The sequence below is a fragment of the Tachypleus tridentatus genome, chromosome 6, assembly GCF_004210375.1.
Source record: "Tachypleus tridentatus isolate NWPU-2018 chromosome 6, ASM421037v1, whole genome shotgun sequence".
Lineage (NCBI taxonomy): Eukaryota > Metazoa > Arthropoda > Merostomata > Xiphosura > Limulidae > Tachypleus > Tachypleus tridentatus.
In genome coordinates, this window is record NC_134830.1 from 138,559,101 (window position 1) to 138,631,189 (window position 72,089).

Consider the following 72,089-nt stretch of genomic DNA (forward strand, 5'->3'; position numbering starts at 1 on the left):
TACACATCATCATGAGACATCACGGACTACACACCCAGCATAAGTCTTCATGCACTACACATCATCATGAGACATTACGGACTACACACCCAACATAAGTCTTCATGCAATAAACATCATCATGAGACATTACGGACTACACACCCAACATAAGTCTTCATGCAATAAACATCATCATGAGACATCACGGACTACACACCCAACATAAGTCTTCATGCACTACACATCATCATGAGACATTACGGACTACACACCCAACATAAGTCTTCATGCACTACACATCATCATGAGACATCACGGACTACACACCCAACATAAGTCTTCATGCACTACACATCGTCATGAGACATTACGGACTACACACCCAACATAAGTCTTCATGCACTACACGTCATCATGAGACATTACATACTAAACACTAAACATTTGACATCATGTGCTATACATCATCATTAGACATCATGACCTACAGATCCATCATTACATAACAAACTGAGATAGTTATAGATATCTTTCTACAGGAACTAACATCTCAATCTGCAGCAGTACCTTACTGTTATCATCATTGACGCCATTAATTATGACATCATTACTGAAGACATCTTAGATAAGATGACGGTTTGAGGAACAATTTTTTTTTGACGGACAAATGAAACATCTACCATAATAATATCTTCCTTTTACTCGTTTATTGATTTTTTTTAATATTATGAAACATACCTTAGTGACCATTGGTAGGCCTAACATGTATAAGATGATGACAATTACTACGGTAAAAACTTTTCTTCGCGGTCTCAAAAGAGACGGCCACTCATCCACGATTCCTGTTATAAAGGATTCCACGGTGCAGAACTGAAAAACAAAAACTGACCAATATCAGTACACATGTTGTCATAACATACAGATCAAATTAACTTAATAACATAGTTAGACAGATCTATATAAATTGTATACGTACACTGCTGGCCAAAATCGTAAGGCCAATGAACAAAAAGAGAAAATATGCATTTTGCGTTGTTAGACTCAACCACTTATTTGAGTAGAGCTTCGAAAAATGAAAATAAGAAAAGGGAAAAAAAAACCTTTTTAGCATTTAATAGGGAAAATGTGAACACTATGAAATTAGTCTAAATACTAGTTGGTCAAAAGTTTAAGACCATACTGAAACGAAGCGTTAATCGATAAACACGTAACGAAATTTAGTGATTTGTGTTCAAGCATTAGCATTGTCAACATCTTCCACTCACATCTCCTGTGTTACATTGGGTAAAAACATGGCAAAGGCTAAAAAGTTGACAGAGTTTGAACGTCGCAGAATTGTCGAGCTGCAAAATTAAGGTATCTCTCAACATGCCATCACTGGTGAGACTGGGCGTAGTAAAACTGCTGTTGCAAATTTCTTAAAAGATCCTAAGGAATACGGAACGAGAATTTCAAGTGGTCAGCCCAAGAACATTTCGCTGGCGTTGAGCAGGAGGATTCGACGGGTTGTCCGGCAAGACAACAGCCGATCGTCGAACCAGGTTAAGACCCTTACGGACACAGAATGCAGCTCAAGAACAATAAGACGAAATCTATGAGAGAAAGGCTTTAAAAATCGTAAACGTCTTCAAAGGCCACGCCTCCTTCTACACCACGAAACAGCTCAGTTAAACTTTGCTGAGAAGCACCAAACAAGGGACGTAAAAAAGTGGAAGAAAGTTTTGTTTTCCGATGAGAAAAAGTTAATCTGGACGGTCCAGATGGCTTCCAACGGTACTGGCACGATAAGGATATCCCACCGGAGACATTTTCTACACGACACAGTGGAGGAAGTTCTATCATGATCTGGGACGCTTTCTTCTTCCATAGAACAATGGAGCTTCAGGTTATAAAGGGGCGTCAAACAGCAGCTGGCTATATTGGCATGTTGGCGAGAGCATCCTTATTGACTGAAGGCCCCGCTTGTGTGGAAATAACTGGATCTTTCAGCAGAACAACGCTGCAATCCACAATGCCCGCAGGACAAAGGACTTTTTCACAGTTCGTAGCTTCTACCGTTAGCTCCTGTTGCTACTCAGGTTGTCAGTGCAATTAATGACAATGATATCCTTTCATTTCATCAACTACAAGTTTTACACATTTCACGTACTAGCCTTACGTTCATTGAGGGATTGGCAGAATTTCTAAATCCCAAAAAACAGTCGCAACTTGCTAATTGTTTTCCCCATACCTATCGGTTCTCTCGTATATCTCTTGTTTTTCGTTAAAATGTGTAATTGGGTAAAATGTAACGGACTTACTAAATACCACCTCCACGTTAACGTTACTCACGTTTTTATACTGCTGAAATTGTTTATTTCACTTCCAAGGAGATTCCATACGTTGAGCCACGCACAAGACGTTAAAACTCCTACCAAGCAAACGATAACAGAAACGTATAAATTTGAAACAAAAACGAAAAGACAGTGTTTAGTCTCTGAATATTTCACAATGTTGACGTAAATTAACACATATCAACATATTATCTGCTCACCTGACTGTTTATGCCGAGGATTAGCAGCATGAAGAAGAATAGAGTTCCCCATAAAGGTGGAGGTGGCAACTGTAAAACAACTTCAGGGTAGGTGAGAAATGCCAACCCTGGACCTGAAGAAAATACACCATGTTAGATTGTGTCTAAACAAAGACCGTGTTTGTACTCTGAAAATAACACAACAGGTCACTGTCTGATAATACTTAGTGTATATTAAGATGTTGATACACTGTAACTTACCAATAGACGTTTCATTTTAAATGTTTTAGAACCAAGATTCAAGAAAATAGTAATAAAGTTTGTTCTGAAATATTCTGTTACACGTTGATTTAGTACAGAAACAGAGATTTTAGTGTTTATATAAACAACTGAAGCACTAGAAGACTGAATTATCTTACCGGACTTCACAACGTCAGAAACTTCAGTCCCGTCGCCTTTCAAGTATGTCATGTGTCCGAGGACGGAAAATATCACACTACCAGCAAATATACTGGTAGCAGGGTTTACAATACATAGAATATATCCGTCTCTAGAAATAAAGATATAGAAACAATAATGAATGTGTGCAAAGTGTACAATAATACCCATGGAAACAGAAACACTGAAAGAATACAGAGTACAGAGAATTATTACATTGAACATTTTTGTGCAAATCATTGTTAAATAATTAAATTAAAACATAAGAAAACATTTCTTAAGAGTTTGTTGTTGTTTGTTTTGTTACCGGAAGAAGTTGTGGCTAAACTTGTTGTAACTTCCAAGAGTTACGACGGAACCGAAACCAATACCAAAGGTAAAAAACACTTGTGTTCCTGCTGTCACCCAGACCTAATAACATTAATATAATAAATTAATACTGATTACACAGAGTTCTCTTCTGAGAAAATTTAAATTTAACACTAATTTAGTTTTGTTACGTTTTGATTAAAGAATTATTAACTAGTATTAAAGCTTGATAGCAAATTACCGAAAAAAAAAAAAAGTCGCTTGACAGTTACTGATTAACAATGACACTGTTTTCACTAAAGACGTAAATTATAGCTTCATTAGATGGGAAGTTTCATTTGTTGCCCAGCCTGGTTGTTAGTGTTTGTCTTCAGCGTTAGGGGCATTAAAATGCACGGTTAATCCCACTATTCGTTGGTAAAAGAATATGCGATGGGTTCTGTCCAACAACCTTTAACATCTAACATTAATATTTACTAGTGTTTATATCGTATATGAATGTAATAATAATAACATTTAAATCTGAATATAATAACAATAACATTTAAATCTGAATATAATAACAATAACATTTAAATCTGAATATAATAACAATAATATTTATATATGAATATAATAACAATATCATAAACGAACCTTGGGATCCAAAAGTTTGTCAAATTGTGGAGTAATGTAAAAAAGTAGTCCGTCTCCAGCGCCCTTTAACCTCACTCCACGAATGAAAAGAATGATTAGAATGACGTATGGAGTGACTGCTGACACCTTAATAATCTGCAAACAATGAACAAATAATAAAGTTAAACAGTTCAAAAATATGAAATAATTAATGCTAGAAACATTAAAGATTATTGGATTAAATAAAAGGTGATGTTTTTTTATGATTACTGTAATGGTGTTTTATGTCATTAGGTGATGTTTCCTTATGATTACTGTAATGGTGTTTTATTTTAGTTTAAATCTCACCTTGCCACTACTCTGTAGTCCTTTCAAGATGACCAAATAAACCACAAACCAGGCAAGTAACAAACAGAAACTCAGTTCCATGTTCACACCTCCCAAGTCATGTATTCCTGAAGTAATTTGTAATGTTCGACGCCTTCAAAAGAGTAATAAATATTGTATTATTGAAATATACTATTGAACCAACTTCAGTTAGGGTTTCATAATTTTTAATTTTTGAGTATTAAATGATAAAACTGTCTACTATGGTATTATAAGTACCTTTCAAGCCAATAATAGAAACAAGGAAGGTCATTTAAAAACCAATTATACCTAGAAATATATGTCCTAAAATTTATCTTACTAGATTAACAATAACAAGGTTTACTGGGTCACAAGGTACATGGTGCATCATAAACTGGCACATAAGGTGTCCATTATTATTATAGTCATTGTTAGTTAAGCCTATTCCTGGATGTAGCTACAGTAAGCATCATCTGTTTTGAACAGAATTCTACACACTGACACATATTGTACTGAAATCACTAATCTCGTATTGTGAAAAGGAAGAGAAACAAAGGCAATGGTAGTTTGTGAGAATAGTGACTCACATGCAACATAATTTTGAAACACTATTTCTAAACTTCACTAATTAAAACATGTGTACCTCTGGAGGAAGTGTGCTTCCCCTGGAACAATAACCTTTTTACGTATAATGCCTTTGAATGATGTGCTTGTATTTTTAACCAACCTCCACAAAATATACGTATAACAAACATTATAACAGAATTAAAATTAAACAGTTATTTTGTATTATCAATCTTATTCCTCAACCATGAAACACAACAAATAATATAAGTGGTCATAACATTATTTTATCAGACAAAATCCAGACTCTGATGTCAGACTAGTCAGCAAGTATGTAAAATCATTTAAGGGTTAGAATTTGAGTGCTTACAAACGTAATATCTCAACTCCTACTGCCTTTCATAGGGCTGCAGCCAACTGTGAGAAGGCAGTTATGCTTAATATTCAGATACAACCTTAAAGTAGAAACAAAAGCATCCGAAAAATTCTAAAAGTTAAAACTTCCAACCTCCACTCTTTTATTTAAAAAATGATATTAAACAAAATTTAATCAAATTTAAAATTAAACTTTTAATAGAAAGATATTTGAATTCAAATTTAACAATTATTTTACAAATATTTAAATTTTCTATCATTTATATAAAAAACTTCTATTATTATTAATTTTAGCTGTTAACATATTTGCTAAAAGAAGTATCTTACATTCTCATACAAATTATCAAAAGTAATCAATTTTTTTATATTTTCACCTTTAACTTTGTCATTGTTAGTAGCTATTAAGCGCAAAGTTACACACTGTTTGTTTTCTTTGTTTTTGAATTTCGCACAAAGCTACTCGAGAGCTATCTGTGCTTTTGTGCAGTGTTTCAGATAAAATTAATTTATGTCTTTTTACTTTAAATGCCTTTATCAAGTAGTTATTAATTAGCTCCTCTGACCTACCTTTCCCTACATCATTAGCCCCTATATGAACCACAAAAACTGTATCTCTGCTAGCCCCCTTTGTTATATCCTCTGTTCTGTCAATAACATTCTCCACCTGTGCCCCTAAGTAGCATGATCTGATTCTTGTTTCCATATTTATCCCACAGACTGTTCTATCCATGTCTTGTCAAGGAGTAATAACACCTTTATCATCCACATCTTTCACTGACCTCTTTGTTTTCTCTCCCTCCAATAATTCCTCATCTGCAAAAGGACTGAAACTTGTTACTCCATAAAATAGGCTAATTATAACTAAATTCAATACTATTTACTCTAATAATACTATTTATAACTTCCTGAACGTCATTGTTAGCTGATATTATCCTTGTATGTAAAATCTTGAACTACTCTTGAAATCCTGCTGCCATTTCCCACAGTCCACACTTGTATTTATCTATTGCGTCTATCTGCTCCTCCAACCTACAAACTCTAAATAAACATTCCATATTTTCATTACCAGTTTCATTAAAGGTACATGCGAGTCCCAAGTTCCAACATGAAACCTACACATTGAACCTATTACACATAACAAACTGGGAACGCTTAACTCCTACACTGGTCTTAACCATTGTATTTCATTTACAAGTTGTAGCCTGGAAATAAATATTCAATACCAAATACCAGCACAACTAGCCTATTAGGCTTAACAGTAACGGTGTTAAGCCTAGTATTTAAGAATAAATTAGTTTTCCTTACAAGTTTGTCTTCTCACTAAAGTGGCCCGGCATGGCCAAGCGCGTTAAGGCGTGCGTGCGTACGACTCGTAATCTGAGGGTCGCGGGTTCGCATCCGCGTCGCGCCAAACATGCTCGCCCTCCCAGCCGTGGGGGCGTTATAAGTGACGGTCAATCCCACTTATTCGTTGGTAAAGGAGTAGCCCAAGAGTTGGCGGTTGGTGGTGATGACTAGCTGCCTTCCCTCTAGCCTTACACTGCTAAATTAGGGACGGCTAGCACAGATAGCCCTCGAGTAGCTTTGTGCGAAAATTAAAAAAAAATTCACCAAAGTAATAAAGTTTATCTTTGATTTTACAGAACTTAGAAACAAAACTTAATATTTTATTAAAACTAACAATCTACGTAATGTTAATAAAAAAATCGTATATCGTTTGATCCATTTATTTTTTTTTTTGGAATTTCGCGCAAAGCTACCCGAGGGATATCTGTGTCAGCCATCCCTAATTTAGCAGTGTAAGACCAGAGGGAAGGTAACTAGTCATCACCACCCACCGCCAACTCTTGGGCTACTCTTACCAACGAATAGTTGGATTGACCGTCACATTATAACGCCCCAACAGCTTAAAGGGCGTGCATGTTTGGTACGACGGGGATTCGAACCCGCAACCCTCAGATTACGAATCGAACACCTTAACTCACCTGGCCATAGTTTGATGTACATTATAACCTACCTCTATCTATAAACCAGATTTAAACTAATATAAACAAGTTAATTCTTAAAAGACCAAGAGACAATAAACTAGTTTTTAAGATTGTATTTATTGAATACAACAATGTATCGATCATGTTTTATGACTTACCAGTAAATTTGTTTGTCTAAAGTACCGTTATACGTATTAAGTCTATTTTAACTTACTGGTAAATCATAAAACAGGATCAATACATTGTTTTGTTCGTTGTTTGTTTTTGTTTGTTTTTTGAATTTCGCACAAAGTTACTCGAGGGCTATCTGTGCTAGCCGTCCCTAATTTAGCAGTGTAAGACTAGAGGGAAGGCAGCTAGTCATCACCAATCACCGCCAACTCTTGGGCTACTCTTTTACCAACTAATAGTGAGATTCACTGTACATTATAACGCCTCCACGGCTGAAAGGGCAAGCATGTTTGGCGCTACAGGGATGCGAACCCGCGACCCTCAGATTACGAGTCGCACGCCTTAACACGCTTGGCCATGCCGGGCAACATCTATTTTTATATTGCATCTTAGGACACCTAATACATTATATCATTACGCATTATCAAATGAAGGCAATTTAGATTTAATTAGTCATATAGCACGTTAGTCGAACGTTGGAGATATTGTGATCAAATCTCTTCATGTGTTGTAATAAACCCATTAGTTACTTAATTTAAGTGTAAAGACACGTTGTCGACAGATTAATTTGTCAAAGAACAACAAACTCATCAAATTAATTATTTATAAAATTAAGACACACGAAATAATCTTTCGTACAGATTATATAAAAGTTTTATATTCTATAATAGATACATCAAAAACGAAATTTATATTCACAATATTCTTATTTAATATATTAATTAATTTACTAGTTAAGCGCATAACCGACTTATATACATTCACCCCTCCCAAGTACTTGAAAAGTAGGGTTATAACAAGAATCTCTTGGAAGGTTTAGTATAAATTGTAGTCAGTGAGGGCACTAGTTGGTTAGTAGGAGGTTGTTTGAGAAGAAAGTTTAGAAAGAAATACGTTTCAGAATGTCTGGTAAGATGAGATAAATATTATTCATGACTTTTAGTACATGTGTTAGTGTTCGTTTAGAGGCATATAGCGTGCGTAAGTTGTGTAGTTAAATTAATAGAAAGTATGAAACTAAAATGTTACCAGTGTACTTAACTATGTTTGTTTTTTGCCACTTAATTAAGTTTTGTATTGGGTTTGAAAGATTAAAGAACCTCTTCTCGTCATCTTTTCGTTATTGTAAAGGGACAACCTCTTTGGGAATAGTGCAATCGATCTGAGATTCTCTCATCAAACTTGTTTTCTTAAATTTCTAAATAGACTAGTGTTGTAATATTCAAAACTCTTCTTCAACTTCAGTTCTTGTACAAGTTTCTCATTTTTAAATTGCTCTTCTTGTAGGTAAGAAGACTGCTGTTAAACAACCAGCCAAGCAGACTGTAAGGAACTTTGTCTCGTCAATAAAATTTAAACAATCTTGTGTACCCCCACTAGCTTACTTGCTACAGTAAAATGCCTATATCTTAACTTGTTTTAACTTTCTGTTAGTGTTTAAGACTAACTCCTAAAAGAAACTAATATTCTAATTTCTTCATGTTTTATAGGAGATTAAGAAACCTAACCCTAAGAAGAACGAAACTGAAAATAACGCGACTGCACCGAAAAAGGGAGAAAAAGGTGTGTTTCTTTTGTTTTTCTTAACAGGTGCACTTTAACGGGATCGCCAATACTACTCGCCTCAAAATAAAAATGGAGTCCACTGTGTATTTGTCTCTTTACGCCCTATTAACGCGCACACACACCTTTTCACAAGAACTTAAGTCCTTACCTACCAGCTAATCTTCCTTGAGTACAGTAACTTTTTTTGTTTGTCACTAGGCTGTTTGTGAAATGACTTCCCTAGCTTCAAATCATTTTGTCCTTCAATTCTTCCTCCCCCCGATAAATTTAAATTTAGAGCCCTACAGGGATTGTATTCTCCTCAGTAGATACAATAGATAGCGTAATGCTACCTTTTTAGAACAACGACGTCAGCTCGCGCGGGTTTACAATAAAGTGTAACTGTTTTTCATTCTATTTCAGGAAAGGGCAAGAAAGTAAAATGAAGACCTGCGATCGGAAGTAAGTTGTTTTTCTCCATGTTTTGTTTAACTTTTTTCTAGCTGCTTATTGCTAACATGTTGAATAATTTTGTTTTTTTCGTTTCAGGTGCAACAACTTTCTTCAAACTCTTTTTTTCCTGGCAACTTAACCAGTTATCTTCATTCGTTTTGATATTTTTTTAAATTCAATTGTGTTTTATGTAATTTAATAAAAACTTTACTCCTAAATATACTTGGCTTCCACCTGTTTTTACGTACGTTTAACTTTTCATACACGAAGGTACCTACTGATTTCCAGTGGCTTATTCTTGCCTGGGGTCGCGTAACTCTAAATACTTGAATATGCAACAGTACAACGTGGGTAGTCGCTTCTCACGATTATGAAAGTACTGAATCTAATCTTTGTACTAAAATTCAAATACCTAGTTTTAGTACATTAAGGAAGGGAATATGTGTCGACCTTAATGTTAACTAAAATGGATAACAAAACTTCACAATTTTGATAAACTCGATGGCAGTATACGTTAAGTATGACAGGAATGATACAAAAGTTTTAACCATACTCTTCGTGTAATTATATTGTGCTTCACTAGCTAAACATATTTCCTATAAGTGTATTACGAAAACCTGTTCCATAAGTTGACTAAAATGGAAAATTTCTGTATCTTCTGAACATCTTGATTTATACACGTCAAAGAGGAGTTTTATTAATCTCTTATTTTAATCAAATCTGTTATTAAAAGAAAACCTATAATTTTTTTTACCACCTACCATCGACTGTTTAACTGATTTCCTCCCCCCCTCCTTCCAGCAGCTCTAGCTACAGTAATCATTACCTTTGCTATAATCCTTTTTATAAAACCATACAAGATGCCTCTACATTTAAAATATTCAAATAATACAGTTCTATAAATCTTTAATTATTCCTTGTAATTGCTGTGACTTATTGTCCGTCTGACTGATTTTCATCAGAAGCTAACTAGAACTCGCTAGTAAGAGGTTTTATGTACATTTCTGGCTTCCACGCATATCAGGGAGTAAAATCTTCTTACAATCTATTAACATAAAACCTCTTGTACTGGCAAGAAAGTGACAACTTAGTGAACTTTGTCTCACCACTAAAGGGTATCCACCGTCCCTCTAAGTTCACTTAAATGTGTGGTATTTGCCTTATCTCAAAAGTTAAGGTGAGCTCAGTGACTCTACCCATGAACTGAAATAATGCTAAACTTCAATTTAAATAAACAAATTCATCTCTGCCGCAGTTACGTTATGTATTCAAAACTATGTAAAATTAAGTGAGTGTTAACACTACAATTGTAGAAAACTGCTAATAGAGGAATCTGGGATATTTAACAGAAAACAGAATAACTGCAATTAAGTTTGCCTCTTTTGAGGGCGAACTGTTTTTATGTGCTTATGGTTCGTTTTTTTTTTTCATTCATTCTACCGTTTGGTTTAATTACCTAACTAAATATTTAGGTGTACTTACGTCAACCCACCTTCGAAATAATCTCGTTTATTTTGAATATCTTGGATTTACGAGGAGAGTGAAATCAGTTCCCCCTAGGGATGACGTACAGATATTAATGTTGCAGAAGAGTTGTAATTTATGCAAGTTTATATGGAACAGGATTTTGTAAATTATTATGACAAGGTTACAAAACAAGTGAACTGTAACAAACTAATCCACCAGATACAGTTGGTTGCAAGTCCAAATGCAGAATATTGTTATATTCGATTTTTTTTTTCTCCCAAGCCCTTTATTTATTATTGAAATATTTACATAACAGTAAAGAGTTCGAGTGCTTGATGGAAGCCGATGTAAACCGTATAAAGTAACACAGTTGAACAGTTATTATACTTTAACTACAAAACTCGAATGTAATTTCAAACAATTAAAATGCGAAGTTAATTTACCCAACCACGGTAAAGAAATGTTAATGAATAATCAACACATACACCAAGTTTAGTAGATATTAAATACAAATTTAATATCTATGAAACATTCGAAGGTTTGTACTGTCAGACACGGTTTGTTTTAATGGAACACTCCGGAAGAAGCTGCAAAGCGAAATATTTGGTGCCCATTTTTTAAAGAAAATTAACATACGGTGTTACAAAGTCGTTCCTTTTAGTATTAAAATATGTTATTACGAGGCAGTTTTAAGGTAAGGAAGGATATTTTAAAAGTAGGTACAACGTTTCAGTCATTCGTGCAATAATTTTGAAGTACACCAGTTTAAACAGCAAATAGTATTGATGTCTTAGCACAAAGTTAAAAAAAAAAAGTTTAAAAAAATAGTTCGGTTCGCACTACAATTTAAGTAGACCTTTATTGGTGAGCAAATTGAATTTAGGAGTATTAAAGCGTCCAAAACATGATTTATTTAATTATGCTACCATAGTAACCAAGCAAAACACAATCCGTAGAAAGTTGTGCGCAAGTACTTGTCCATACCACGAGGGTTAACTCCGGTTGGGTGAATGTAATGTTTTTATTGGGTGTTTTATTATTATGATTAAGAATTTATTTACTGAGATGAAGTAGTTATGATTTAAATATAATATATAGTAATTTCATCAAAATAATTAAATTGTTACAAATATATTGTAATAATTTTTGTTTATAAATACATCTCCAGAGTAGGCCTAACGTTTCTGCAGAAGGTTTGATAATGCTATATTTTGATAGAGGTTATGAGAGTTCTCAAGGGCTACCTCCCACTGGATTAGCAAGTTTACGCTTCCCTCGTTATAACTTCAGAATTTTGGCATATTGCCCATATTATAGACTATAACTATATGTCGTCAGATTAGCTGGATATTTTATTATTGTTATTATGATATGTGACAACTTTATACTATAATTTTATTTGTGTGTACAGTTCTGTCAATTTAGAAATGTTGAATGGTGTGTGAAAAAGAGCGGTTACGAAGTTTACAAGTTGATTTTACAAAACTGTTTGTCAGAAAGGAGAATGGGTGAACATGAACACGAGCTTTATCAACATATTTCTCTTTCCACTTCTAGTTTTATGCCAAATCTCTTTTTCGAAACTCCTTGACTTCTATTATTTTCTACCTTCTTTCGGGTACACTATTATGGTTACACCAACCTTGATCGTATTTATTGAAATTGAAACAATTTTTAATTTTACATTTCCCAAAACAGGAGGCGCAAGGAGATACAATTTTTATTGTAACATGATATATTTGTTTTGTAAGTTTTAAAACAGGGAATAAAACAGAAAACATGTTCAGGAAGTTTTTATGCACAGTGGTAAGAGTGTTTAGTTTCTGATACTCTAAACCTGGTTTTTATATATATGACGGGCACAGCACAATTAGCCCATCGTATAGCAAAATTTCGTTATAAATCATGTGATTAAATAATGTTTAATGTGCTGTGTTATTATTCGAAGTACTATGAAGATAGGAAGTTAATAGGGTATAATTAATGTAATATTTCGTGACAGTTTTCTTACGTTAAATTTCTTAATATACTTTAAACTTTGATACTAATATTCAAATATTTTTATATTCATAGAAAATGGTGTAATTTATTTAAAGCATAACGTCGTGGATAATATCACATTCTTTATGACGTTGTTAATATATCTCATAATGGATAACAACACGTCCATTATAACGTTACTGATACATTTTTTAATTATTTAAAACTGACAGCTGATAGCAGGATGAATAGGTAACAACACGCCCATTATTACGTTACTGATACATTTTTTAATTATTTAAAACTGATAGCTGATAGCAGGATGAATAGGTAACAACACGCCCATTATTACGTTACTGATACATTTTTTAATTCTTTGAAAGTGTCTTTTGGTAGCAGGATAATTAGGTAACATCGTGTAGATTATAAGCGTTGTTAATACATTTTTTAAAATTATTTAAAGTGTGTCAGCTGGTAGCAGGATGAAGAGTAGGTTACCGTTGTTACATTTCGGTAAAAATATATCCACCCAGAAACACCCAGTAAGGAGAAGTGAAGTAGCCGTACATCCGAGGTGAGTAGTTACCACCCATAGCTTAAGATAACAGCATGTATAAACGAAAATAAATGTAATTTCTTTATTCTGTATGTTGAAACAGTAAATATAAGTGAAACTTACGGAGAAAAGGTAATGAAACAATGTAAGACTAATTTAGGTCAAACCATTAATAAATCGTTATAATAACACAGCATTTTAAAACTATGTTTATATAACATTAATAAATTGTAAAACTACTCCAAGCCGACGATAATACATTTGGAAACTACGTCAATTAGACAATATATTTTGAAAGTATCTTAATCCGAGAACAATATATAGGGTTTACGTGTAACCCTTTATTTCTGCAATTTTCTTAATTTGGAAATATCTGCCTTAAACGATTTTTTTTTTATATTTCCTGTTCTACTTTATAAATCCGGATAAAAACGATGGAAACTTGATGGTGTATCAAAGTCAGTACGTTAGAAACATGCAGCAAAAACTAGAGATGTTGGAGGTGGAAATGGATGACCTATATCCTTTAGTTTCGCAAAGTTTCAATTGTTTAGGTTTACGACGACCTTCTCAAGCATTTAGTTTCTTTTAATTGTCGTCATATGTTATAGAATAAGTGAAAATGGAGCAATATTTTAAAGACCGTTATTTATAATAATATAAGTAAAGGTATTGGGATAACGATTATTTTAAAGTAAAATGAACGGTGATAAATAATATAAGTAAAGGTATTGAGATAACGATTATTTTATTAAAGTAAAATGAACGGTGATAAATAATATAAGTAAAGGTACTGGGATAACGATTATTTTAAAGTAAAATGAACGGTGATAAATAATTATTTCTCCAAACATCCAATCATAGGAACTACCTAAGTAGTGGTCATCTACCACCTAAGATCAAATGGTGCTGCCCAGCAGGGGGTATTTTTTAATGTCGGGGAAGCCATAGTTTCACAGAGTGACACCAAAGCATGAATAATTTGAAAGTGTGCCACTAGGGTCGAAGTCTTTCAGTTGGTATTGCTAGGGAAAAATGACTTGAAATAACAAGGAAAAGTAGAGACAGTTGATTTGTTATGTCTAAACATTTTTAATAACAAAAGGTTAAGAAAACAAAAACAATGTATTGGAGCATTTTGTAGCTCAATAAAACCTCTACCTAGAACAAGATAAGGTGAAATGGATAATGAATCTTAAATTTCAACAACATAGGAAAGAGGACTAGCGGTGTTTGGTGCACCCAGGTGAGTTGACTGAGTTCTAACTTGAAGACATGAATGTGTGAGATCAATTGCATGGTCTGTACAAAACGGGCGTTGGCCACCAGTGTAACCCCACCCCATGTGTTCCCCAATAGAAACTGTGGAAAGAAAGATCTAAACTGGGAAGTGACTGTAGAATATGAATAAACCTAGTGTCGAGCGTGACTGATGGATGAGATATCAAGAAAACTTGTTGTGCTGTCGCCCTGGTTCAGGAATGTTCACCACACTATTCTCATACATTTGAAGACATCTCGACTTGGTGTTGACTAATGCTTTATAGGGAAAAGGCTAAGACCATAATCACAAACATCGTGAGTGGTACAAAGCAGATTACATCCCTACAATCAATGTAAAAATAAAACAAGGTCTCTGACATTTACTAAACGTTTTAAGACATATACACTGCTGGCCAAAATCTTAAGGCCAATGAACATAAAGAAAAAATATGCATTTTGCGTTGTTAGACTCAACCACTTATTTGAGTAGAGCTTCGAAAGATGAAAATAAGAAAATGGAAAATAAAAATAAAAACCTTTTTTAGCATTTAATAGGGAAAATATGAACACTATGAAATTAGCCTAAATACTAGCTGGTCAAAAGTTTAAGACCAAACTGAAACGAAGCTTTAATCGGTAAACACGAAATTTAGTCATTTGTGTTCAAGCATTAGCGTTGTCAATATCTCCTACTGATATCTCCTGTGTCACATTGGGTAAAAACATGGCAAAGGCTAAAATGTTGACAGAGTTTGAACGTCGCAGAATTGTCGAGCTGCAAAAGCAAGGTCTCTCTCAACGTGCCATCGCTGGTGAGATTGAGCGAAGTAAAACTGCTGTTGCAAATCTCTTAAAAGACCCTGAGGGATACGGAACGAGAATTTCAAGTGGTCGGCGCAAGAAAATTTCGCCGGCGTTGAACAGGAGGATTCGACGGGTTGTCCGGCAAAACACCAGTCGATCGTCGAACCAGATTAAGGCTCTTTCGGACGCAAAATGCGAATGCGGCTCTAGAATAATAGGACGGCATGTACGGGAGAAAGGCTTTAAAAACCGTAAACGTCTTCAAAGGCCAAGCTTCCTTCCACACCACCAAACGTCTCGGTTAAACTTTGCTGAGAAGCACCAAACATGGGATGTAGAAAAGTGGAAGAAGGTTTTACTCTTTGATGAAAAAAACTTTAACCTGGATGGTCCAGATGGCTTCCAACGTTACTGGCACGATAAGGATATTCCACCGGAGACATTTTCTACACGACACAGTGGAGGAAGTTCTATCATGATCTGGGACGCTTTCTCCTTCCATAGAACAATGGAGCTTCAGGTTATAAAGGGGCGTCAAACAGCAGCTGGCTATATTGGCATGTTGGCGAGAGCATCTTTATTGACTGAAGGCCCCGCTTGTGTGGAAATAACTGGATCTTTCAGCAGAACAACGCTGCAATCCACAATGCCCGCAGGACAAAGGACTTTTTCATGGCGAATAACGTGATTCTTTGGGACCATCCAGCGTGTTCGCCCGAACTGAACCCCATTGAAAATGTTTGGGGGTGGATGGCAAGGAAAGTCTATAGAAATGGGCGTCAATTTCAAACAGTGCATGATATTCGTGAAGCCATCTTCACCACTTGGAATAACATTCCAGCCAGCCTTTTTGCAAACACTTATATCGACCATGCCAGAGCAAATGTTTGAAGTTATTCGCAATGACAGCCGTGCAACTCACTACTGAGTCCTCTTGTTGGGTATTTTCTACCCTGTTTAGGACTTCTATTTTGTATGGCCTTAAACTTTTGACCAGCTAGTACTTAGGCTAATTTCATAGTGTTCACATTTTCCCTATTAAATGCTAAAAAACGTTTTTATTTTTATTTTCCCTTTTCTTATTTTCATTTTTCGAAGCTCTACTCAAATAAGTGGTTGAGTCTAACAACAAAAAATGCATATTTTGTCTTTATGTTCATTGGCCTTAATATTTTGGCCAGCAGTATATATATATATTTAGTGAATTAATGTTTTATATAATAAAGTTTCAAACATGAGTGTTATTATTTAGTTTGATGGCCTGGCATGGCCAAACGCGTAAGGCGTGCGACTCGTAATCCGAGGGTCGCGGGTTCGCGCCCGAGTCGCGCTAAACATGCTCGCCCTCCAAGCCGTGGGAGCGTATAATGTGACGGTCAATCCCACTATTCGTTGGTAAAAGAGTAGCTCAAGAGTTGGCGGTGGGTGGTGATGACTAGCTGCCTTCCCTCTAGTCTTACACTGCTAAATTAGGGACGGCTAGCACAGATAGCCCTCGAGTAGCTTTGTGCGAAATTCCAAAAAACAAACAAACAAACAAACAAACAATTTAGTTTGATAACGTAATACTTCATCTTGCGTGAGAGGACGTTTTAAGTTATAAGTTTCTGATATAGAAATTTATCTCTATGGATCACTGAAGAAATTTCTTACATATTGAAATACTTAACCAGCGATAAACAGTTAAACAATATGTGGTTACGTATCAATTGTTTGATTTGTTAGATATAAAATAAAACATAATAATGTAAACTCAGGTGACATGTATAGCAACAAGTATATGTACCACACAACAAACATGTGTTAGAGGTAGTAGTTGAAACATACAACAATCTGAAACTAGGACTAGAATAACGTGGTGAGATTTGTTGCAGGTAACGACTACGTAACTCATCAGTGACATATGTAACAACTTACAAACATATGTAGCAACTGCAAGAGGTATCAACCATGTAGCTGATATAGTTCATTACTGTGATATGTGGCACATAACTAACAAATGTAACACGTAACAGCCATGTAACTTGTTACTAATATATGTAACACGACAGGAAAACTTAGGAGGTATCCATCGTGTAGATAATACCTGTTATATGTAGCAAGTTACACACAATTGTAGGATGTAGCATACACACGTATTAACAATTGTATTGTCACTCGGCACGTGACTTGCGACCAAATATTTTATAGGGCAGAGGAGGAAATAAAATATATGATATTAGCAACACACCAGAAGGGCTAGTTTTTTTAAACTGAAAAATTATATGTCACACGCACACCAGGGAATAATATATAGGAGTCATGGAGTAAAACAGTTCGTAGCTTCTACCGTTAGCTCCTGTTGCTACTCAGGTTGTCAGTGCAATTAATGACAATGATATCCTTTCATTTCATCAACTACAAGTTTTACACATTTTACGTACTAGCCTTACGTTCTTTGAGGGATTGGCAGAATTTCTAAATCCCAAAAAACAGTCGCAACTTGCTAATTGTTTTCCCCATACCTATCGGTTCTCTCGTATATCTCTTGTTTTTCGTTAAAATGTGTAATTGGGTAAAATGTAACGGACTTACTAAATAACACCTCCACGTTAACGTTACTCACGTTTTTATACTGCTGAAATTGTTTATTTCACTTCCAAGGAGATTCCATACGTTGAGCCACGCACAAGACGTTAAAACTCCTACCAAGCAAACGATAACAGAAACGTATAAATTTGAAACAAAAACGAAAAGACAGTGTTTAGTCTCTGAATATTTCACAATGTTGACGTACATTAACACATATCAACATATTATCTGCTCACCTGACTGTTTATGCCTAGGATTAGCAGCATGAAGAAGAATACAGTTGCCCATAAAGGTGGAGGTGGCAACTGTAAAACAACTTCAGGGTAGGTGAGAAATGCCAACCCTGGACCTGAAGAAAATACACCATGTTAGATTGTGTCTAAACAAAGACCGTGTTTGTACTCTGAAAATAACACAACAGGTCACTGTCTGATAATACTTAGTGTATATTAAGATGTTGACACACTGTAACTTACCAATAGACGTTTCATTTTAAATGTTTTAGAACCAAGATTCAAGAAAATAGTAAAAAAGTTTGTTCTGAAATATTCTGTTACACGTTGATTTAGTACAGAAACAGAGATTTTAGTGTTTATATAAACAACTGAAGCACTAGAAGACTGAATTATCTTACCGGACTTCACAACGTCAGAAACTTCAGTCCCGTCGCCTTTCAAGTATGTCATGTGTCCGAGGACGGAAAATATCACACTACCAGCAAATATACTGGTAGCAGGGTTTACAATACATAGAATATATCCGTCTCTAGAAATAAAGATATACAAACAATAATGAATGTGTGCAAAGTGTACAATAATACCCATGGAAACAGAAACACTGAAAAAATACAGAGTACAGAAATTTATTACATTGAACATTTTTGTGCAAATCATTGTGAAATAATTAAATTAAAACATAAGAAAACATTTCTTAAGAGTTTGTTGTTGTTTTTTTGTTACCGGAAGAAGTTGTGGCTAAACTTGTTGTAACTTCCAAGAGTTACGACGGAACCGAAACCAATACCAAAGGTAAAAAACACTTGTGTTCCTGGTGTCACCTAGACCTAATAACATTAATATAATAAATTAATACTGATTACACAGAGTTCACTTCTGAGAAAATTTAAATTTAACACTAATTTAGTTTTGTTACGTTTTGATTAAAGAATTATTAACTAGTATTAAAGCTTGATAGCAAATTACCGAAAAAAAAAAAAAGTCGCTTGACAGTTACTGATTAACAATGACACTGTTTTCACTAAAGACGTAAATTATAGCTTCATTAGATGGGAAGTTTCATTTGTTGCCCAGCCTGGTTGTTAGTGTTTGTCTTCAGCGTTAGGGGCATTAAAATTCACGGTTAATCCCACTATTCGTTGGTAAAAGAATATGCGATGGGTTCTGTCCAACAACCTTTAACATCTAACATTAATATTTACTAGTGTTTATATCGTATATGAATGTAATAATAATAACATTGGTATATTAATATAATAACAATAACATTTAAATCTGAATATAATAACAATAATATTTATAAATGAATATAATAACAATATCATAAACGAACCTTGGGATCCAAAAGTTTGTCAAATTAAGGAGTAATGTATAAAAGTAGTCCGTCTCCAGCGCCCTCCACGAATGAAAAGAATGATTAGAATGACGTATGGAGTGACTGCTGACACCTTAATAATCTGCAAACAATGAACAAATAATAAAGTTAAACAGTCCAAAAATATGAAATAATTAGTGCCTGAAACATTAAAGATTATTGGATTAAATAAAAGGGGATGTTTTCTTATGATTACTGTAATGGTGTTTTATGTCATTAGGTGATGTTTCCTTATGATTACTGTAATGGTGTTTTATTTTAGTTTAAATCTCACCTTCCACTACTCTGTAGTCCTTTCCAGATGACCAAATAAACCAGAAACAAGGCAAGTAACAAACACAAACTTAGTTCCATGTTCACACCTCCCAAGTCATGTATTCCTGAAGTAATTTGTAATGTTCGACGCCTTCAGAAGAGTAATAAATCTTGTATTATTGAAATATACTATTGAACCAACTTCGGTTAGGGTTTCATAATTTTTAATTTTTGAGTATTAAATGATAAAACTGTATACTATGGTATTATAAGTACCTTTCAAGCCAATAATAGAAACAAGGAAAGTTATTTAAAAACCAATTATACCTAGAAATATATGTCCTAAAATTTATCTTACTAGATTAACAATAACAAGGTTAACTGGGTCACAAGGTACATGGTGCATTATAAACTGGCACATAAGTTGTCCATTATTATTATAGTCATTGTTAGTTAAGCCTATTCCTAGATGTAGCTACAGTAAGCATCATCTGTTTTGAACAGAATTCTACACACTGACACATATTGTACTGAAATCACTAAGCTCATATTGTGAAAAGGAAGAGAAACAAAGACAATGGTAGTTTGTGAGAATAGTGACTCACATGCAAAATAATTTTGAAACACTATTTCTAAACTTCCCTAATTAAAACATGTGTACTTCTGGAGGAAGTGTGCTTTCCCTGGAACAATTACCTTTTTACGTATAATGACTTTGAATGATGTGCTTGTATTTTTAACCAACCTCCACAAAATATACGTATAACAAACATTATAATAGAATTAAAATTAAGCAGTTATTTTGTATTATCAATCTTATTTCTCAACCATGAGCCACAACAAATAATGTAAGTGGTCATTACATTATTTTATCAGATAAAATCCAGACTCTGATGTTAGACTAGTCAGCAGGTATGTAAAATCATTTAAGGGTTAAAATTTGAGTGCTTACAAACGTAATATCTCAACTCGTACTGCCTTTCATAGGGCTGCAGCCAACTGTGAGAAGGCAGTTATGCTTAATATTCAGATACAACCTTAAAGTAGAAATAAAAGCATCCTAAGAATTCTAAAAGTTAAAATTTCCAACCTCCACTCTTTTATTTAAAAAATGATATTAAACAAAATTTAATCAAATTTAAAATTAAACTTTTAATAGAAAGATATTTGAATTCAAATTTGACAATTATTTTACAAATATTTAAATTTTCTATCATTTATATAAAAAACTTCTATTATTATTAATTTTAGCTGTTAACATATTTGCTAAAAGAAGTATCTTACATTCTCATACAAATTATCAAAAGTAATCAATTTTTTTATATTTTCACCTTTAACTTTGTCATTGTTAGTAGCTATTAAGCACAAAGTTACACACTGTTTGTTTTGTTTGTTTTTGAATTTCGCACAAAGCTACTCGAGGGCTATCTGTGCTTTTGTGCAGTGTTTCAAATAAAATTAATTTATCTTTTTACTTTAAATGCCTTTATCAAGTAGTTATTAATTAGCTCCTCTGACCTACCTTTCCCTACATCATTAGCCCCTATATGAACCACAAAAACTGTATCTCTGCTAGCCCCCTTTATTATATCCCCTGTTCTGTCAATAACATACTCCACCTGTGCCCCTAAGTAGCATGATCTGATTCTTGTTACCATATTTATCCCACAGACTGTTCTATCCGTGTCTTGTCAAGGAGTAATAACCTTTATCATCCACATCTTTCACTGACCTCTTTGTTTTCTCTCCCTCCAATAATTCCTCATCTGCAAAAGGACTGAAACTTGTTACTCCATAAAATAGGCTAATTATAACTAAATTCAATACTATTTACTCTAATAATACTATTTATAACTTCCTGAACGTCATTGTTAGCTGATATTATTTTTGTATGTAAAATCTTGAACAACTCTTGAAATCCTGCTGCCATTTCCCACAGTCCACACTTGTGTTTATCTATTGCGTCTAACTGCTCCTCCAACCTACAAACTCTAAATAAACATTCCATATCTTCATTACCAGCTTCATTAAAGGTACATGCGAGTCCCAAGTTCCAACATGAAACCTACACATTGAACCTATTACACATAACAAACTGGGAACGCTTAACTCCTACACTGGTCTTAACCATTGTATTTCACTTACAAGTTGTAGCCTGGAAATAAATATTCAATACCAAATACCAGCACAACTAGCCTATTAGGCTTAACAGTAACGGTGTTAAGCCTAGTATTTAAGAATAAATTAGTTTTCCTTACTAGTTTGTCTTCTCACTAAAGTGGCCCGGCATGGCCAAGCGCGTTAAGGCGTGCGACTCGTAATCTGAGGGTCGCGGGTTCGCATCCGCGTCACGCCAAACATGCTCGCCCTCCCAACCGTGGGGGCGTTATAATGTGACGGTCAATCCCACTTATTCGTTGGTAAAAGAGTAGCCCAAGAGTTGGCGGTTGGTGGTGATGACTAGCTGCCTTCCCTCTAGCCTTACACTGCTAAATTAGGGACGGCTAGCACAGATAGCCCTCGAGTAGCTTTGTGCGAAAATTTAAAAAAAAAATCACTAAAGTAATAAAGTTTATCTTTGATTTTACAGAACTTAGAAACAAAACTTAATATTTTATTAGAACTAACAATCTACGTAATGTTAATAAAAAAAATCGTATATCGTTTGATGCATTTTTTTTTTTTTTGGAATTTCGCGCAAAGCTACCCGAGGGATATCTGTGTCAGCCATCCCTAATTTAGCAGTGTAAGACTAGAGGGAAGGTAACAAGTCATCACCACCCACCGCCAACTCTTGGGCTACTCTTACCAACGAATATTTGATTGACCGTCACATTATAACGCCCCAACAGCTTAAAGGGCGTGCATGTTTGGTACGACGGGGATTCGAACCCGCAACCCTCAGATTACGAATCGAACACCTTAACTCACCTGGCCATAGTTTGATGTACATTATAACCTACCTCTATCTATAAACCAGATTTAAACTAATATAAACAAGTTAATTCTTAAAAGACCAAGAGACAATAAACTAGTTTTTAAGATTGTATTTATTGAATACAACAATATATCGATCATGTTTTATGACTTACCAGTAAATTTGTTTGTCTAAAGTACCGTTATACGTATTAAGTCTATTTTAACTTACTGGTAAATCAAAAAACAGGATCAATACATTGTTTTGTTCGTTTGTTTGTTTTTTGAATTTCGCACAAAGTTACTCGAGGGCTATCTGTGCTAGCCGTCCCTGATTTAGCAGTGTAAGACTAGAGGGAAGGCAGCTAGTCATCACCAACCACCGCCAACTCTTGGGCTACTCTTTTACCAACTAATAGTGAGATTCACTGTACATTATAACGTCCCCACGGCTGAAAGGGCGAGCATGTTTGGCGCTACAGGGATGCGAACCCGCGACCCTCAGATTACGAGTCGCACGCCTTAACGCGCTTGGCCATGCCGGGCCACATCTATTTTTATATTGCATCTTAGAACACCTAATACATTATATCATTACGCATTATCAAATGAAGGTAATTTAGATTTAATTAGTCATATAGCACGTTAGTCGAACGTTGGAGATATTGTGATCAAATCTCTTCATGTGTTGTAATAAACCCATTAGTTACTTAATTTAAGTGTAAAGACACGTTGTCGACAGATTAATTTGTCAAAGAACAACAAACTCATCAAATTAATTATTTATAAAATTAAGACACACGAAATCATCTTTCGTACAGATTATATAAAAGTTTTAGATTGTATAACAGATACATCAAAAACGAAATTTATATTCACAATATTCTTATTTAATATATTAATTAATTTACTAGTTAAGCGCATAACCGATTTATATACATTCACCCCTCCCAAGTACTTGGAAAGTAGGGTTATAGCAAGAATCTCAAGGAAGGTTTAGTATAAATTGTAGTCAGCGAGGGCACTAGTTGGTTAGTGGGAGGTTGTTTGAGAAGAGTGTTTAGAAAGGAATACGTTTCAGAATGTCTGGTAAGATGAGATAAATATTATTCATGACTTTTAGTACATGTGTTAGTGTTCGTTTAGAGTCATATAGCGTGCGTAAGTTGTGTAGTTAAATTAATAGAAAGAGTATGAAACTAAAATGTTACCAGTGTACTTAACTATGTTTATTTTCTGCCACTTAATTTAAGTTTTGTATTGGGTTTGAAAGATTAAAGAACCTCTTCTCGTCATCTTTGTGTTATTGTAAAGGGACAACCTCTTTGGGAATAGTGCAATCGATCTGAGATTCTCTCATCAAACTTGTTTTTTTAAATTTCTAAATAGACTAGTGTTGTAATTTTCAAAACTCCTATACAACTTCAGTTCTTGTACAAGTTTCTCATTTTTAAATTACTTTTCTTGTAGGTAAGAAGACTGCTGTTAAACAACCAGCCAAGCAGACTGTAAGGAACTTTGTCTCATCAATAAAATTTAAACAACCTTGTGTACCCCCACTAGCTTACTTGCTACAGTAAAATGCCTATATCTTAACTTGTTTTAACTTTCTGTTAGTGTTTAAGACTAACTCCTAAAAGAAACTAATATTCTTATTTCTTCATGTTTTATAGGAGATTAAGAAACCTAACCCTAAGAAGAACGAAACTGAAAATAACGCGACTGCACCGAAAAAGGGAGAAAAAGGTGTGTTTCTTTTGTTTTTCTTAATAGGTGCACTTTAACGGGATCGCCAATACTACCCACCTCAAAATAGAAATGGAGTCTACTATATATTTATCTTTACGCCCTATTAACGCGCGCACACACCTTTTCACAAGAACTTAAGTCCTTACCTACCAGCTGATCTTCCTTGAGTACAGTAACTTTTTTTGTTTGTCACTAGGCTGTTTGTGAAATGACTTTCCTAGCTTCAAATCATTTTGTCCTTCCATTCTTCCTCCCTCCGATAAATTTAAATTTAGAGCCCTACAGGGATAGTATTCTCCTCAGTAGATACAATAGATAGCGTAATGTTACCTTTTTTAGAACAACGACGTCAGCTCGCGCGGGTTTACAATAAAGTGTAATTGTTTTTCATTCTATTTCAGGAAAGGGCAAGAAAGCAAAATGAAGACCTGCGATCGGAAGTAAGTTGTTTTTCTCCATGTTTTGTTTAACTTTTTCTAGCTGCTTATTGCTGACATGTCGAATAATTTTGTTTCTTTCGTTTCAGGTGGAACAACTTTCTTCAAACTCTTTTCCTGGCAACTTAACCAGTTATCTTCATTCGTTTCGATATTTTTTAAATTCAATTGTGTTTTATGTAATTTAATAAAAACTTTACTCCTAGATATACCTGACTCCACCTGTTTTTACGTACGATTAACTTTTCATACACGAAGGTACCTACTGATTTCCAGTGGTTTATTCTTGCCTGGGGTCGCGTAACTCTAAATACTTGAATATGCAACAGTACAACGTGAGTAGTCGCTTCTCACGATTTTGAAAGTACTGAATCTAATCTTTTTACTAAAATTTAAATACCTTTTTAAATACAATTTAAATACCTAGTTTTAGTACATTAAGGAAGGGAATATGTGTCGACCTTAATATTAACTAAAATGGATAATAAAACTTCACAATTTTGATAAACCTGATGGCAGTATACGTTAAGTATGACAGAAATGATACATAAGTTTTAACCATACTCTTCGTGTAATTATATTGTGCTTCACTAGCTAAACATATTTCCTACAAGTGTATTACGAAAACCTGTTCCATAAGTTGACTAAAATGGAAAATTTTTGTTTCTTCTGAACGTTTTGATTTACGTACTTGTCAAAGAGGAGTTTTTAATCTTTTATTAAAAGAAAACTACTATTTGTTTATTTCTTTTACCACCTACCATCGACTATTTAACTGATTTCCTCCCCCCTCCTTCCAGCAGCTCTAGCTACAGTAATCATTACCTTTGCTATAATCCTTTTTATAAAACCATACAAGATGCCTCTACACTTAAAATATTCAAATATTACAGTTCTATAAATCTTTAATTATTCCTTGTAATTGCTGTGACTTATTGTCCGTCTGACTGATTTTCATCAAAAGCCAACTAGAACTCGCTAGTAAGAGGTTTCATGTACATTTCTGGCTTCCACGCATATCAGGGAGTAAAATATTCTTACAATCTATTAACATAAAACCTCTTGTACTGGTAAGAAAGTGACAACTTAGTGAACTTTGTCTCACCAGTAAAGGGTATCCACCGTCCCTCTAAGTTCACTTAAATGTCTGGTATTTGCCTTATCTCAAAAGTTAAGGTGAGCTCAGTGACTCTACCCATGAACTGAAATAATGCTAAACTTCAATTTAAATAAACAAACTCATCTCTGCCGCAGTTACGTTATGTATTCAAAACTATGTAAAATTAAGTGAGTGTTAACAGTACAATTGTAGAAAACTGCATATAGAGGAATCTGGGATATTTAACAGAAAACAGAATAACTGCAATTAAGTTTGCCTCTTTTGAGGGCGAACTGTTTTTATGTGCTTATGGCTCGTTTTTTTCCATTCATTCTACCGTTTGGTTTAATTACCTAACTAAATATTTAGGTTTACTTACGTCAACCCACCTTCGAAATAATCTCGTTTATTTTGAATATCTTGGATTTACGAGGAGAGTGAAATCAGTTCCCCCTAGGGATGACGTACAGATATTAATGTTGCAGAAGAGTTGTAATTTATGCAAGTTTATATGGAACAGGATTTTGTAAATTATTATGACAAGGTTACAAAACAAGTGAACTGTAACAAACTAATCCACCAGATACAGTTGAGCAGTATTATTGTTGGTTGCAAGTCCAAATGTAGAATATTGTTATATTCGATTTTTTTTTCTCCCGAGCCCTTTATTTATTATTGAAATATTTACATAACAGTCAAGAGTTCGAGTGCTTGATGGGAGCCGATGTAAACCGTATAAAGTAACACAGTTGAACAGTTATTATACTTTAACTACAAAACTCGAATGTAATTTCAAACAATTAAAATGCGAAGTTAATTTACCCAACCACGGTAAAGAAATGTTAATGAATAATCAACACATACACCAAGTTTAGTAGATATTAAATACAAATTTAATATCTATGAAACATTCGAAGGTTTGTATTGTCAGACACGGTTTGTTTTAATGGAACACTCCGGAAGAAGCTGTAAAGCGAAATATTTGGTGCCCATTTTTTAAAGAAAATTAACATACGGTGTTACAAAATCGTTCCTTTTAGTATTAAAATATTTTATTACGAGGCAGTTTTAAGGTAAGGAAGGATATTTTAAAAGTAGGTACAACGTTTCAGTCATTCGTGCAATAATTTTGAAGTATACCAGTTTAAACAGCAAATAGTATTGATGTCTTAGGACAAAGTTAAAAAAAAAAGTTTAAAAAAATAGTTCGGTTCGCACTACAATTTAAGTAGATCTTTATTGGTGAGCAAATTGAATTTAGGAGTATTAAAGCGTCCAAAACATGATTTGTTTAATTATGCTACCATAGTAACCAAGCAAAACACAATCCGTAGAAAGTTGTGCGCAAGTACTTGTCCATACCACGAGGGTTAACTCCGGTTGGGTGAATGTAATGTTTTTATTGGGTGTTTTATTATTATGATTCAGAATTTATTTACTGACATGAAGTAGTTATGATTTAAATATAATATATAATAATTTCATCAAAATAATTAAATTGTTACAAATATATTGTAATAATTTTTGTTTATAAATACATCTCCAGAGTAGGCCTAACGTTTCTACAGAAGGTTTGATAATGCTATATTTTGATAGAGGTTATGAGAGTTCTCAAGGGCTACCTCCCACTGGATTAGCAAGTTTACGCTTCCCTCGTTATAACTTCAGAATTTTGGCATATTGCCCATATTATAGACTATAACTATATGTCGTCAGATTAGCTGGATATTTTATTATTGTTATTATGATATGTGACAACTTTATACTATAATCTTATTTGTGTGTACAGTTCTGTCAATTTAGAAATGTTGAATGGTGTGTGAAAAAGAGCGGTTACGAAGTGTACAAGTTGATTTTACAAAACTGTTTGTCAGAAAGGAGAATGGGTGAACATTAACACGAGCTTTATCAACATATTTCTCTTTCCACTTCTAGTTTTATGCCAAATCTCTTTTTCGAAACTCCATGACTTCTATTATTTTCTACCTTCTTTCGGGTACACTATTATGGTTACACCAACCTTGATCGTATTTATTGAAATTGAAACAATTTTTAATTTTACATTTCCCCAAACAGGAGGAGCAAGGAGATACAATTTTTATAGTAACATGATATATTTGTTTTGTAAGTTTTAAAACAGGGAATAAAACAGAAAACACATTCAGGAAGTATTTATGCACAGTGGAAAGAGTGTAGGTTTATGATACTCTAAACCTGGTTTTGATATATATGACGGGCACAGCACAATTAGCCCATCGTATAGCAAAATTTCGTTATAAATCATGTGATTAAATAATGTTTAATGTGCTGTGTTATTATTCGAAGTACTATGAAGATAGGAAGTTAATAGGGTATAATTGATGTAATATTTCGTGACAGTTTTCTTACGTTAAATTTCTTAATATACTTTAAACTTTGATACTAATATTCAAATATTTTTATATTCATAGAAAATGGTGTAATTTATTTAAAGCATAACGTCGTGGATGATATCGCATTCTTTATGACGTTATTAATATATCTCATAATGGATAACAACACGCCCATTATTACGTTACTGATACATTTTTTAATTCTTTGAAAGTGTCTTTTGGTAGCAGGATGATTAGGTAACATCGTGTCCATTATAAGCGTTGTTAATACATTTTTTAAAATTATTTAAAGTGTGTCAGCTGGTAGCAGGATGAAGAGTAGGTTACCGTTGTTACATTTCGGTAAAAATATATCCACCCAGAAACACCCAGTAAGGAGATGTGAAGTAGCCGTACATCCGATTTGAGTAGTTACCACCCATAGCTTAAGATAACAGCATGTATAAACGAAAATAAATGAAATTTCTTTATTCTGTATGTTGAAACAGTAAATATAAGTGAAACTTACGGAGAAAAAGTAATGAAACAATGTAAGACTAATTTAGGTCAAACCATTAATAAATCGTTATAATAACACAGCATTTTAAAACTATGTTTATATAACATTAATAAATTGTAAAACTACTCCAAGCCGACAATAATACATTTGGAAACTACGTCAATTAGACAATATATTTTGAAACTATCTTAATCCGAGAACAATATATAGGGTTTACGTGTAACCCTTTTATTCTGCAATTTTCTTAATTTGGAAATATCTGCCTTAAACGATTTTTTTTTTATATTTCCTGTTCTACTTTATAAATCCGGATAAAAACGATGGAAACTTGATGGTGTATCAAAGTCAGTACGTTAGAAACATGCAGCAAAAACTAGAGATGTTGGAGGTGGAAATGGATGACCTATATCCTTTAGTTTCGCAAAGTTTCAATTGTTTAGGTTTACGACGACCTTCTCAAGCATTTAGTTTCTTTTAATTGTCGTCATATGTTATAGAATAAGTGAAAATGGAGCAATATTTTAAAGACCGTTATTTATAATAATATAAGTAAAGGTATTGGGATAACGATTATTTTAAAGTAAAATGAACGGTGATAAATAATTATTCCTCCAAACATCCAATCACAGGAACTACCTAAGTAGTGGTCATCTACCACCTAAGATCAAATGGTGCTGCCCAGCAGGGGGTATTTTTTAATGTCGGGGAAGCCATAGTTTCACAGAGTGACACCAAAGCATGAATAATTTGAAAGTGTGCTACTAGTGTCGAAGTCTTTCAGTTGGTATTGCTAGGGAAAAATGACTTGAAATAACAAGGAAAAGTAGAGACAGATGATTTGTTATGTCTAAACATATACAATAACAAAAGGTTAAGAAAACAAAAACAATGTATTGGAGCATTCTGTAGCTCAATAAAACCTCTACCTAGAACAAGATAAGGTAAAATGGATAATGAATCTTAAATTTCAACAACATAGGAAAGAGGACTAGTGGTGTTTGGTGCACCCAGGTGAGTTGACTGAGTTCTAACTTGAAGACATTAATGTGTGAGATCAATTGCATGGTCTGTGCAAAACGGGCGTTGGCCATCAGTGTAACCCCACCCCATGTGTTCCCCAACAGAAACTGTGGAAAGAAAGATCTAAACTGGGAAGTGACTGTAGAATACGAATAAACCTAGTGTCGAGCGTGACTGATGGATGAGATATCAAGAAAACTTGTTGTGCTGTCGCCCTGGTTCAGGGATGTTCACCACACTATTCTCATACATTTGAAGACATCTCGACTTGGTGTTGACTAATGCTTTATAGGGAAAAGGCTAAGACCATAATCACAAACATCGTGAGTGGTACAAAGCAGATTACATCCCTACAATCAATGTAAAAATAAAACAAGGTCTCTGACATTTACTAAACGTTTTAAGACATATACACTGCTGGCCAAAATCTTAAGGCCAATGAACATAAAGAAAAAATATGCATTTTGCGTTGTTAGACTCAACCACTTATTTGAGTAGAGCTTCGAAAGATGAAAATAAGAAAATGGAAAATAAAAATAAAAACCTTTTTTAGCATTTAATAGGGAAAATATGAACACTATGAAATTAGCCTAAATACTAGCTGGTCAAAAGTTTAAGACCACACTGAAACGAAGCTTTAATCGGTAAACACGAAATTTAGTCATTTGTGTTGAAGCATTAGCGTTGTCAATATCTCCTACTGATATCTCCTGTGTCACATTGGGTAAAAACATGGCAAAGGCTAAAATGTTGACAGAGTTTGAACGTCGCAGAATTGTCGAGCTGCAAAAGCAAGGTCTCTCTCAACGTGCCATCGCTGGTGAGATTGAGCGAAGTAAAACTGCTGTTGCAAATCTCTTAAAAGACCCTGAGGAATACGGAACGAGAATTTTAAGTGGTCGGCGCAAGAAAATTTCGCCGGCGTTGAACAGGAGGATTCGACGGGTTGTCCGACAAGACACCAGTCGATCGTCGAACCAGATTAAGGCTCTTTCGGACGCAGAATGCGAATGCGGCTCTAGAATAATAAGACGGCATGTACGAGAGAAAGGCTTTAAAAACCGTAAACGTCTTCAAAGGCCAAGCTTCCTTCCACACCACCAAACGTCTCGGTTAAACTTTGCTGAGAAGCACCAAACATGGGATGTAGAAAAGTGGAAGAAGGTTTTGCTCTTTGACGAGAAAAACTTTAACCTGGATGGTCCAGATGGCTTCCAACGTTACTGGCACGATAAGGATATTCCACCGGAGACATTTTCTACACGACACAGTGTAGGAAGTTCTATCATGATCTGGGACGCTTTCTTCTTCCATAGAACAATGGAGCTTCAGGTTATAAAGGGGCGTCAAACAGCAGCTGGCTATATTGGCATGTTGGCGAGAGCATTTTTATCAACTGAAGGCCCTCGCTTGTGTGGAAATGACTGAATCTTTCAGCAGGACAATGCCGCAATCCACAATGCTCGCAGGACAAGGACTTTTTCATGGCGAATATCGTGATTCTTTTGGACCATCCAACGTGTTCGCCCGAACTGGACCCCATTGAAAATGTTTGGGGGTGGATGGCAAGGGAAGTCTATAGAAATGGACGTCAATTCCAAACAGTGTATGAACATGCCAAAGCGATTGTTTGAAGTTATTCGCAATGACGGCCGTGCAACTCACTACTGAGACCTCTTGTTGGGCATTTTCTACCCTGTTTAGGACTTCTTTTTGGTATGGTTTTAAACTTTTGAGCAGCTAGTATTTAGGCTAATTTCATAGTGTTCACATTTCCCTATTAAATGCTAAAAAAGTTGTTTTTTTTCCTTTTCATATTTTCATCTTTCGAAGCTCTACTCAAATAAGTGGTTGAGTCTAACAACGTAAAATGCATATTTTTTTCTTTATGTTCATTGTCTTTAAGATTTTGGCCAGTAGTGTATAAACCACATTCTTAAAATTTGAGGCCACTAAACCTATCGCGGTTACTGCAGTAACCGAACAATTAAACACATAAAATGAGGAAATAGGACATTTTAGACACCTAATAATCTCAAAGGGGACTTTCAAAACATCGCAAAATACTTATAATACATATAATGGTAATGTAGTAGGCCTACCTTAGAAGTTAGAAAGTAGTGAGAGTGATAGTACAGTAAGATTAAAGTACAGATGTGGTGTGTAATAATCTGGCCTAGGGCCAAGTGCATATCATTGATCATGAAAGTAAAAATACTCTACTCAAATAAGTGGTTGTATCTAACAACGCAAAATGCATATTTTTTCTTTATGTTCATTGGCCTTAAGAATTTGGCCAGCATTGTATATGCAAGACTACCAAATCTCTGATCGTGAGTTTACAAATATCTTTTAGATCACTCAATCTCTAATCGTTACTTTACAAATATATATCATTAGACCACCAAATCTCTGATCGTGGTTTTGATCACCCGTGAACTACACTGACCACTTGAGTGAGCTATAACTAGAATTGTTATATACTCATTGTTCTAAAGATAGAGAAGTACATCTAGTGGAGTTGAAACCTTGTTATTTATGTTGTTGACACAGTAGAATTGTGTGTTTGTGTGTGTTTTCGTGTAGGAAAGCCACATAGGGTTATCTGTTGAGTCTAGCAAGGGAAAACGAACCCCCGATTTTAGCATTGTAGGATACAGTACAATAGAACCTGGTTAGATAGCTTGCGAAACAGTTAAAACCTTGACGTTTATGTTGTTGACACACTAGACTAGAACCTGGTTAAAACCTCGTCGTCTGTGTTGTTGACAAAAGATAAACCACAAGGTTGAATAAATAATAAAACGTTTTCTCTAACTAAAGATTAAGAAACATCGCCTGGATAACAAGTCTGAACCCAAGGAAAACCCAAAGTTTGAGGAAATGGCGAAGATGGTTCAGGTGAGTGATAGTTACCATCATTACTGTAGCTTGTACCTAAAGTTGACGTTCTATAGTGAAATGCCAGAGTTACGGTTAGAAAGATTAAAGAATTTTTAGAGTCGAAATATCAAACTGCTGTATTACCAACTGGAAACTAAACGGCAGCCTTTCAGACGTCAGTTACAATAACAAATGATTTGCATTCCATTAATTTGTAAGGCATAAACTTTCTCAGTTGTAGTTTTAGTCCCATTAAATCTATGTATAGAAATGTATTTACATGTACTGGTTGTGATTGACAAACTTCTAAACTCACCTCTTATAGCGTATCTTACTTAACAGCATTGTAATTACCCAGGACAAAACTACTAACAGATACAAACGTATCTGTTGTGGTGTGTTTCACTTGGATACTGTCATACTTATTCAGGATAAAGTTACTAACACATAGATACGTACCAAATGATTAGCTATTATTATATTATATTTGGGAATGATGGTTAGATACTATTGTATTATATTAGTTAATTGTGTTTAAGTACTATTTTATTATACTTATTATTATGTACTGTTTTATAATATTTGTTGCTAGGTGCTATTATATTTATTGTTAGGTCCGGTTAATTTTTTTAATTGTTAGGTACTGTTATATTAATATTATTGTGATCTAACATAGTGTTCAATTATTGTGTAGGGTCTTGAGAAAGAAGTGAAAAACGTTCGATATTGCCTGAAACAAAAGGAATTAGACCTGGACTTGATTCGATCAGAGAAGGATGATATCCGTAAAGAGCTGAAAGAGATGGAAAGTGAACAACATAATTCCGTTGCTATGTTACCAAACTGTTAAATTTAGTATCGATTTATCGTTAGTCCACTTTATCACTCGTTTTGTGTTTTACAAACCTATGTAACATTGTTCAATCACAGAAACCAGAGCTGGCGAACATAGAGCATTTCTGAACGAGTTTACCGAGTTACGAAAAACGAACATAGAACAAGGAGAAAAGATGCAGGTCTTGATGCAACAGGTCAATATGGCTGAGGAACGTGAGAGGGAGACTTAACGTGAAACAAACGAGATCCGAGGAAAACTAAGTCATGTCGAGCAGCAGGTGTGGCTAGAGGGCACTGTTTCATGTACACTTTTTAAAGCACTACTCTTATTTCTCACTGTTATTACCTATGTTATTTCTCTAGCATGTAAAGGCTTTATATAAACTACAGATACATAGTTCTTTCTAATTACAGAACTTCCTATGGAAACTTGAATAGAAGAACTGTGTAAAATAGCAGTGGGATCTCCCTTCAATCCCTAGTATATTTTCTGGTTCACTGTTACTTACCATTATCTCACACGTGCTAATCCCTGTCTAAAGGTTTTTGATAATGTTTTTTATTATATTAGTTGGAAGTTCTTTCACTTTAGAACAAATATTTCCCATAATCAACCACATGAACTCGGGAAACGTGACGGCATCCTGCGGTAGAAACCTGAAACAACCCTTTAACAAGTCGAATGTTATTAAAATAGAGTGCTGTTAGAATTGAATGTTATTTAGGTTATAAGAAACGTTAGTGTTCTTTTCCATATCCTTCAAACTGCGTTCAGGGATTCAGGACCTGTCGTTGCTAGAAATGTACGCAATAATTTATATCTACCGTGTAAAAGACTAGATAATTATTTATTTATTTTATTTATTAAAATAATTTCTCTACTGAGGTTTGTTTTAAAAAAAATCTTCGCGTATTTTTTTACATGTGAATTTAAGACTTCATTACCTTTAGCTGAGAGACAGTGAAGGTAAAACTAAGCTGTACAAGAAATACATAGAAGAACAGGAACAAAAGCTTGAAAACTGCCAGCTGAGACTGCAGTCACAAGTACAGACCCCACAAGAATCAGTGGTAAAAGAACTGAAGGTGAGCTCAGGAACTAGGCCCGCTTTAATATTATCATGAATACATACCACAAGTAAACATTGTTCATGAAAACCTTTATTAGAAGCTGTGGTAAAACAGTAGAAGGTAAGTTGAACATTGTACATGAAGACCATTTCTAGAACCTGTGGTGAGAGACTAGATGGTAAGTTGAACATGGTTCTTGAAGACCTTTTATAGAACCTGTGGTAAGACTAGAAGGTACGCTGGACAATATTCCTGGAATTAACAGTGTAGGGTTAGATAGCATGGAAATTTTATTCATAAATGCATAATAAAACAGGAGCTAAATGATTGAATTTAGATATTGCAGTAAAGACTGTCGTCGTTTTGTTTTACAAGAAGCTTCATAAATAAACTTGTGTTTATTTACTGATAGGTTCATGCAGTTCAGTCAACAACACACGTTGATAAACGTGACTTTTCAACAGTTAAAAACGGTGACGATCTAAGAAAACTCCCATATGGTTTTATAATTAAAGTAGGCATAATAACTGTCTTTAAAAGTCTTAGATTACTCAAGGAAAACCCGGTAATATTTTCCGAAAAAGAGAAAGTCGTTACCAGTAGTTTCAATAACTTTAGTCAACATGTCATGTTTTTCAGCTTCAGAAATTAACATATAAAAACCACAAGGGGTTATATTAGACGTTTGGTGTAATTTAAGTAACAGCAAAACTGTGAGAGTTGGTTGTCCCAGGTTATACTAGGAGTTGTTTTTTTCATTAGGTCTAACTTATCAAATAAAAGATGAGAGTTAGTTATCCCAGATGCTGTCTTTTCATTAGGATGAGCTTCAACAAGCTTTGGAGCAGCTCCAAGAAACAAAGCAACAAGTTGAATACGGAGAACTTCTTAGGTCTCGGCTTGTGGAAGACTTTAAAATATTAACACAACAAAAACCTCAGGTTCAGGTTGATCTGATTGAAGCCAGAAGTCAATTGAGAGAGGTAATATAACATTTCTTGACGTAACAATTAGAAATTGAAGAGTATAGGTTTGTAACAAGTAAATAGATGTTTCGAGAAAACTTCAGAGCAAGACTGAAGTCAACTGATATTAACTGAAGCAATTAGATATTACCTGAAAACATTAGGATAAGTCAGGCATTGCTTATGGATGTCAAAATAGGTCAGGTAAGGCCTAAACACATTTTGTGAAAACTATGAATATATTAAAACACAAACTCTGTAATTTACCAGTCACTCAGATTCAAATAGTGAGAGTTAAAACTGTAAAAAATAGATTGCAATAAGTAAATAATGTTTGTAAATTTAAAAAAGTACTTTACTACCTTGTATGTTACTATGAGGAAAACTTATGCTGTTATAAACTACCAAAACAACCATTTAGGAAAAGGAGATTTGAGAGTCATTATAGTCGCGCCAGACGGAGCTCATAAGTGAAGATTCAACCGCTAGAGGTCGCGAATGTCTGCTTACAAAGACGATCGAAGAGAACAAAAGTTCACTGGCTGAGGAAAGAGAGAGAAATAAACGTCTGCTTGTGGAGGTAAAGCCCCTGTTTTCTGGTATTGTTGCTTTCTAAATTAGTGAAAATCTAACACTAGATACGATTGTTAAAAGTTTGTCTCAGTTTTCAATAAAAGTTTTATGTAAAAGTATATAATCACAACGTGACGTAAAAATAATAAACTAGAGAATCCGTTGTGTCCAATCTACAGACGCTAGAAGACGTTGTAATATCTTATCAAAGTGTGTTGGTATTTGTATTGGTTTAAAACTTGTGGAGGGTGTTGGGCTGAGTTAATCATCTGACGTGTGGACTGTGGTGATGTTAATTAAACAGTTGATATTTGAGATGTGTTGTTGGTTATGTTGTAGTGTAATCTAATAATTAATTTTCATATTATAACTATTGTAATAGTAGAGTCTAAAATGTAAACGTTTGAGTGAAATACAAGTTAAAGTCATTGTCATATGAATCTACTTTATTTAGGGCTGTCTTACTATTATAAATGAACTATATTCTAATGTTATTTACCAATTTGATCGTAAATTGAAGGTTTCCTCGTTTACCAGGTTGCAGAAGAACAGCGTTTAAAGATCAAAGAACAGAATACCGTTTCGTTTCTAAGAGGGAAACTGAAGGAGACAAAACAGTGGTGGACCGTAACCCAAGAAAAAAACTGTCGACTTCAGAAGGAGAAGGATTTACTGAATTATGAAATTTCGTCTTTAAAAACAAAAGTGAGTTTTGGGGACTGTTATTGTTTGTCATTTATCACAAAGGGTATCGAAACCTGGTTTCTAGCACTGTAAGTACACAGCTACTGAAGGGCTAAACTACTATTTCGAAACAATTACCAAGTTAAAATAGAGAAGGAAATCAGAGTAATGTCTAAGAATGGAATAAATGCAGACAATATGGTCCAAAGACAGCATGGATAAAATACACACAATATGGACGAAACACACACAATATGCTCTTTGTTTACCAATGGAAACGGACACTTGGATCTGAGCTTATCCACCAGAAGACGTATAATAACCAGATTTTACAGCTAATATCATTATGAATTAGTCTTAGTGACTGCCCACTCCAGTGTTTCAACGATAAGTATGAGAACTTGTAATTCTAAACATCAAGTTTCGATACCAGCAAAACGACAGCTTATGCATTAAAATATAACTAATCTTAGTTATCAAATTATTAATTAGTGTAATATGACTTCCATCACCATACTTGGTTATCAAATCGTCAAGTAGGGTGATATGACTACCATCACCGTACTTGGTTATCAAATCGTCAAGTAGGGTGATATGACTACCATCACCGTACTTGGTTATCAAATCGTCAAGTAGGGTGATATGACTACCATCACCGTACTTGGTTATCAAATCGTCAAGTAGGGTGATATGACTCCATCACCGTACTTGGTTATCAAATTGTCAAGTAGGGTGATATGACTCCATCACCGTACTTGGTTATCAAATTGTCAAGTAGGGTGATATGACTACCATCACCGTACTTGGTTATCAAATCGTCAAGTGGGTGATATGACTACATCACCGTACTTGGTTATCAAATCGTCAAGTAGGGTGATATGACTACCATCACCGTACTTGGTTATCAAATCGTCAAGTAGGGTGATATGACTACCATCACCGTACTTGGTTATCAAATCGTCAAGTAGGGTGATATGACTTCCATCACCGTACTTGGTTATCAAATTGTCAAGTAGGGTGATATGACTACCATCACCGTACTTGGTTATCAAATTGTCAAGTGGGGTGATATGACTACCATCACCATACTTGGTTATCAAATCGTCAAGTAGGGTGATATGACTACCATCACCGTACTTGGTTATCAAATCGTCAAGTGGGGTGATATGACTACCATCACCGTACTTGGTTATCAAATTGTCAAGTGGGGTGATATGTCTACCATCACCGTACTTGGTTATCAAATTGTCAAGTGGGGTGATATGACTACCATCACCATACTTGGTTATCAAATTGTCAAATAGGGTGATATGACTACCATCACCGTACTTGGTTATCAAATCGTCAAGTCGGGTGATATGACTACCATCACCGTACTTGGTTATCAAATCGTCAAGTCGGGTGATATGACTACCATCACCGTACTTGGTTATCAAATCGTCAAGTAGGGTGATATGACTACCATCACCATACTTGGTTATCAAATCGTCAAGTAGGGTGATATGACTACCATCACCGTACTTGATTATCAAATCGTCAAGTAGGGTGATATGACTACCATCACCGTACTTGGTTATCAAATCGTCAAGTAGGGTGTTATGACTACCATCACCGTACTTGGTTATCATATCGTCAAGTAGGGTGATATGACTACCATCACCATACTTGGTTATCAAATCGTCAAGTAGGGTGATATGACTTCCATCACCATACTTGGTTATCAAATCGTCAAGTAGGGTGATATGACTACCATCACCTTCTAGTAACAGTTCTCTTTAAACATGGCCTGGTGGTTAAGATGCTTGGCTAACAAGTTTTATCACGTGATACATCAGATGTGGTTAGATAAAAGTGGTACAGTAGTTAGTGGTGTGTGCTATTGTCTATGTGAATGTTTGTCAGTTTTAAATCAGTGACGACATTTAGCAAATAATATTTTGTGTAGCTTTATTAACGTTTCGTATTAAGTATTGAAACATACATGCCTTTGTTTTATATATGTTCATATAAACTTGTAGGTGAATGACATTTCTACAGCTATTATAAGGATCGGTTCAGGTGTAGCTTCATTTGAAAATTTACAGTTTTATAGGAAGTGTCATGATTCATAACTGGACCACGAGTTAGATAACCTCATCAATTAGTGAAAACTTTCAACACTTGTTGTACTGTGTAGATTTCTCAAATGGAGCAAGAAACCTCGGAACTTCGTCAAAAAGTTCAAGAAATGAGATTGGCAGTCGAGGAATACCAGAGTAACTCTCAGACAGCAAACCATGTTCAAGGACAACGGTGGCGACACTTGTTACAGCTCACTGACAATATTCAACTACTTGGTCATTCTGCTGTTAGAGACTATCATGATTAATACATTAAATTATGCAACACCCACCATAAATATGATGATTAAAACCAGGCATTACCAGGAGTAAAACTAATGTGAACTGTGCAAGACCTACCATAAATATGATGATTAAAACCAGGCATTACCAGGAGTAAAACTATTGTGAACTGTGCAAGGCCTACCATAAATATGATGATTAAAACCAGGCATTACCAGGAGTAAAACTATTGTGAACTGTGCAAGGCCTACCATAAATGATGATTAAAACCAGGCATTACCAGGAGTAAAACTAATGTGAACTGTGCAAGGTCTACCATAAATATGATGATTAAAACCAGGCATTACCAGGAGTAAAACTAATGTGAACTGTGCAAGACCTACCATAAATATGATGATTAAAACCAGGTATTACCAGGAGTAAAACTAATGTGAACTGTGCAAGACCTACCATAAATATGATGATTAAAACCAGGCATTATCAAGAGTAAAGCCAACAGCTTGCAGGAATATCAGATGATCAAATCATGTTTATTGGTAGGAAGTGGATGATACTGGTATAAATTTATATATATGTGTGTGTGTGTGTGTGAGATTTTCATTTTGTAATGATATATATTCATATTTAACTTGAAACTTTGGATGTGATTATATTTTGTTGGTAATTAAGTATCAAGTCTCAGGGATTTGAAAACAATAACAAAAATATTTTATTCATTATTTTACATTATTGGGTTAGTCACACAAAAACAGTGAATATTCTCGTTTTGAAAGCTTCTGACCACAATCATGTGTACTCATTACATGCAAATGACATGTGGGTTGAGATATCACATATATATGGCATTTATATCACTTTAATAACATTTATTTTTTATAACAACAAGACATGGATCAGTCACCATGACAAAATTAAATTAAAGTTCTATGTTACAATCAGTTCAATCAATTTTGTGATTATTTTCATATTTAACATCTTGCCAGGATCTTCAAACAACATCCAGAAGTAGGTGAGCCCTTGACCTAAAATACATTTTGTGATTAACAAACTTCCTCTAAAACAATTATAATAAAATAACTATGAAATATTCATTAAAATATATAGAACCTTCACAATAAAATAATACATTAGCAAGTTAGTTGAATTAGAAAACAGTTTGATACAAGGACTTTAATTGGACCAGTTGCCTCTAGATATTGACCATTTAGATACTCCATAGTTAAAGGGCTCTAGTCGAACATATGGCTTTTAGGTACTGACCATTGGTGCATTGATACTTATGGTTTAAAAATATTTGATTCTAGGATTCTTGTCTGAACGGTGGCAGCTGGATACTGACCATTTAAATGCTCTTTAGTAGAAAAATTTGTATCGGACATATGGCTTCTAGATACTGACCATTGCTGCATTAATACTTAGTTTTAAAATGTTTCACTGTAGGACTCTAGTCTGAGCGATAGCAGTTCGATACCGACCATTTATATACTCTTTACTAGAAGAATTTCCATTGGACCTTTGGCTTCTAGGAATAGGAAGTGGTGAATAGGTACTTATTACGGTTTTAAAAGTGTTAAATTCAAGGGCTCTAATCTGACCAGTGCAGTCTAGGTACTGACTATTTAGATACTCTTTAGTTACAGGTCTCTAGTTGGACACGTGGCTACGAGAAACTGAACAATGGTGTACAAATACTCACCATTAGACATTACTTCTCCTTTTGCGCAGTCGATATACTATGCATAGAATTCCAACCAAAACTAATGACACAACAACCACTATCAACGACACACCCCACCAAGCCACCTTGTGTTTTCTTTCTGTAATATAGAAGATCACAGTTAGGTAAAATATGACACCAGTTACTTAATTGATCTTTCAGAGTTTTAGAAATTACCAAAACTCTATAGAACCGAAATATTCTTTGCTTCTTGACATCAATGAAAACACTAACAGTACAAAACCTACTACTTGCATCACAACTACCTGGTGATTACATATACTGTGTGGAAATTATCACTTACATTACTATAAAAATAGTATTGTGTAGATAAACAAAACCCAGCCAGATAAAGAATAATACTCATAGTAATTGACAGTATGCCGTCTCAAATCAACCATACTACAATTACATATCAAGATTATGCAGTGTCAGATTACCAATATTACAGTTAGTTATCAACAGAACATTCTGTCCATTCAACAGTGTTACAGTTAGTTATCGACAGAACGTTCTGTCCATTCAACAGTGTTACAGTTAGTTATCGACAGTATGTTCTGTCCGTTCAACAGTGTTACAGTTAGTTATCGACAGAACGTTCTGTCCATTCAACAGTATTACAATTTGTTATCGACAGTACGTTCTGTCCGTTCAACAGTGTTACAGTTAGTTATCGACAGAACGTTCTGTCCATTCAACAGTGTTACAGTTTGTTATCGACAGAACGTTCTGTCCATTCAACAGTGTTACAGTTTGTTATCGACAGAACGTTCTGTCCATTCAACAGTGTTACAGTTTGTTATCGACAGAACGTTCTGTCCATTCAACAGTGTTACAGTTTGTTATCGACAGGACGTTCTGTCCATTCAACAGTGTTACAGTTTGTTATCGACAGAACGTTCTGTCCATTCAACAGTGTTACAGTTTGTTATCGACAGTACGTTCTGTCCGTTCAACAGTGTTACAGTTAGTTATCGACAGAACGTTCTGTCCATTCAACAGTGTTACAGTTTGTTATCGACAGGACGTTCTGTCCATTCAACAGTGTTACAGTTTGTTATCGACAGAACGTACTGTTTATTCAACAGTGTTACAGTTTGTTATCGACAGAACGTTCTGTCCATTCAACAGTGTTACAGTTAGTTATCGACAGAACGTTCTGTCCATTCAACAGTGTTACAGTTTGTTATCGACAGAACGTTCTGTCCATTCAACAGTGTTACAGTTTGTTATCGACAGAACGTACTGTTTATTCAACAGTGTTACAGTTTGTTATCGACAGAACGTTCTGTCCATTCAACAGTGTTACAGTTAGTTATCGACAGAACGTTCTGTCCATTCAACAGTGTTACAGTTTGTTATCGACAGAACGTTCTGTCCATTCAACAGTGTTACAGTTTGTTATCGACAGAACGTTCTGTCCATTCAACAGTGTTACAGTTTGTTATCGACAGAACGTTCTGTCCATTCAACAGTGTTACAGTTTGGGATGTCGAGAAAACCCACTTGTAGAGAAATATATATGTAAAAACGGCTCGTTTTGGTTGAGAAAATATTTTACGTAGAAGAGCGAACAACGTTTCGACCTTCTTCGGTCATCGTCATCTTCACAAAGAAAAAAGAGGTAACTGACCAGAAGCTGACCACATGTTTAGAAGGGGTTGTGTAACTGAGTGTCGGAATGTAGAGGGCGGTGTTAGATGTTTGAATATATAATTTTATTTTATTATATTTAATATAGGTATGAAGGCGTTCTTTTATATTGGTTTATTTTGGGTTTAAGTTGTTGTATAAGTAAGGCTTCTTTAATTTTGCGTTTATTTATGCTTGTTTCTTTATTTAGTATTTGAGTGTTTTCTATGGTTATGTTGTGTTTATTTGACTTGCAGTGTTCGAAAACGTGTGAAGGTGACTTTTTATGTTCTTTGAATCAGGTTTCAATTTTTCTACTTGTTTCTCCAATATAGAAGTCGTGGCAGTTATCACATTGTATTTTATAAATAATGTTGGTGTGGTGTTTGTCAGTGTAGGCTTTACATAGTATAGACCTCAGTTTTGTGCTTGGTTTTTGAATAAATTTGGTATTAACAGTAATGTCATATTTTGTTACTAGTTTTTGCCAAATATTGGTTATTTGTCTGCTGATGTCGGGAATATATGGTATGCGGCAGTATATGGTTTCAAGACAAACTTCATGTTCAACAACCACAACTATATACAAACAAATGGCCTAAGCATGGGCGACCCAGTATCACCAGTTCTAGCCAATATTTTTATGACACAAGTTGAAACACAAGCAATTAACACAGCATTACATCCACCACTATACTGGTACAGATATGTAGATGACACGGTTGCGGGATTCAGATGTACAGAACACACACTTAATTTTTTCAATCACATTAACTCTATACATCCCAACATTAACTTCACATGTGAACAGGAAGAAAGCAATCAAATATCATTTCTTAACTTCAAAATTACAAGAACCGATACACAATTTAAAACAGAAATCCACCGAAAAATCACCCACACTGGACTATACATTCCTTGGGACTCAGCACATGAAACAAAACAAAAACTCAACATACTAAGAAACCAAATAAACACAGACATAAAACTATGCTCACCAGATAAAATTAACGATGAATTAGACAAAATAAAATAATACTTCATCAACATCAATAAGTTTCCTCCACAAACCGTAGAAAACATTATACGCACACACCTAGACAGAAAGCAAAATCGACTAACAAAAATAAATATATACCACGAATTAAAAAATCACGACACCGTATATTGCTGCATACCATATATTCCCGAAATCAGCAGAAAAATAACCAACATTTGGCAACAATTAGTAACAAAATATGACATTCCAGTTAATAACACATTTATTCAAAAACTAGGCACAAAACTGAAGTCTATACTATGTAAAAACTACACTGACAAACACCACACCAACATTATTTATAAAATATAATGTGATAACTGCCACGACTTCTATATTGGAGAAACAAGTAGAAAAATGGAAACCAGATTCAAAGAACATAAAAAGTCACCTTCACACGTTTTCGAACACTGCAAGTCAAATAAACACAACATAACCATAGAAAACACTCAAATACTAAATAAAGAAACAAACATAAACAAACGCAAAATTAAAGAAGCCTTACTTATACAACAACTTAAACCCAAAATAAACCAATATAAAAGAACGCCTTTATACCTATATTAAATATAATAAAATAAAATTATATATTCAAACATCTAACACCGCCCTCTACATTCGTACACTCAGTTACACAACACCCTTCGAACATGTGGTCAGCTATCGGTCAGTCACCTCTTTCTTTCCTTTTTGAACCTGACGATGACCGAAGAAGCTCGAAACGTTGTTCGCTCCTCTATATATAAAATAATTTTCTCAACCCAAACCAGCCGTTTTTTACATATATACGAATATTGATTTCATTCTGACAAATATAAATTGCCTGTACTTTAGAAGAGAGGCGAATCTTCAGCTCAGTTTGTTTTGATTCCACGTACTACGGAATTTGTTAGTTGTACTTTTGAAATAGGCGAGCTGATGTTCTGTAGAAAATATATCCAATTCTTCCCAGACTGAGTCGAAGAAACAGTGAAATGTCCGATAACATGTATAGAAGAGAGTTAAGTCTCCTTTGTTTGTCCAAGCAGTGTTTCATGGTTTAATACTAGCAAGTTGAGCTGGGTGAGTAAAGCACTCATTATACTTACATAGGTGGGGTTTTAAATTATGCATTATGTAATTAGATATTTATAACACAGTCAATGTAGTATTATCTCTGTCGCAAGAATATAACTGTCAATTGCATATGCTCATTGTTCCTGAACACAGACACTTAGTGATGAAGAAAGTTGGTTGTCTTCATAAAACACAACTGGAAATATTTCTATCACAGAAAGTTCATTGGAATGATTAATAAACTTTACAAATCTGGAAGAGATAATAGTACGTTGAATATAAATGTTGCAGGAATATGAATTTTAGTTAATATCACATAATAAAAGAACGGAAGTCCCAATGTAATAATTAAGAATGGTTGTAGTAGATGCCAAAAGCATGAAAACAATATTAATGTGGTTATATTGGTATGTATCAAACTGTGACAAAGTTGGCCCTGTAGTGCATGAGCTACTCAGATCCAATGCAATGTATGTAGAATGCATTAATCAGTTGTGTCCACACATCTCAGATAAACCCTTAGTTCACTGGGTGATCAGGAGACTGGAGATGAAACCAATGAGTCAGAAGAGGAGAGAACATTGTTTCTAATTGTTTCATCCTGCATGAGAATAGAGAAAGAAAACTACACATGCATCCAAAGTAAAGACAGCATAATCTTACGCAGCATATCCAAACTTTAGATGGAATATAATTAAATACAAAGTTATCAGAAATGAAAAATCGCAACCACAACAACACAAATGTATAGTCCCAGGTACAAATCATGAAGTGGATTATCCAGTAGTTTGTCCTGGTGTTTAGAGGTACTGAGGGAAGTAAGAATCGAATGTCTTCGGAGGGTACATCGTCTGACCAGTATAACCTCCAGTTCGCCAGCCTCACATGATGTACTGAGGGAAGTAAGAATCAAATGTCTTCGGAGGGTACATCGTCTGACTAGTATTACCTCCAGTTCGCCAGCCTCACATGATTAAGACAGAAACTGAGCAGATGAGGATAATTTAGCTTATAACATACCAAATCTTTACCACCTTTCTTTGTCTGCATCCAGAAATGGAAAGGTGGTTGCTAACAAAAAATGATAACAATAATAAATAAATGAAACAGAAAATGCAAAATAAATAAAAACCAAATACATTAAAACACATTACACCAAGAGGAGAGAGAGTAAAACTGTCCTTGAAGTTAGCATTCCAGATTTCAATACGATGTTTGGACATAAATAACAAGATATTAGGGTATTACCATACTAAACCCCACCTACATTATAAGTATAGTTTCCTATACTATATATAGATTATTAAGCAGCATTACACCGGGAAGACATATAGATAGAAAGAAACATATTTTCTTCTGTTAAGGAAGACAAAAAGTGTCCCTCTTGGAAATATTAATTTGTTATATCTCTCATTGGATAATAAAAAAATTGTAAAAGTATATGTTTTTAGAAGACACTCGACGAAATCTGTTCGAATATGATATCAAATACCAATTTCTACGTTATTCAAGGTGAACTCCTAAATACCAGTGGACACACAATACTCAGTAACAAACCTGGAATATCTTTTGCAGGTATTTTACTCTTTTCAAACTCATTAATTTCCAATAAGTTTGTGCCCATGCCCAGCTTGTCAGACTTCAAAGCTAGAAAGAGTCATGGAATAAATTTACTACCAACATCTGTTCTACCATCACTTCAAAGCCGTCTGGCACAGGATTTGGAATGTTAGTAGTAAGTATGCTTCTCTCCCTTTTAGATCTTGCTCTTCAATGGCCATAAGATGCTATTGTTCATGACATCACTAACACCTTTTCCTACCCTGCTCTCTTGGTACTTAATCGGGGGGTTTGACCCTTTGCCATTTTCTTTTTTTGGTGGTGAAGACAAATCATCCTTATAGCTGTTATCACCCATTCACGCTGGTGGAACCAAAGTTTGTTCTTCACTGGACCGACATTACATCAATTGGACCTGACAGCATTCATTCTGAGATGCTTCTAATTACCACCCTCCAGCTTTGAATACCTAACTGTCTTTATGTAGTTTCAGGGAAGTGGGTTCATGTCTGTCTTGTTTGGATCCTTGAATTAAACAACGTCTTTCCGCTCACCTAATGCGGATTTTGTCGACAGCACTTCTCAGGGTTTTGTCTTGATTATCACATTTTCAGTATTACAATCAATGTTATCCCTGGACAATTTTCTCCTATTGTTACTAACACATTATATGTTGACGACTTTCACATTTGTTGTGCAGCAAGTTGTCCCACTTTCTTGTTGGGGTGGATCAGAAGAAACGGTTTTCCCTTTTCTTTCTTTAAAGTATTTCATTACATGTTTTCTGACCCACAGCTGCTTCTAGTTGGTGTTGCTATTCCAATGGTATTCTGTGGCTCATCCTTGACTGTGTATTTACATGTATACCACGTATTAAAAAACTTCCTGTCAAGTGTACACTGGTGCTCATTATCCTCCATGTTCTCTCTTCCACCTCTTGAGGAATGGATCGATATTCCATGTTCAAAATCTATCATTCCCTCGTATCAGTAAAACTGGATACACACCTTTATAACCACAGAAGTTAAACCTATCAGTTTCATGTGTCTGTAAGAACTGTCCTTGTGCAATTGCATTTCACCAATACAGCATTCTCGAATTAGGAACATTAAATCTCCAAAATACTAAGAAACATAATGACAAAATTTGTTTGCGACATCTACACAGAGTTTGTAGAATGTTTAAAATCCCAAACTGAAAGCAAAGCTAAAAGCGACAATATAAGATGGAATAAGCAAAATTTATAGACAGCGATGGTGTTCCTGTTGAATTATCAATAGTCATGCTGATTTATTAGAAATATTTATTTTTATTCTTTAATTTTTTTGTAATTTCAGTGATATAACTGCGAAATATGAAGATATTGTTTATATTATTTGAAATATTTTTCTACGATTGATATATCTTGTGAAATACCAATTAAACTATTGAAAACTTCTATATTTCTTTTTATTTGTAGATATTTGGGTGCTTTTAGCACAAACATTATCCGTAATGAAAATAAAATGATAACTTGGACCAAAAATGGCGATATGATATATAATTATTTATTCTTTTATAGAGTTGATTTAATCACCAAATATGAACAGAATAATGTAATTTCAAACAAATTAAATTACCCTCTAATTCTTTTAATTTTATTATGATATTATACATTATAAAACATATACATATAGTGAAATTTAACAACCAAATAACATTAATAAATATAAAACAAATCAGCAAATTTATACTCCATAAATATTTAAAGTGCCATTGTTTACAATATATAAAAAACTACAACACATAGAATACACACACACAAAAATTCAACGAGGATGAATATTTGTCTCACGTCGCTTATAATAAGTTATGAAGTTCACATTCCTTTGATCGTAATATGAAAGGATGCTGTGTGAAAAATAAAAAAAATCATTTGTTTAAAAAAGTACTAAATCTACATCATAAACATGTTGTTAAATCAGTCTCTGTATACAGACAGTACTGTGCAAAAGTGCTGGGACAAGATAATATTTTGTCACTCTTTCCATTTTACGGATATAATTCTCTCATGCGGTAACTGATTGTAAATTTCAACACAATGGTAACTCTTCACTGATCCCTCTTGAGAACTGAATGAACCAGCGTAAGAATAATCAATATTCTTTAGAATTCGTGCTTGAATGAAATATAGGGCTTGGAATAATTGTCATAGAACCACATGCAGTGTCTTAACAGAGAACTTAGCATATAAAACATTTATATACTGGGAAGAATAAATTTAATAGCAATCCACAAATAAACCTTCATTAAAACAGTGTTTAACACCATACATTAAGTTTTGTTGTCATGTCACAGCCCCCAAGGCATGAAGAATTGTCAGAAAATCATAGAACTTGCATAAAAGCTTTATGTGATGCTAGTTGGACTCTCTGACAAATTGCTGCAGAATGAAACTGTTCCTCAATCGCCATTAAGTACACCATATATCTTGAGGTCAAGACAGGTAAATTTGAACATGGGAAATGAAGAGGAACAACACTTAAACTCACTGATACTGATGTTAAGTATTTTTGTTTACAAAAGGAAGACTACCACTGATCTCAAACATGAGATAAATGAGCAAATATTAAATGACAGAAAAGTGTCCTGATTTATAGGATCAAGAAAATTCCATGATAATGGAATATTTGGTTGTGAAGCAGTCAAAAGAAAACTGATAAGAGATTTACTTTAACAAAAAACAAAAAAAAACTGGACTGCTAATAATTGGAATGAGGTGTTATGAATGAATGAGTCCTATTTTGCAGTATTTAGGTCAAAATGTAGGTAGTATGTCTGGTGGAAGATAGCCAAAAGATAATTATCTCTATGTATAGCACCTGCCATGAAGCATAGGAGAAATGGTGTGTGGATTTGGGGATGTTTTTCTGCTGAGATGACAGAACATATCTACAATATAAATGGAATAACACACTAGCACAAGGAACGTCAAGTACTGATCCATCATAGTGCACCCATTTGTTTGCAAATTATTGGTAAACATTTCTACTTCCAAGATGATAATGTCTCCAAATACTCATACAACCAATGCAGAAATTACTCAGTTAAACTAAGAAGCTGTTAGAATCATTCAAATGATGCATTATCCCATACAGAGCCCCAATCTCAATTCAATTGAGCAGATTTGTCAAATAAAAATATTGAGAAATCAAAAGTTACTTCTAAAGAAGTTTTATATGATTGTATTAGGGACAATTGGAATAAAATCTCAAAGGATACTTTATTTAAATATCTTACAGTAGTATCCAAAAGGCTTTCTGTAGTTATTAAAGCAAAAGAGAGAGACATACAAAATGTTAACTGTTTCCTGTACTTAGTCACTCTTACTAAGTTTCTATTGTGCTAAGTTATGATAATAATATTAAAACAATTTGATATTTCCTTGACAGTTAACTTCCATTGTTCTTTTGAGGAATCTTGAAATCTATTTTTGACTTTGTTCTAATGGTTTTCCACAGTTCTGTATGAGAAATTTAATATATGTTACAAGGCACAGTATACTAAAGATATTCTGACAAATGAAGAGCATATGTATCTCCATATGTTAAGCTACAACTCTCTACCAACATGATTTGTATGAACAATAAGAATGCAAGTGTAGTGTAAATCCAACTGGCGTTGTAGATCAATAAATAACAATTAATATTTAATCATTTATCTCTAAACAAATGTCTTCAAGGTTAAATTTTCTACCGATAAAAATGTTAGAAAAACTTTATCATAGAAAGCATCAAAAAAAAATTATTGCGAAAATTTTTAAAAATACAACTCACTGCTCATTAGCAATCCTACATGAGTCTTTCTATAATTTCTTGGAAAATTCCCAATGTGATGGTAATATCAAAACGTGAACAAAAAATTGTCAGTGTCAAAATATTTACACAACAGATGGTGAGGGATATAAGAATTGTACCAGCAGTAAAATGTGATATTGTATGGGATTGATGGATATTACAAAATAAAAATGATAAATTATGCAGTGATGTTTTAAGTCGATGTACTCAAACTGTAAAATGAACATGCAAGCACAACAACAAATTCCTCTACTTATTAATATTGCTTTTTGATGTATGTCATTAGGAGAATAGGTTGAAAGTAAAACAAAATAGTGAAGTAACAGTAATTCACGACATACCTTCAAGAGTTCAGAAGCTGTGTATCGTTTCTGTACGTCTACTTCCAAACACTTGTACAAGAAATCTTGGATCACCAGAGACATCTTATCTTTTTATTTAATATTAGCCTTCCCATTTTTCGCTATGAGATCAAATATCTGAAAAAGAAATGGGACATCATGACTTTATGTATATCTATATGTGTGATTAATGGGTAAGCCTTGTTCTGTCTTTTCTTATTAGAGTCGCTGGAAGACATTTCAACCAAATCATACAATTGTGTTTTCAAGTAAAAGAAATATAACTATTAAGAAGTTGGGTATTGTGAAACAATGATAATTTTTATGAGTAATATTATCACAGAAACATTTCTCTTTAACCAACGCAAGCATTAATTCACCCAAATTCTTAAAAGATCTCGAAATTGATTATGAAATACTTTAATTTTATCCAGAAGAAGACTCTTATAGATTTATTCAATCATAATTTTCTACTCTCAACTCATCAAAGTATTTATATACAAAAAGGAAAATACATTCAAATAAGGAGAAAGTTGAAATTCAATCTACTCTTTTTTCCATGGCTGTACGGTCTGGTTGGCAACACTTACCATGAGGGGATCTTCATTACAATAAGGAGGCTCCCCATGAATCATCTCAATAATTGTAATGCCAAAAGACCATATGTCGACTTCACGTCCATATTTTTTTCTTTTTAACCATTTCGGGAGCCAACCAGTACGGAGTGCCGGCCGTTGATGTTCGTTTACTTTGTTGTGGTGTTATAACGGCACATAATCCAAAGTCAGCTACATGATGGAAAGAACCAAGAATAAAATTTTCATTTGAGTGAAAATTAAGACAAAAATGATTTAAAAAGAATTTCAAGTTAGTCTGACAAAATGAATTGAAAGTATATTAATAATTCTTACAGTTTTGAAGTCACTATGTTAGGATCAACTTACGTAGTAAAATTTTAAAATTGTTAAAACTACTTTTTTCAGCCAGTTGTATAATATCCTTTTTTTGAGAGCAAGACAACATTAAGATAACATTCTTTGTGCCCATTCTCCTATCTTTTTAATATTCAGACATATAATTTATAATGAAATAAAATTCTATTATCATTTGTTAAAGATAAATTGACAACAGAAATATTCAAATAGTTAACTGTAATTTTGATTTGTGTTGCTTTTATTGCAAATTTTGATAGAAAAATAGAAATATTTAATCATCCAAATGCACAAACAATTCTTGTCAACGTACAAAATATTGCTACAAATCTGTTCTTTTTATACATGTTTACCGCTTATTATCAGAACAAAAATTCTTAATCAAATGTGTTTGGAAAACACTTGGAAAACTACTTCTATAGAAACAATGATACTGAAGACTGTATTTTACCTGGTGGTTATGGTTTAACTACTGTAGCACACCTGGCCACTTCTATAGAAACAATGATACTGAAGACTGTATTTTACCTGGTGATTATGGTTTAACTACTGTAGCACACCTGGCCACTTCTATAGAAACAATGATACTGAAGACTGTATTTTACCTGGTGGTTATGGTTTAACTACTGTAGCACACCTGGCCACTTCTATAGAAACAATGATACTGAAGACTGTATTTTACCTGGTGGTTATGGTTTAACTACTGTAGCACACCTGGCCACTTCTATAGAAACAATGATGATACTGAAGACTGTATTTTACCTGGTGGTTATGGTTTAACTACTGTAGCACACCTGGCCATTTCTATAGAAACAATGATACTGAAGACTGTATTTTACCTGGTGGTTATGGTTTAACTACTGTAGCACACCTGGCCATTTCTATAGAAACAATGATACTGAAGACTGTATTTTACCTGGTGGTTATGCTCCAACTACTGTAGCACACCTGGCTACTTCTATAGAAACAATGATACTGAAGACTGTATTTTACCTGGTGGTTATGCTCCAACTACCGTAGCACACCTGGCCACTTCTACAGAAACAATGATACTGAAGACTGTATTTTACCTGGTGGTTATGGTTTAACTACTGTAGCACACCTGGCCATTTCTATAGAAACAATGATACTGAAGACTGTATTTTACCTGGTGGTTATGCTCCTACTGTAGCACACCTGGCTACTTCTATAGAAACAATGATACTGAAGACTGTATTTTACCTGGTGGTTATGCTCCAACTACCGTAGCACACCTGGCCACTTCTATAGAAACAATGATACTGAAGACTGTATTTTACCTGGTGGTTATGGTTTAACTACTGTAGCACACCTGGCCATTTCTATAGAAACAATGATACTGAAGACTGTATTTTACCTGGTGGTTATGGTTTAACTACTGTAGCACACCTGGCCACTTCTATAGAAACAATGATACTGAAGACTGTATTTTACCTGGTGGTTATGGTTTAACTACTGTAGCACACCTGGCCACTTCTATAGAAACAATGATACTGAAGACTGTATTTTACCTGGTGGTTATGGTTTAACTACTGTAGCACACCTGGCCATTTCTATAGAAACAATGATACTGAAGACTGTATTTTACCTGGTGGTTATGGTTTAACTACTGTAGCACACCTGGCCATTTCTATAGAAACAATGATACTGAAGACTGTATTTTACCTGGTGGTTATGGTTTAACTACTGTAGCACACCTGGCCATTTCTATAGAAACAATGATACTGAAGGCTGTATTTTACCTGGTGGTTATGGTTTAACTACTGTAGCACACCTGGCCATTTCTATAGAAACAATGATACTGAAGACTGTATTTTACCTGGTGGTTATGGTTTAACTACTGTAGCACACCTGGCCATTTCTATAGAAACAATGATACTGAAGACTGTATTTTACCTGGTGGTTATGGTTTAACTACTGTAGCACACCTGGCCATTTCTATAGAAACAATGATACTGAAGGCTGTATTTTACCTGGTGGTTATGGTTTAACTACTGTAGCACACCTGGCCATTTCTATAGAAACAATGATACTGAAGGCTGTATTTTACCTGGTGGTTATGGTTTAACTACTGTAGCACACCTGGCCATTTCTATAGAAACAATGATACTGAAGACTGTATTTTACCTGGTGGTTATGGTTTAACTACTGTAGCACACCTGGCCATTTCTATAGAAACAATGATACTGAAGGCTGTATTTTACCTGGTGGTTATGGTTTAACTACTGTAGCACACCTGGCCACTTCTATAGAAACAATGATACTGAAGACTGTATTTTACCTGGTGGTTATGGTTTAACTACTGTAGCACACCTGGCCATTTCTATAGAAACAATGATACTGAAGACTGTATTTTACCTGGTGGTTATGGTTTAACTACTGTAGCACACCTGGCCATTTCTATAGAAACAATGATACTGAAGGCTGTATTTTACCTGGTGGTTATGGTTTAACTACTGTAGCACACCTGGCCATTTCTATAGAAACAATGATACTGAAGACTGTATTTTACCTGGTGGTTATGCTCCAACTACTGTAGCACACCTGGCTACTTCTATAGAAACAATGATACTGAAGACTGTATTTTACCTGGTGGTTATGCTCCAACTACCGTAGCACACCTGGCCACTTCTACAGAAACAATGATACTGAAGACTGTATTTTACCTGGTGGTTATGGTTTAACTACTGTAGCACACCTGGCCATTTCTATAGAAACAATGATACTGAAGACTGTATTTTACCTGGTGGTTATGGTTTAACTACTGTAGCACACCTGGCCATTTCTATAGAAACAATGATACTGAAGACTGTATTTTACCTGGTGGTTATGGTTTAACTACTGTAGCACACCTGGCCATTTCTATAGAAACAATGATACTGAAGACTGTATTTTACCTGGTGGTTATGGTTTAACTACTGTAGCACACCTGGCCATTTCTATAGAAACAATGATACTGAAGACTGTATTTTACCTGGTGGTTATGGTTTAACTACTGTAGCACACCTGGCCATTTCTATAGAAACAATGATACTGAAGGCTGTATTTTACCTGGTGGTTATGGTTTAACTACTGTAGCACACCTGGCCATTTCTATAGAAACAATGATACTGAAGACTGTATTTTACCTGGTGGTTATGGTTTAACTACTGTAGCACACCTGGCCACTTCTACAGAAACAACTTTATCGACAAAATAAATTAAGATTAGAAAATATTCATGCTTCACACAATTAGAAAGAGTATTTTTGGTAATGAATATTATTTTTCAATAATACCTAAAATTTTGACATTAAAATAAATATGAAGAAATAAACAACCACAGCATACAATAAAAATACGAAAAATAACAGGAACTATTTAAGATGAATAAAAAAAACTTGGAGATGTTCTCTTAGAAATAAATTATGAAGATGTATTAAAATGTATAAATATTGTACTGAACATGAGAACTGGAAACACTAATTCTTATACGTAAATATTTTATATTTCTGAGTAAACATGATTTACATGTAACGTTTCAACATCTTCATAATATATGTGTTTCTGTTCACGTAGGAATGAAAGTAATGTCTTTAATAACAAAAATCATTGCACAAGCACTGAATGCTGGCACAATATTGAAAACCAACTGATTTCAAAATTCTAATAAAAACAAGCTAAATGCAGATGGCGTGTTTTTATTTTACATTATTCTCAGTTTGTCCATTGTGATTCAATACCAGTGGCGTGTCGAAAACATCATTTCAATTCTATCTTTTGTCTCCAACATGTCAGAGCCAAAAAAAGATTTTATTCAATAAGATAGCTTATCAGTTTAACTGGATGGTGAGAGACAAAAGTTTCTATGAAAACATCTATACAAATGGTGTAAAATTTATTAAATATTACAATCTAAATGCTGTAAATTACTAAAATATTGTACAAGCTCAAAATTATTGTAAAACAAGATAGCTGCAGGTGTATTTCCTTTACATATTCATCTAATTTCTACATTTTGGCTACAAATTAGAGGTGTATAAAAGATAATCCTGAAGGGTTTTAGACACACCTGGTTTTCAGTAACATTGGACAAATTATTAGGATTGTTTGTTTGTTTGTTTGTTTTTGGAATTTCGCACAAAGCTACTCGAAGGCTATCTGTGCTAGCCGTCCCTAATTTAACAGTGTAAGACTAGAGGGAAGGCAGCTGGTCATCACCACCCACCGCCAACTCTTGGGCTACTCTTTTAGCAACGAATAGTGGGATTGACCGTCACATTATAACGCCCCCACGGCTGAAAGGGCGAGCATGTTTGGCGCGTCGGGGATGCGAACTCGCGACCCTCAGATTACGAGTCCCACGCCTTAATACGCTTGCCCATGCCGGGCCCAATTATTAGGAATCTGGAAAGAGAAAACATCTGCTGTTAACTTGTTTTTCTAATAACCATACCTGACATTAAAATTTACCCAGTTTTATGCTCCAGTCCATCCCAATTAATATATTATGACTTTTGATATCCCGATGTATTACATTGTTGACTTGAATAAATTCTATTCCCTGAAGAACCTACATGAGATGTAAATTTATTTCAAAGATAAATATTTTTAAATATCACTATGATTTAAATTCAGTGTGTTTGTTGTTTTCAATACTTTAAATATATATAATGTAATTTGAAGACAACAATACAAACATCACGTAGAACAAGAAATATTAAAGCTTGTTTGAATTTATAACTAGCAGAAGTACTAAGGTTTGATTGGGTTGATATATCAGTTGTTTTGCCATCTGCTGCCAAGATGAAAAAGTTCTTACTGACACTGGAGCACCTAACATAAAACTGGCTACGAGAAAAGCGTGGGCTTTGTAGGTTGAGACCAACCACCTTGAGTAATTGCCCCTGTGCAATTTTAAACTCAAATCATTTCCGAATTAAGGTATTTTCTGTTATATCACCGACAATAAAAACCTTCTTTAACCTGTGGAGATTCTAAATTGAAAAATATCAACAAATAGTTTCCAGTTTTGTTATTTTGTTATTGAAGACTCTTAAGTGGTAAAGGTACTCCACCGAATTTCCTTCACTCTTGGTTCCAAAGCCTTGCTGGATTATCCGTTTTGTCGGACCAACAGGGGTCACATAACAATAATTCAGCAATACACCTCTGACTCATTAATTTATCCCTCCCCGTGTCCCTAAAGTACCATGACCTACTGAAAACTTAAATAAAACAAATATTGCATTTAAATGATTAATGAAATACATTAGTACAGGTATAAATGGTACAAGTTTATTATTAAAGTTCCCCGCTAGTCCAGCGGTGTGTCTCCGGATGTACAACGTTAAAATCAGGGTTCGATTCTTTTCGGTGGGCTGAGAAATTGTCCTCCAGATTGGGGGTTGTGTAGTAGGCTAACAACCTACTCACTTAAAAATCCAGCCTGTTACTAAAACCGCAGCGTATGCGGCCCTATGTTCCGTAAGGAATTTAGTGGCAATATTATTAGTAAAGGCATAAACAGTTTGGTTTGTTTTGAATTTCACGCAAAGCTACACGTGGGCTATCTGCGTTAGCCGTTCCTTATTTAGCAGTGTAGGATTAGAGGGAAGGCAGCTAGTTATCCCCCTGCCAACTCTTGGGCTACTCTTTTACTAAAGACAAGTTGATTGGCCGTCACATTATAATGGCTCCACCTGCTGAAACAAACGAGCATGCTTTGATGTGACGGGGTTTCGAACCTTCATATTACGAGTTGAGCGCCCTAACCACTTGGCCATGTCTATGAAATTCTATCCAAGAGATATATATATATACATTGAAATGAATTAGGCTTGTGTGACGGATGTATATTTAAATGAACCCTTAAAAAAAATAGATTCTGAAAATATTTTGCTGCTAGAGTTTTCAGAAGCTGATTGACTGGTGGGGTGTATTAGATCTAGATTTATTGCATGGTAGAATAAACATTTTGTATTTCTTTGTAAAAAATAATAATAACTGTTTCGTATTCTTCCAGATTTTCATCTTTTTTTCGTTCTTTAGTTGAAAACTTTTGCAAAAACCTATCACCCTTCACATTTTAAGATGAAAGATGTTACATATCTTATCATAAATATTCTTATTTCAGTTGCTTCTGAAGCCAAGAAGTCATTACAGTCCCTGTGAAACGAATTCATATTCCAGTGAATTAAAACTGACTTGAATGTCTACGCTGGGGTCATAAGTATCACTTGAAGAAATGGACTTGGTAGAGAAACTTCATACGAATAACTCACCTCATCGAGATGTCTCTGGTTGGCATCAACTAGAAAGTAACCATTCAGTCCTATCTGTGGAAGAGTCCCAACATTCTTGTAGTTTACCCATTTCCTTAATAGATATAAATGATGCGCAAACACAAGATGTTCTTGATTTGTCTCCAAATGACTCTATGGCTGATCTTACTGAAACCGAAAACCACAGGGTGACTCTAAATGTTGGTGGTGTCAAACATCAAGTGATGTGGAATACTTTGAAGCGCTTTCCTCAAACCTGCTTAGGTCGTCTACGACTATGCCGAGATCCTGAGTAATTTGAAGAATACTATGACGAGTATAATCCTGATGAAAACGAGTTTTTCTTTGATCACAGTCCTGTATCATTCACTTCGATTATTAATTTTTACCGCACTGGAAAATTCCATTTGGTGGACGAACTTTGTGTGAGGGCGCTCACTGACGATTTTGATTACTGGATGTTAAAAGACACTTGTATGGAGCCTTGCTGTATGAGCAAATACTATGAAAAAAAATGAATCAATTTTTACTGACTTAGACGTTCAACGGTTTACATTTAGAACAGAAGTTGATAAGTTTGAAGAAGGAAAGTATGCGCAATGTAAGCAGTTTGTCTGGAACCTAATGGAAAGACCTGATACTTCAGTGGCTCCCAAAGTACGTTCATTTTTATTTATTCATGTTATCACTACCAGATGAATACTGCATTCATTATATTATCCTTTTATCTTATATGAAGTCGTATAAATAAAGTACATTCATTACTACAGTGGAGCGCCATTAAGCCGCGGACCAGTAAACCGCGAAATCGCTTGAGCCGCTGTAGCAAGTCTTGTCCCAAAATTTTTGATGTATTAAATCTACTACCTGGCTTTTTAAAGTTTCTCACACTTTCCTTATCGTTGTCACTGACATGACAAATGTGAGCGAGGATTATCGCGGCTCACCGCTAATTTAAGAACGTGTAAAACGCGGCTTACGAATTTAATCCTGGCTTTATAACTTCAAGGGGATATTTAAAAAGGATTTACTTTAATTTGGGAAATAAATAAAATATATTACAATAGAAATCGACCGTTAATCTACCTTATCCGCTCTCTATGTCAGCTTTATGGAGGCCGCCATTGTTACCGAATCACACCTCTCCATACATTAAAGTTAATCCGCGGTAAATCCGTTTAAAAAGTGACTAATAATTAAAGTATTAATTTTAATTCGATAATTCGATATTTTTATGGAATTGTACAAATATTGGCCACAAACCCAATAGAAATCACTTCAGTTTCTGAATTAATAGTGAGCATATCATATTGACAAATTCCTACCCCGTGAGTACCAAAAGTAAACATGCATCGTAAGTAGTTCAGCAAAGGCTGAATGTCATAGAAAGAATACGAAACGGCGAAACTCGCACTAATGTTAGTAGAGAGTTAGGCATTCCTGAGTCTACATCGCGTGGGTGGATTAAAGATGAGCATAAATTAAGAGCACTTCTTGATGAACTTGATGAGGGTGGTTTGAAACGCAAGAGAGCTAGAACAGCACAAGATCCTGAGTTAGACAAGGCAACGTTCAGTGGTTTTGTGAAGCCAGAAACAATGGAATTCCCATATCTAGACCAGTTATTTAAGTACAAGCAGAGAAATTACACAAGGAACTTCATGGCCCTAATGCAGATCCAGAGTTTACTGTTTCAAGTGGTTGGTTAAGAAGGTGGAAGCAGCGACACGGCATATTGCAAGTAAAAATCAACGGCGAGATCAAGTCAGCAGACACTGTAGCAGCAAAAGAGTTCATCCCTAAGTTCCAAGAATTCGTTGAAGAACAGCAACTTGTTGAGGAGCAGATCTATAACGCAGATGAAACAGGTCTTTACTATAGAATTTTGCCAGATAGAACTTTAGTTATGAAGAAAGACAAGAACAGCAAAGAAGGCTACAAACAAATCAAGGATAGGGTGACCATGTTGTTCTGCTGTAACTGGACTGGTCTACACAAGCTGACACCACTCTGCATCGGGAAGTACAGGTCACCCAAGTGCTTCCATAAAGTGAACATGTCAACACTGCCAGTAGACTGCACCCATAGCCAGAACGCCTGGATGACAGCTGCAATATTTGAAAACTGGTTTCACAAGACGTTCATTCCTGATGTCCGGAAACATCTGAGGAACAAGGGACTAGAACCTATAGCCTGCCTACTCCTTGATAACTGTCCAGCCCACCCGCCTGCAGAGACGTTGAGGTCCAGAGATGGGAAGATTTTCGTCTACTATCTGCCCAAGAACACAACATCTAAGATCCAGCCCCTAGATCAAGGAATTATTTCAGCTTTTAAGTCCAATTACAGAAAAGAGTTAATCAAGTCCATGGTAGAAGAAGACAAGAGCGTCCCCGAGTTTTTCAAGAAGGTATGGGTTAAGCAAGCGCTCTATTTATCAGAGACAGCGTGGCAAGCGGTAAAGGCAGAATCTATCCAGAAGTGTTGGAACAAGGCCCTGGGGGGTCCATTCACTGAAGGCAACAGAGAAGAAGACACAGATGATGATGATGAAGAATTCCTTGGTTTCACCCCAGCAGAAGTGAAAGAAGCAGAGCAGAAGTTAATGAAAGCTGTCCACTCAACTGTTCCCGTCCAAGAAATTCTGTCAGCGTGGTTCTCCATTGATGATGATGTACCAGTAGCTTCTTCAATTTTAGTAGAAGAGACCATGAGCGAAGATGAAGAAGATCCTGCCCCAGTACCTCCAACAAGAACTGCAGATGAAGCCGTCAAAGGACTTGAGGTAGCCCTAGAGTACTACGAGCGTGAGGGAGACAAGCACTACAACTAAAGTCCATGATTAGAGACGCCAAGAAGAGGGCAACAATGAGCAAGAAGCAAGCAACAATAACGTCATAATTTACCATGAAATAAACTGTATTTGAACTATATTATCTGTATTTGTAATAACTCAGCATGAAACTAACTTTTTTGTTTATATTTGCTATGTTTTTAAAAAAAAGTGAAATAAAATGGTTTGAAATATAGTTTATTTGTTTTTTCTTATTGTTTAACTGCCAGTTAATAAATGCGGTATTAAAAATTTAATAATTTATGCAACCGCGCAATATCGCTACCACGAGATTTAAAATGGCGGCCCGGGAAGACGAAATTTTACAGGGAAAAGCGAGCCATCGCAATGCATTGGTCGTTTGTGTTAAAACGGCACTTGTCAATTGTATCTGAATAGTCCATACATTAATATTATAATGATCACGCAATGGCCCAGATGAGGCTTCTCGGTGGAGCTGTTGGCGACTTCGGCTTTTCAGTCACAAAGGTTTAGGACCACTTAAGCCGCGGTTAAGCAGGTTGACCGCCCCAAATACCGCGGCTTAACGGCGCTCCACTGTAATTTGTTTGTTTCACTAGTCCCCCAATTACTTTCCCCCTTCCCACGTGGCACGTCCATAAGCTTAGGGACCTACAGCGCTAACTGTTAGGTTTTAATCCCTGTGAAGGAATTATCTAAGAATGCCCATTGTGCAGTTTAGTACTTAGTTAAATGTAAACTATTTTCACATGCGTATGCATATTAGTAACTTGAAAAAAGATATTTAGATTATATGCTAAACTTGTGGCTTTATATATTGTAGAAAAGTACGTTCACCATTCTGAATATCTTATTTCATGATGTTAGGACTATTCTCATGAGATTTGTTACTTAAGTATAAGATGATTCACAGTGAGAAAAGACTTGGCATTAACTGAGCTCCTGTTACAATTTGTGGTTGAGAACTTTCCTAGACGCATTCGTTTGTTTTAGCGCGATGCTACACAATGGGCTATCTGTATTTCATATACTGGTGAGAATCGAATCAGGGATTTTAGCATTCTAAGTCCAGAGGTATCGCATACCTCTACTTTCCCAATGTTAAAAGATCGATAGAAGCACGCCTCAGGACTTGATCGGACTTCTAGTACACTAAAATAACTTTGAAGCAGGTATAGTTGAATCTGGGAAAATAGATACATACATAATACCTCCAGGAGGGTATCGAAATCTTCAATTAATCAGGCCGAAGTCCAATAGCCTCCAAATCTCCGTTTCTGTGCATGTGTAAGTATTGGAAGTAAATGTTTAATGGGTAACAAGGAATGGTTTCACATTCATTTACTGTTCTCCTAACCCTTTTAAACCGAATTAATTTGCAAAGTAAAAATCTCACGAATTTTCGTGTTTTGTAAAAAGCAAAAGTTGTACGTTCCCTTACTGTAAAATCTGTATTTCAAGAAGCAGAAGAGCAATATGGGTGTTGATCGTCAGTTTTAGAAAGCACAAAACTCAGAAGGAATTGTTGTAGATGAACTATCGGGACATAGCACGAAACAGAAAAGACACAAAGTTGGTTACAAAATATATTATCATACAACAATAAGATGTGACATGGTAGAATTGTTACAGGTCTTTAGTTTTCACCTGTTCAGTGGGTGGGAGCCATGAGGGAACAACTGGTGCAACATGTACAGCGAGCTCTTCAAAGATGCACCAGCTTTAGCAACATTATTTAATTTATCATACAATGATACACTATTCATTGGCAAATGAGTAGAGTGATTGACCGTCACATTATAATGTCCCCACGATTGAAAGGGCAAGCTTGTTTGGTGGCACGGGGATTCAAATCCACGACCCTCATGTCGGGTCCTTGAGGTTGTGTTTTGTGTTTTGTCCATCTTGAGGTTTGTATTTTGTGTTTGGTTCATAAAATGAAAGGCATGCAAGGTACAGTTCAAATAGTTGAAACAGAGGATAGATGGAGCTCTCTAAATAAAATCATGGACCATCGTCCATCTATCATTTCTTCATCACTGCAAGGATGAACTAAGCTAAAGGTGTTTCTTACAAAAGTTAGTAAAACTTAATATTTGCATTTCCATGATTGTTATTTTACTTTTTTAAAGAACATCCATACGTATCTACAACTTGCCAAGGACAGGGAATAAATGGCTAAACTGAAAACATTATTGAATTTTGCACTTGATGTTTACCCTTAAAATAGTTTTTTGATTGGTTGTCTCCATTGTATTCATTCTATTCGGGTGCTATTGCTGCAATTATTCCTTATTTGTTATATTACAAAATGTATTTTATGATTTTTTATAACTGGTATTTTTAAATTAATTCTTACGTAACACAGGTTTGCGAATTAGAACTTTATAAAAGCTGTTTTCGTTTTAATAACAGATGTTTCGTAATTTAGCTACGTAGATTTCGAAAATAATATTCATTTTGTCTCTCATGTAAGGATTATTTACAAATCATAAAAGGAAAAACTCTTACTTGAATCAAATTATTATTTCGTTTACTCACAATGAACAGTTTTTTATTATTATGTTTGGGTCACAGACCAATCGGCTACGCGAGCGTCTTATCGATTGTCAATATTTTAAGCGTTACAAAGTGTGACCCGATTTTAATGAAAGTTATTCACTTGGATAAACATACATATGGCGTATTATGAAAAATCTGTACGCGACGAAGAAAATTGGTATCATTGTTGGATTCAGCGTACAAGAATTACTGTAAAACGTGAATATTTCAATACAATAAAATCATCGCAGAGCTGCGTAACTCGTGAATGTCTTAAACACATATACTTACATAAAGTGATAACAAGTATCGATTAGTGATCAGAATTTAACTTTTTCTTTAGATCATTACCAGCTTCTCTGTATTCTTCATCCTGCTATCATCCATCACACAGATTTTAGGTACGATACCTTCCTTAAAGGAACAATATGATGAAGATGTCAATGAAGAAATTCCGCTACACAAAGAAAACAAAAAACTGGGTATGATTGAAATCACATGTGTGGTTTGGTTTAGTATAGAATATATCTTAAGATTATTTTCTGCACCAAACAAGGGGAAGTTTTTAAAAAGTGTAATAAACATCGTTGACCTCCTAGTTATTACCCCTTTCATCGTGTCTTCAATTCTTGTAGCTACAAATATTGTCCCTAAAGATTTTGAAAACATTCACGAAATTATCCTAATCTTCCGTGTGGCAAGGGTTATGAGAATTTTAAAACTGGCTCGACATTCGAGAGGCTTGCAAAGTTTGGGATATACAATGAAGAAAAGTATTCAAGAGTTCGGGTTGCTCATCTTGTAATTTCCATCGTGTTTTTTTCTAGTCTCGCTTATTTTGCAGAGAAAGACGAACCTGAAACACTTTACACCAGCATTCCCTCTGCCTTTTGGTGGGCCTGTGTTACCATGACGACTGTTGGTTTTGGAGACATGGTTCCCGTTACTTTACCTGGCAAAGTGATTGAGAGTGTCTGCTGTATTGCTGGTGTAGTGGTTGTCGGGATGCCTGTACCAATCATTGTCAACAACTTTGCAGAGTTTTACAAAAAAGAGAAGATAGTCCAAAGAGCCCTGGTGAGAAAAAAAATAATCGAAGAGGCCGAAAGAGCAAACACGTTACCGGCACCGTCTTTATGTTCTTCGCTCTCGTTTTCGTCACCAGGAATTCTTTTCCGCAAGATAAAATCTAGATTCACCAGCAAGGTGAGCTCTTTGTTTTGTTTTTCGTCATTTCGCTCTTATCATGTAGTTGAGGTTTTGAAGGCAGTAAATGTATATCAGCACATGCAGTGGAAAATTTTCTAGCAAGTAAATACAATAAGCCTAAGATAAAATATGTATGGGGGGATTTTAACAAATAATATTACCAAAACACATAAAGCACTCAGTAACTAATCAATTCCAGATTAGAATGACATTTACGTTTTCAATAATGTTTTTTTCGTCCATGCATAAAATAACTTTTTTTCAGTAGATTTGGCCAAATAAGATTCAAACACATCTATAAAGGTATATAAAAACCTGATGTTTGATTCCAAAAATTTTATAACTCTTAACAGAGAAATAAAACATTTCTTGATATTACGATCATGAAAGTTCAGATAAACTTGAAACAGATTTATACCATTTTATATTTCCACAGAAATACCAGATATGCAGTCCAAACCATCAAATAAACATGAACCTCTTATATGTTACCTAAACTGTCGATAAAAACTAACACATACACTAAAGGCCGTGTTTGTTGTCAAGCGCAAAGTTACAAATTGGACTATTTTAACCTTAAAATTTACCGCTCAATGACTGAAGAGCCAGTAATGGAACTGTATGAAATGGATATCTGGGGAAAGGGTTTGATTTTGAATAATGTTTACTGAAAGAAAACCGTCCATGTCCTTGATTAGGCCTCTTTTCATGACAAATTCTGTATTTATATGTAGTACAAAGTAAGAAGAAGATTGATTTGATTGTAACGAGAGTATACTCTGACCTGTTCTGGTGGTTACAACGCTCGAACTTTCAGTCAAAGGAGGATATTATGATGTAATAGTCAATCCCAATTTTCACTGGTAAGAATAGCCCAAGAGTAAGCAGTGGGTGTTGTTGACTAGCTGGTTTTCCTCTAGTCTGACACTACGAAATAAAGGATGGCTCTCGAATAGCTTTGCACGAAGTTCCAAAACTAAAATACTTTGACCTTTGTACCTACCCTCTTGATTATATTGTGAGATTATACAGGGTGTTCGGAAAGTCACTGTGCAGTTTTGAAAACAGCGATAACAGCATTCATTCAGTCTATTTCAAGCCAGCAACTGATAGCGGTGTTTAGAAACAAAATAAGAAGGATCTATGCCTATATTGATGCCAACGGGGGTCACTTTCAACATTTTCTGTAATTCTCATTCATATTTACCTCCTGTATTCTATATTGAAACATGTCTGTTAATAAATATATAAGTGCACAGTGACTTTCCGTACACCGTGTATTTCTAATAAATATTGTGTTGTGTGTTATCGTTGTTTCTGTTTTGTTTCAGATATTTCTATAAATCTCTAAATTTTATGTAAATTTCTAACTCCCGAGTGAGCCCAGCATGGCCAGGTGGTTAAGGCACTCGACTCGTAATCTGAAGATCGTGGGTTCAAATCCCCATCACACCAAACATGCTCACCCTTTCAGTTGTGGGGACGTTATAATGTGACGGTCAATCCCACTATTCGTTGGTAAAAAAGTAGTCGAAGAGGTGGCGGTGGGTGGTGATGACTAGTTGCCTTTTCTCTAGTCTTACACTGCTAAATTAGGGATGGCTAGCGCAGATAGCCCTCGAGTAGCTTTGCGCGAAATTCCAAACAAACCAAAGCTACCCCGTGACTTGACAACGAATACATTTTTGGCTATTTCTGTTTTCAGATTTCATCATTATTACGTATGTTATATATAGATATATATTTAATACTTCCCATTATTGTGACGTTTATGAATTATAATGAAGATTCTGGTAAAACGAAACAACGGTGTTATCGTTTAGACGAAATTTGTGAAAAACAAAACAGTTTTAGTATCGTCGTACAGTGTTTTATAATTACATATTTGTTCATCTTCTTAGTAACCAGAAACTTCCATCAAATGAAGTCATCATCATGAAGGTGGATCCTACATTCTCGTCGACTTTCAAACTTCTTGTTTTGTTTATTTTACTTTAGGTATGTGACAATTTGTCAAATGTATTTTGTAGCTATATTGAAACCAATGCTACAATTATGGACACGTCAAGTAACAAGGAAAGATTAAATTCTCCAAAGAAATCAGATTAAAAGAATATTATTGTTTTAAAATTACTCTTATACTTTTATGTAATAATTTGAATATTTTAAAATGCAAAACATTATTTATTCTTAAAATTGTGTAATGTACGTACAATAAAGAAATCAAATTTTGATGTTTTTGTGAATAGTTATCACTTTTAACCACGTTAACTCCAAGTTAAAGAGTGCTACAAGTTATATGTCTCGTCTTTCAAACATTGGAACGTATTATGTACACTCACAAACGTAATGACCGACAAGAGCCAGCTGAACTGTAGCGTGACCAAACGTTTTGTCTTTACTCCACTTACGAGTTAAAAGTTACCAAAAATGAATAACCCAACATCTTGTCCAGTAGCCGTAATAGACAACTTACAGAGATTGAGTGAGTTCAGTCGTTGTAAAGTGAGAAAGAACAATTAATTTCAGTATTTATTTTGTTGACCCAAACTCCGGAAGAACTTGGTACTCACCAGAATTATACGAAAAGCGCTCTCTGAGAGTACTACTAATCGCCTTTAAGTTAGTCACTTCTTGGCCACTAGGATATAAGAGAGAACACTTTTTAGCTACTACTTTACAAGACAGAACAATTTTTGGATACTAGGTTACAAGACAGAATACTTCTTGGCCATTAGGATACAAGAAAGAACACTTTTTGGCCACTAGGTTACAAGATAGAAAATAGAATGGATATATACTTCCGAGTCTCATACCAGAAAACTTTTAAAGTGGTGGTGGTGGTGAAAGAGAACCTGGTATTCTTTTTTTATAATTTAATACACGATTTACCATGTATGGCCTACAGAACGCTGTAAGGTTGGTAAAAGAAAGTGTCTATGATGTACATTTTGACAGTCAGTATTCTTTAGGATGACATATACAGTTGTTAACAATAGCAGGATGAAGTTAGAAAGAAGAGGTAAATTATTGGATTTTGCTCAAAGCTACTTGAGAGTTATCTGCACTAAATACCTCTAATTTCGAAATGATAGACTAGAGGAAAGACACTTAGTCAACTTACCGCCAACTCTTAGGCTTCTCTTTTATCAATGAATAGTGGAATTAAAAGGGTGAAAGGGCGAAATGTTTGACCATAGGGTTCAAACCCCCGATCTGCATATTGTGAGTGGAGACTCCTAACCATAACACCATGGCATGCTTAGAATAGTAAGGAAGGATACTTTGCCTCCTCCAAGTTTCATTAAAGCATAGGAATAGTTGGCTTTAGCTGCATTCAACCTCTCTTAGATTGGTGAGAACATTATCGCTCTCATAGGTTGGATCATAGGTTATCATCCATTTAATGGATGGAACAAGCCAAAATGAACAAATCAACATCCAAACAGTTTGTCCTGAGACATATAATTATGCCATATCTCTAGAGGGAGAAGTCTCATCTGAAATAACTTTATCAGCAAAGGGAATTTCAGGAGTTTACGAAATACTGAGATAAGGTAAAAACACACAGAATGTTGTACAGATATCGATGTCTAAACCAAAACAGCTGAGGACTAACTCGCTTCCATTAATAACACAACCAATTTTCGTAATGTCGTCCTTCCAGTAGCAGCATGATTACAAATAAGAAGACGTGATCCCTGACAGTTTAAACACATCTCAGCCAATGATGTTAAATAGTATCCTGACAGATAACAAGTACAACATAATCTTGTTCATCGTGTCAGCTTTCAAAGACAAGACCTGTTGCACATAGTTTCATTATCCAGACAAACTGAGACCCCAGACATGCAGAAAATGTGAGGGAATAAGAAATAGAAGGAAAGTCACTCTCAATCATGTCTCGCTAGATGTTCAGAGGATACAAACATTTTAAGAGGCTGTATAGACTAATATGAAACTGGAACGTTCAAGCAGCAACCTGAGAATTTAGCTGATTTATGTGGTATAACAGTTTGAAGTAACAATTAACAAAGATACATTAATGGATTTATGTTATCGTGAGAACAAAATCTTCTAATAGGTTTAAAACAAATATAAAATTACTACATTATAGAACGTATATACTTTTTGTTTGTATTTATTGTAAGAGTGACAAGATGGACATTTAAATGCAACTATTCATTCTTTTTTACTTATCAGTGTGAATCACCTGCACATTTCCAAATTATTTCCACTGCTGTATGTCCCACAAGCAGTATAACAGTATACATAGTAATAAAATTTATTATTATCACTTTATGAATAGGTTTTTAGCACATTTTTCTCAACATCATTAATATAGGATCTGCAAGTCAAGTGTAAAAAAGAAAAAAACGTTCTCACTACATAAAACTACTTTAAAACATGAATTGCAATATATTTCTTAATATCCGCTTTTTTTTCTTTGTTACAATCCACAGCCAAGAATTGACAAATCGTGAGATATATTTCAAATATGTATAATATGTCTTTCTGGCTTCTGCTGGCTTTGTTTCATTGAGTCTCAGCTGCCAGCTGGTTAGCATAACGATGGAAATTGTAAAGAAGTTTATGCCAAAGCCTAGGGCTAGTTAGATAAGCCGGATGGTTTCCTCTGGGGATCTCAACTCCTTGACTTCTGGGTAACAAGCATAACAGAGCGGAATTTTTCCCACGATCGTACTCTTCAAACACCACCAACGTAGGAGTTTGAAATATGATAAAAACTATTGGTAATTTTCTAGAAGACTAACAATAAACACTAGACGTGTGTGTAGAGAGAGGGGAGATAATCTTGATTTCCAGAAGACCAACAATAAACACTAGACGTGTGTGTAGAGAGAGGGGAGATAATCTTGATTTCCAGAAGATTAACTATAAACACTAGACGTGTGTGTAGAGAGAGGGGGAGATAATCTTGATTTTCAGAAGACCAACAATAAACACTAGACGTGTGTGTAGAGAGAGGGGGAGATAATCTTGATTTCCAGAAGACTAACTATAAACACTAGACGTGTGTGTAGAGAGAGGGGGAGATAATCTTGATTTCCAGAAGACTAACAATAAACACCAGACGTGTGTGTAGAGAGAGGGGGAGATAATCTTGATTTCCAGAAGACTAACAATAAACACTATACGTGTGTGTAGAGAGAGGGGGAGATAATCTTGATTTCCAGAAGACTAACAATAAACACTAGACGTGTGTGTGAGAGAGACGGTGTGTAGAAGATAATCTTGATTTCCAGAAGACTAACAATAAAACTAGACGTAGACGTGTGTTTCCAGAAGAGAGTGTGTGTAGGGAAGATAATCTTGATTTCCATATCTTCTTTTACATATTTATTAGATGCTATATTCTACTTTCAGATAGACATGGTTTACATGAAGAAGAAATAGTAACATTTTGATGACAGATCTAAAAGTTTATTATTTTTATTTATTACTCGCTATAAAATATATTACATAATAAGATACCCTCCTCTCATGGCTTAGCTGGAAGTCTCACAACTTAAAAAGATAAAATTCGGGTTTTGATACTAGCGATGAATAGCTCATTGGTAGCTTTGTACACAATAACATACAAAAAATATTAAAATATATAGGAGAATAGCTTTACTTTATCACAACTGACAAAAACTGAAATATTCAGCCTTTTCAAATGTGTTTTAAATAATAAGATAAATTCAATAAATAAATAAATTATTTGTCTTAATAATTTAACTGATAAAATTTCCAATGAACATGACAAACACAATTTAAATTCTCTGTAAAATACCATGTGACCCATAATGTGCTTTTAATAATAAATATATTATACGACTGAATATCAAACGTATAAACCTGATTTTGAAGAATTGAATGTATTGATGAAACTGGTGCTCTGTGTTTCTTAATATAGGGCCCGGCATGGCCAAGCTCGTAAGGCGTGTGACTCGTAATCCGAGGGTCGCGGGTTCGCGCTCGCGTCGCGCTAAACATGCTCGCCCTTCCAGCCGTGGGGTGTATAATGTTACGATCAATCCCACTATTCGTTGGTAAAAGAGTAACCCAAGAGTTGGCGGTGGGTGGTGATGACTAGCTGCCTTCCCTCTAGTCTTACACTGCAAAATTAGGGACGGCTATCACAGATAGCCCTCGAGTAGCTTTGTGCGAAATTCCAAAACAACAAGTTTCTTAATGTAACTTAATATATAAACCAACAGATAAAAGTCAAACATGAAAGTTGACCAATTTCAACGTAGATTAAGAAATAACGTTTTCATTTTTAAATGTTAAGAAAGTTGAAAGTGCACCTCGCAGAAAAACTAATTAGAAATTTACCCAAAATTTCTCGACTTCTCATCAAATCAAATTTAAGAATATTTATAATTCACTTTTCTTCCCAAACTAAACAGATAGATGTATCGTGAAGTCTTGCATCTGTTTCATAAAATTCGGATTCTTTTATTGTATATTACTTTTAGAATATGTAGGTTGGTTTTATTTGTTAACACATAAAATGTTCTACGACATTTCGCAGCCGCAATTTCGCACCCGACTCTACATGTGTGAAAATTACAGAACTTTGCACTGTCCAGCGCAGATTCATGTCCGAGACCATACAGTTACAGCTCTCCTCAAGTTGCACAGCCACGCACCCGATGGACCGAAAAATCCGTCCTGAAAGTTGTATCTGCAATTAAAACACAGGCAGGTGTTACAGCGGAGCTGCCTATTTCCATTTTGGCTCACAACACCACCACAGTAGCGCCAGCTGTTGCAGCAAGCCTACCACGTGCGGACAATCTCAAGCGCATGATACAGCGGACGCGCTTAAGACAACAGCACATTCCACGACAGCCTGATCCCTGGAAACTATGGTCCTGCCTGAACGCTTCACTCGCCTCGAAACAGGATAACTGTTTCTATGATATGACTCGAGGCCAGGCGCCAATCGGCTACTCATATTCAGCACAAGAACATTGTTGCAAGTTCTCCACAACTCATCTGACTGGAGCTTTGACGGACCTTCGACATTGCACCAACACTGTTTCATCAACTATTCACCATCCATTCCACGTCGATGAATTGCATGATACCAGCGCTCTATGTCTTATTACCTGCAAAAAGTGAGCAATGGTACAACATGTTATTTAATGCTATGAAGGACTTACAAGAAGGACTTAATCCACAAACCATCATGTGCGACTTCGAACTAGCGGCGGTAAACGCTTCCCGCGCCAATTTTCCAGATGCCAATATCACTGAATGCTTTTTCATCTGAGCCAGTGTTTGTGGCGCAAAATTCAGACCCTCGGCTATACAGCCGCATATCAAGAAGAAGACGGAGAGTTTGCGACTTGGGCATGTTGCATACTATCGCTGGCTTTCGTGCCCGTTGATGATGTTGTGAAACAAGTTTTGAAACATTGATTGCCAACAATGACTTTCATCGAATAGTAGGGGAGAGAGCACCAGATCTGGTGGACTATTTCGAGGACACCTGGATCGGTAAACCTCATCGACGACGCGCTGGTGGGCGGAAAAACCTACCCTTCCCGATCCGCCTCTAGAACGTGCGCGAAAGGACAATCCAAGGTCTCGGACGCACAAACAATATGATAGAAGGGTGGCATCAAGCTAGTAGGAATCCGAGCCCCCAACCTGTTCGTATTTATTAAACATCTGAAAAAAGAATGAACCAAATGAATTTAAATCTTCTGGAACAAATGATTGCAGGGCATGAACCGCCAAGGAAGAAGGCAAAGTACGAGACTGTAAACCATAGAGTCCAACGTATAGTTAACGAATATCAAGAATATTCAATTCCTTCGAGGAATTAGCTACTGGTTTAAACTGTGAACAGATGTGGCAGC

At 35.1% G+C, this 72,089-nt stretch overlaps 2 protein-coding genes and 3 long non-coding RNA genes across 6 annotated transcripts; all 5 read left to right on the top strand.

Moving 5' to 3' along the window:
- Positions 1-8,146: 8,146 nt before the first annotated feature.
- LOC143251475 (uncharacterized) lies at positions 8,147-9,520 on the top strand. The gene is made up of 5 exons (XR_013028579.1): positions 8,147-8,211; positions 8,590-8,627; positions 8,793-8,865; positions 9,271-9,309; positions 9,397-9,520. It is a non-coding gene; the product is annotated as an uncharacterized LOC143251475 (long non-coding RNA).
- A 2,143-nt stretch (positions 9,521-11,663) lies between these two features.
- On the top strand, positions 11,664-14,518 carry LOC143251476 (uncharacterized). Its single transcript, XR_013028580.1, has 3 exons — positions 11,664-11,779; positions 13,211-13,321; positions 14,168-14,518. It is a non-coding gene; the product is annotated as an uncharacterized LOC143251476 (long non-coding RNA).
- A 5,386-nt stretch (positions 14,519-19,904) lies between these two features.
- LOC143251742 (uncharacterized) lies at positions 19,905-25,116 on the top strand. Its single transcript, XM_076502985.1, has 6 exons — positions 19,905-19,968; positions 23,736-23,812; positions 24,194-24,231; positions 24,397-24,469; positions 24,874-24,912; positions 24,999-25,116. Exons 1-6 carry the CDS (start codon positions 19,905-19,907, stop codon positions 25,095-25,097), a joined length of 390 nt encoding a protein of 129 aa, XP_076359100.1. The 3' UTR covers positions 25,098-25,116.
- A 7,236-nt stretch (positions 25,117-32,352) lies between these two features.
- On the top strand, positions 32,353-34,693 carry LOC143253807 (uncharacterized). Of its 2 annotated transcripts, none has more exons than XR_013029853.1 (4): positions 32,353-32,800; positions 33,477-33,591; positions 33,713-33,897; positions 34,555-34,691. It is a non-coding gene; the product is annotated as an uncharacterized LOC143253807 (long non-coding RNA). The 2 variants fall into 2 exon arrangements; XR_013029852.1 differs by having other exon boundaries at positions 32,354-32,800; positions 34,571-34,693.
- LOC143251743 (uncharacterized) lies at positions 34,421-40,270 on the top strand. The gene is made up of 6 exons (XM_076502987.1): positions 34,421-34,447; positions 34,571-34,705; positions 35,512-35,673; positions 36,077-36,235; positions 36,766-36,933; positions 39,089-40,270. Exons 1-4 carry the CDS (start codon positions 34,421-34,423, stop codon positions 36,089-36,091), a joined length of 339 nt encoding a protein of 112 aa, XP_076359102.1. The 3' UTR covers positions 36,092-36,235; positions 36,766-36,933; positions 39,089-40,270.
- The last annotated feature ends 31,819 nt before the right edge of the window (positions 40,271-72,089 follow it).

Coding starts and splice junctions, on each gene's coding strand:
- LOC143251742 (XM_076502985.1), top strand. CDS start 19,905: ATGTTCACACCTCCCAAGTCATGTATTCCTGAAGTAATTTGTAATGTT. Junction 23,813..24,193: donor AATACGTTTCAGAATGTCTG/GTAAGATGAGAT, acceptor CTTTTCTTGTAG/GTAAGAAGACTGCTGTTAAA. Junction 24,913..24,998: donor ATGAAGACCTGCGATCGGAA/GTAAGTTGTTTT, acceptor CTTTCGTTTCAG/GTGGAACAACTTTCTTCAAA.
- LOC143251743 (XM_076502987.1), top strand. CDS start 34,421: ATGTACGCAATAATTTATATCTACCGT. Junction 34,448..34,570: donor CAATAATTTATATCTACCGT/GTAAAAGACTAG, acceptor CATTACCTTTAG/CTGAGAGACAGTGAAGGTAA. Junction 34,706..35,511: donor CAGTGGTAAAAGAACTGAAG/GTGAGCTCAGGA, acceptor TCTTTTCATTAG/GATGAGCTTCAACAAGCTTT.